General features: G+C 51.0%; 2 protein-coding genes across 12 annotated transcripts; one reads left to right on the top strand and one right to left on the bottom strand.

Annotated features, from left to right (window-relative positions):
- Positions 1-9,979: 9,979 nt before the first annotated feature.
- LOC111153276 (stomatin like 1) lies at positions 9,980-20,489 on the bottom strand. 5 transcript variants are annotated; one of them, XM_022512196.1, is made up of 7 exons: positions 20,311-20,488; positions 18,518-18,627; positions 17,474-17,623; positions 16,961-17,164; positions 12,852-13,047; positions 12,237-12,449; positions 9,980-11,731 (listed from the first exon to the last, which is right to left on the bottom strand). In XM_022512196.1, exons 1-7 carry the CDS (start codon positions 20,438-20,440, stop codon positions 11,538-11,540), a joined length of 1,197 nt encoding a protein of 398 aa, XP_022367904.1. In that variant the 5' UTR covers positions 20,441-20,488; the 3' UTR covers positions 9,980-11,537. The 5 variants fall into 5 exon arrangements, with proteins under 5 accessions (XP_022367904.1, XP_022367905.1, XP_022367908.1 ...); XM_022512197.1 differs by having other exon boundaries at positions 12,237-12,446; XM_022512200.1 differs by lacking the exon at positions 12,237-12,449 and having other exon boundaries at positions 20,311-20,489.
- Positions 20,490-22,477: 1,988 nt separating this feature from the next.
- Positions 22,478-63,593, top strand: LOC111153323 (promyelocytic leukemia). 7 transcript variants are annotated; one of them, XM_022512272.1, is made up of 10 exons: positions 22,519-22,691; positions 22,799-22,820; positions 24,687-25,149; positions 42,972-43,552; positions 45,079-45,149; positions 50,314-50,448; positions 50,842-51,100; positions 52,182-52,234; positions 60,012-60,162; positions 61,262-63,593. In XM_022512272.1, the coding sequence occupies exons 1-10, from the start codon at positions 22,569-22,571 to the stop codon at positions 62,047-62,049; spliced, it is 2,646 nt and encodes an 881-aa protein (XP_022367980.1). In that variant the 5' UTR covers positions 22,519-22,568; the 3' UTR covers positions 62,050-63,593. The 7 variants fall into 7 exon arrangements, with proteins under 7 accessions (XP_022367979.1, XP_022367982.1, XP_022367983.1 ...); XM_022512271.1 differs by lacking the exon at positions 22,799-22,820 and having other exon boundaries at positions 22,478-22,697; positions 24,683-25,149; XM_022512273.1 differs by lacking the exon at positions 50,314-50,448 and having other exon boundaries at positions 22,517-22,691.
- Positions 63,594-69,452: the final 5,859 nt, after the last annotated feature.

Raw genomic sequence — 69,452 nt, 5'->3', positions numbered from 1 at the left:
ATTTCCTTAAAAGTTCTCTCATGCTTCTGTGTGGCCAATTTTCTACTCCCACCTCCAGCCCCTGGCCACCACAGATCTCCTTTCTGCCCCTACAGTTAGCCTTTTCTAGAACCTTATATAAATGGAATCATACTGTGCATGGCCTTTCGTGTCTGTCGTCTTTGACAATGGAACGCTTTTGAAATTAATCCCTTTCCTCTCATGCATCAATAGCTTGTCCCTTTCTCTTGCGGAGTAATATCCCATCCCAGGGACCATAGATTTTTTTTTTGCCCCTTACCAGAAGATGAATATTTGGGTCATTTCCAGTTTGGCAACATTATGAAAAAAACTGCTGTCATCATTCACAAACAGATCTTTGAGTGGACATATGTCTTCATTTTTCTTGGGTAAACATCGAGGAATGAGATTACTGGGTCATATGATAAGAGCATGCTTAACTGTACAAGAACCTGCCAAACTATTGTCTGAAGTGGATTGCTCCATAAAGTGTCTGTTGCCAGGACTTTTGACTGCCTTTTTTTTTTTTTTAAGCCATTCTTATAGGTATGTAGTGGTATATCATTATGGGTTTTTTTTTTTCATTTTTTTCATTATGTTTTTAATTTGTCATACCCTAATGACAAATAGTGGTAAGAATATGTTTATGTATGTATTTCCATCATATCTCATCTTTGATGAAGTCTCTCTTTAAATCTTTTGCCCATGTATAAATGGCCTGCCTGTCGTCTTATTGAGTCAGAAGTCTTCTTCAACTATTTTCAACATAGATTCTTTATAAGTTATGTGTTTCTGCATCCAAGTATTTTCTCCCAGTCTGGAGTTTGTGTTTTCATTCTCTTGCTGGTACCTTTGGAAAAGCAGAAGTTTTTAATTTTGGTGAAAGCCAATATAATCATGTTTTTCTTTTATGGACTGTACTGTTTGTTCCAGAGAAGAAATCTCTACCTACACAAGGTCACCAAGATACTCTCCTTTATTCTCTAATATAAACATGTAATGTTGTCATTTCCCTCTAAGCACTGCTTTAAATTTTATCCCACAAATTTTTCTAGGTTGTGTTGTTTTATTTAATGACAGTATTTTGAATTAGTCTCGTGGTTTCTTCTTTGAATTATGAGTTACTTAAAAGCCTATTGTTTGATTTTCAAATATCCAGGAATTTTCCCAATATCTCTCAGTCATTGATTTATAGTTTAATTTTATTATGATGAGAGAACATCCTTGTGTGATTTTAATTATTTTTAAGTTGTTTGAGATTTGTTTTATGGCTCAGAATATGATCAATGTTGGGGCGGTTCCACATGCTTCGAGAAGAATGTGTATTCCACTGTTGTTGGGTGGAGTGTCCCATAAATGTCAGTCGGGTTTAGTCAGTTAACAGTGTTTTTTGAGTTATACATCCAGACTGAGATTGTCTACTCACTCGTTCTTTGAAGTACTGGGAGACAAGTGAATGCGTCTATGTCTCCTTTCAGTTCTATCAGTTGTACTTATCCCTGGGGGGGCCTGTTCTCCCCCCGGAGGTTGGTTTTCCTCTTGATGAACTTGACTCTGTCCCGAAGTCTCCTTCGTGTTGTGTTAGTCTAGGCACTTGATCTTTCTTTGGATTGGTGTTTGCGTGGCGTGTCTATTTTTCATTCTTTTAGTTTTAACCTACCGAGGTCTTTATATTTAAAGTGGGTTTCTTGTAGGCAGCCTGGGGTTCACGGCGCGGGTTGGGGATTGGGAAGGGGGTCCCGCTCTTGCTGTTCCAGCCTCAGCCTTCAGAGGTCCCTGACTGCCTGCTCGACCTAGTCGTCCCTCTGTGTGCTCTTGCTCTCCCCCTAGTGGTAGACTGCTGTTACTGTTTCTCCGTTCCCCGGGGCCCAGCCTCGCAGAACTTGTGCACCTGCGACTCAGAGGGTGGGCCCTGGCAGTGCTCCTGACCCTCGCCTTGTGTCTTTTAGTGGGTTTTTGACAAAACCCGACCTTGGTGGTAGATCTGCACCTCCCACAAGGGCAAGAGGCGGTGTCTGACGTTTATTCTTCCCCCAAAGCGGAGGATCTTAGTTTCTGCCCCTTCTCCAGCAGCCGTGCGACCAAAGTTGGCTACGCCCCACCCTCCCCCGCCCCACCCAAGGGGGTTGAGAGAAGCTCCTTGAGAAACAGGTGAGGCCGCAGGGACTGCCCTCCAGCAGCAGCTAATGACCTCCTGCTCATGTATGTGTGTGTGGGGAGGGGTCTCCCCTCTCCTGCTCCTCCCGCTCTGCCTCCAGTCTTCCTCTTGGGAAAGGAGGACAACTCCCTCTGGCCCCCCTACATGAGCTCCCAAAGCAAACTGTCCTGTCTTTCCTAAGAGGCACTTAGCGCTCTCGGGAATTCAGTTCTCTTGGTTGCTCACAACAACCTCAGCCTGGTGAGTTTTAAAACTTGCAGTTTGTAGATTATCTGGCTTTTTCTTTTTAGAATGGGAGTGACATTGCGCCTTTCTGCATCATGAGAGAAAGCGGAATTCCCCTTTCACTTTTGATACAAGCAGATAATCAAAGGGCTTTCCACGTACCTGCTGCCCTCTGACGGACTCCCTGGTGCCCGTCTCGTGCAGTGTCTCACGAGTTTTCTCATTTCCGCAGATGTCGTGCTGTTGTTTGCTGTCAATTGCATAGCTGCTCTCTAGCCGACATGAGCCAACACCATGTCCCAGCACTGCTCTAAGTGTATCCGTTCCTTCTAAACCTTCCCCAACTCCTGTCTTTTCTCTCACACCCACATCTAATCTGTTGGATGCCCCTATGGCTCTGTCTCCAAAATAAAACCACTTCCTTTCCAAATTAAAAATGAACTTACCAAGGGCCCAGCAACTGCATTTAACCCAGAGGAATAAAGACTTGTTTTCACGGAGGGACTTGCCTGCAAGGAACTTGTTCCTAAGTAGCTTTGTTTGTAAAACCCCAGCCTGGAACCCACCCAGATGTCCCTCAAAAGGTGAGTGGCTCAACGTAGGACAGCACATCTGTACTGTGGAGCGCGACTCAGCAACAAAGGGGAATGAGCCAGTGATGCAAGCGACGACTTGGATGAATCTTCAGGCAATGATGTGGCGTGGAAGAGCCAGTCTCAGAACCCATATGGCACGGTCCCATGTATGTAACCATTGTGGAGACCTTAATCACAGAGCTACAGATTGGTGGCTGCTGGAGGTTATGAACAGGAGGGGAGGGATGTGGCTAAAAAGGGGTGACACAAGAGGTCTCGTGGCCATGGTACACTCAAGCATCTTGATTGTTGTGATGGTGACTCCAGGCTCACATGTGACAAAAACTGAGTAGAGCTACACACATCCATATAACCAGTGACATCTGAGTAAACTAGAGGATGCCAACGCCAATTCCTTGATGTTGCTGCTGGGTTATGGTTTTGGGAGATGGGGAGGGGAGCTGGGGGAGAGATGCACGGGACTTCTTTGTGTGTTTCTTTGCACCATCTTGTGAATCTAGAACTATTTCAAAATAAAAAAATTTTAAATGCATATACCCAGAATCCAATTCCCCCTTCCAGTCACCTGCCCTGTTACGACGTAGGTCCAAACCAATGTAGGTCATCTCTTACATGGATTATCGCAACAGTCTCTTCTCAAAAAAAGAGCAGCTTCTAAAATGGAAGGAGAAATAAATGAAGACCAGCCAGGTGAGAAAAGCAAAAGTTATTTATCGAATGCTTATTTTGGAAGGGAGTCAGCCCCCGTCACTTGTGTTTTGGAAGAGACTCAGAGGCAGGCAGAGGTGTCGGAAGGCTTTATGGCCCAAAATGGGGAGGCATCATGTGTGCCCCGAAGGGAAGCTGTTGGCACAGGGGTGCCACTAGAGGTGGGCTGCCTAGAAGTGAGATATCCTGTATGATAGGTTGGCTTTTTCCTGGTTGATTCTAAGTTGGGACGAGGGACCAAAAGTGGGGAACCTGTCGGTTATTGACCCTTTGGGGGGCCAATTGTCACAGAGACTGTTGTTTGGCTTCCTGGATCGTCACTAGAGATAGGGGTGTGGCTTCCCACAAACCTGACGCACAGTGGGCTGGCTTCCTGCTCTGATGATTGTAGAAAAGGGGGTGGTTTCCTGTGCAGGTCTCTGCAGGTGCGTGTCAGAGTTCTATTTTTATATGTAGCCTGGCCATTGTTGTCTCATATATTCAGTCTCCCATATTCCTCTGCTAGAATTCTCCAGTGGGTCCCCATTGCACGGAGTCCTCACAATGGTCTCTAAGGCCCTACTTGACCTGGCCGCATTTTCCCCTTCTAGCCTCCTTCTTTCCTGTACTCTCCACTCCAGCCCCACTGATCACCTCTCCCAAGGCACTTTTGGTCTTCTCCCATCTGTATGACATTCTTATGTTGTGCCAGACCCTCTCCCAAGGCACTTTTGGTCTTCTCACATCTGTATGACATTCTTATTTTTCATGCTCGTTGTTTATATCCCAGCTAGAGTGGAAATTTCACGAGGATGAAAGTTTGGGTTGGTATCTTGACTTCTATCCCAGCACCTAGAACATTGCCTTGCCCAGCCCAGAGCGAGTGCCTAGTATAATTAAAACAAAACAAAAACAAAAACGAGTGAACTCATACGTGAGTATGTGTGCAAATATATTTAATAACATCTACTACTTTTTACCAGGTGCTTGGAGTTTACTGAGCACTGTGCAAAGTGCATTAATATATTGTCCCACTTTTATTCTTTATAGCTTTCCTATGGAGGTGATGTCATCAGAGTCACTTCCTGTCCAAGTAAGGTAGTCCTGGGAAAGCAGTACTGAGTCCCCAAGCTCCTCAGAGACCTACATGAAAGTTTAAAGCCCAAGAAGAGGTCTGGTTCCAAAATGCAAAAATTATACAATAACCCAAATTAATAAATTTTTAATGAAATGTCTACAAAATGTCATCAGTTGTTAATTTATGTCATTAATTCTGTGTCAACTTCTTTAATTATTAAATGTTGTGTTCATAAGAATTTCATTACATTTGGAAATAATTTGTGGATTAGATTTTTTTAAAGATTTTATTTATTTATTTGACAGACAGAGATTACAACTAGGCAGAGAGTCAGGCAGAGAGAGAGAGGAGGAAGCAGGCTCCCTGCTGAGCAGAGAGCCCGATGCGGGGCTCCATCCCCAGGACCCTGGGACCATGACCTGAGCTGAAGGCAGAGGCTTTAACCCACTGAGCCACCCAGGCGCCCCGTGGATTAGATTTTTTTAAAAACTCTGTGAGCACTTCAAGAATGCGAACGAATACCGGAGAGCACTGAGAACTCGCGGATAATTATACTGTGAACTAGCCAAATAATTTCCAAGGCAGACTTACAAAAATCACTTCATATTATTTTACAGTGATGTGTTATATTTAATGCAGCAATTCTGGGATTTTAATAACTGATTTGGGGAGGAACTTCCAAAAGTAACAGTACTTCATCCTAGGGACGTCTTAAAATGGCCTTTGATACAATTAGCCCCATTTTACGGATTTAACTCTGTGCTCTGCAGTTTCCTAGTCACGCTAGTCAACCTCCCCAGTTTCTCCTGGCCAAGTCCTCCTGCCTTCATATTTCCACCCCCCCTTTACCCACTATCACCAACAAGCTCACCCTGGGCCTGAGCACACACAGGGTGGGTGGGTGGGTGGGTGTGTGTGTGTGTGTGTGTCTGTGTGTCTGTGTGTGCACGCGTGCGCGCAGTCAAGCAAGGTACACATTGCCCCGGCTCTTGTCCCCTCTTGGCTTGCTCACCACTCAGGTTGTTCCATTGTCTTCTAAGGATCCCTGGATGGCTTCTGGAATGGGGGAAGCAGCAATCCCCCAAATCGCCACCAGGTGGTGCCACAAGCTCAAGCTTGAGGTTCTGTGGGTGGCCTTCAAGGAGCCAGAGCTAGGAGGCCCCCGGGGCCATTCCCCAGGCTTCTTCTCCGGGGTGATTCTGGCCCCTCCGGGGTGAGCCACATGACCTGTTTTCACCACTGTGGTTTGACTCCTGCTCCCTCTCTGTCCCAGTCTCCCAGCTGTGTTTGTCTCTTGGGGTTCCTGTCTCCCTCTCTCTGCCCCTCCCCCACCTTGTGTTTTCTCTCTCTCTCTCTCTCTCTCTCTCCTTTTCTCAAATAAATAAAATTTAAAAAACAAAAGAAACAAACAAAAAACCAGCTGCTGGTGACTATTACATGACAGACACTTTGCCAGGCTCTAGGAGAATCGGTGAAAGGTCAGTGAAGGCAAGTCAGAGTCCCAGTGTAGGGGCAGAAGCTCCCAGCAGAGAAGGGCTGTGGTAGGTGAGCCCTTTTATCCACTGCCTCCTCCTCCTCTCCTCCCTTCCCCCCTTCCCTCCCTTCCCCTCTCTTCGTTCCAAAAGCCACTCACCAGAAAGAGCCAGAAGTGTTCTCCTCTCAGTTCCCATCCCTTCCATACACAAATCTCCCAAAGGCCACCTCCTCATTATTCTCATTTCAAGGTTTTGGGGGCCCCACCAGGGGCTAAGCCAGGGCCTTGAGTGAGTGACCCAATGACTGAGATCTTCCCACCAACCACTTGCTACCCATGTGTTGGGGCCCTGGGTGCGTTGGACTATAGTATGGTTTTTCACCTTCACCCAGATATTTACTCCATCCTTATTTTCTTTATCTTTCTCTGGGGTAAGGGATCACTCCGTTTGTCCACAATTAAACCCTCCATCAGGCTCAGGTCCCATTACCTTCTCTCCACCCCCGCCCCCCACCCCTACCTCTTTCTCTCTTCCTACTGGATCTTAACTCTCATGTCCCTCAAGTGCCCACCTCCATGCCAGCCAAAGCAATTAGACAAGAGAAAGCATCTTAAAACCTTGATAGGAGGAGATGAAGTTTCACATTTGCAGACAACTGTGTACTGAAGGTGAAATTCTCTGAAGAGAAGTACAGTAAGTTAGTGAAGGGTGAAATTCCTACAGAGCTATAAATTGCATCATCATCGATATTATAATGGAAGGAAAGACCTTATTTATAGTAGTGTCAGAAAAGATAAGGTACTTCGGAATAAATAAGAAATGTTCAAAACCAATATGAAAAACATTATAAAACTTTTTAAAAATATTTTATTTATTTATTTGACAGAGATCACAAGTAGGCGGAAAGGCAGGAAGCAGGCTCCCTGCTGAGCAGAGAGCCCGATGTGGGGCTTGATCCTGGGTGCCTGGGATCATGACCCGAGTGAAGGCAGAGGCTTTAACCCACTGAGCCACCCAGGCGCCCCTATTATAAAACTTTTGAAGAACACAAAAGTCTTAAAAACAGGCCACGGTCATGGATCTGTAGACTGAATATCACGATTGTGATTTTTCGTGCATTTCTTCACACAATAATGGGATGCCAATAAAGATACTGACAAAAGACACATGCCCAGTCAGCATATAAAGAGGCTTGACACCATCAATCACACCCATTACAACGGCTGACATGAAAAAGACTGACTGGGTCTCAGTGGGTTAAGCCTCTGCCTTGGGCTTAGGTTATGATCTCAGGGTCCTGGGATCAAGCCTTGCATGGGGTTCTCTGCTCAAAGGGAGGCCTGCTTCTCCCTCTCCCACTCCCCCTGCTTGTGTTCCCTCTCTTGCTCTCTCTCTGTCAAATAAGTAAATAAAATCTTAAAAAAAAAAAAAAATACTGGGACGCCTGGGTGGCTCAGTTGGTTAGGCAGCTGCCTTCGGCTCGGGTCATGATCCCGGCGTCCTGGGATCGAGTCCCACATTGGGCTCCTTGCTTGGCGGGGAGCCTGCTTCTCCCTCTGCCTCTGCCTGCCATTCTGTCTGCCTGTGCTTGCTCTCTCTCCCTCTCTCTCTGACCAATAAATAAATAAATAAATAAATAAATAAATAAATAAAAAATACTAATCCACAGCAATGGAAGAGCCGATCGTTGGTGCCCTAGGGCTGGGGGAGGGGGCAGGGACTGGGGAAGGAACTGGAGTGAGTTGATAGAAATGTTCTGCATCTTGATTGTATTGGCTGATGGTTACATGGTGTTCACATTTGTCAAAACATATCAAGAACTGTATTTAGAACGGGTGCATCTCATTGTAGCATACTTTAAAAAAAAAAAAGTAAAAGCTGGAGGAAGACAGCAAAAACCCTGTGCTTTTGAAAATTCAAGTTAAAGAGTGACGAACAACTGGACAATTATAATAAAAACCCTCCACTGAGATGCAGTTTTTCACTTATGAGATTATCAAAAAATCCAAAAGTTTAATAACACCCCGTGCTGGCATGGCTGTGAGGAAACGCACACTGAATCACTAATCACGGGAGTGTAAATTGGAATAAGCCCTTAAAGAGGGCATTTGGACAATACTTGTTTAATTACAGATGCTTGAACCTAGCTATTTCCCTTCTGGAATTTTATCCTACATTAAAGGTCATTACTGCAGCGTTGTTTAAAATAGCAAAATCCCCCAAATAATCTAAATGTCCATCAATACAGACAGGTTAAATTATGATGCATCCAAACAATGGAACCCTATGTAACTACAAAACTCAGTGGGGAAAGTCTGTGTGTGCTATTATGGAAAGATCCTCAAGGTTGTAATGATAAGTGAATAAAGCAACATTATATTTGCAATGTATTTGTATTTTTAAAAAATCCAGAGGATAGGGGCGCCTGGGTGGCTCAGTGGGTTAAAGCCTCTGCTTTCGGCTCGGGTCATGATCCCAGGGTCCTGGGATCGAGCCCCGTGTCGGGCTCTCTGCTCAGCGGGGAGCCTGTTTCCTCCTCTCTCTCTCTGCCTGCCTCTCTGCCTACTTGTGATCTCTATCAAATAAATAAATAAAATCTTTAAAAAAAAAAATCCAGAGGATATATATTTGGATTTTCTTGTATATATATGCATGGAAAAAAAAAAAAGAAAACAACTTCTGGAAGAATAACCAACAACCTAACATCAGCAGATACCTGTTTGGAAGAAGGTGTGGGACATATGTGGATGGAGTCAGGAGTATGAGGGACGATTTTCACAGTATGCCTTTTTAATCTAAAAAAATTTGAATGATGTGACTGTACCAGCTATTCAAAATTTACTTATTTTTTTAAATTATATCAAAATAATACATTACACATGTCAATGTGAGCATTTTACTTATCGTTATCCACAAGGTTACCTTGTGGTAACCACACTAAGTAAGTCTAGTTCAGTGCAGGTACACATAAGGTAGAGCGTTACTGTTTCTAACCCCTGCTCCCCAAATCCACGCACAGCCGCCCCCCCCCACCCCCACCATACTTCAGGTTCCAGTTCCTGAAATCAGAGGCGCTCAGCTGCCTCTTCCGGGTGTGTCCTCGCAGGGGCTGTCCCCTCTGTGGCATGCTTTGTCCCATCTCTTTGCTTCTCTCCTCACCCTGCCCTGTGGCTGCAAGGGCATCACCTCCTCTGAGAAGCCTCCTCTGACTGACACCCTCTCTCTCCCTCCTCACACACTACCCCCCCACCAAGTGTCCCTTGCCTTCCCCAGCAGACTGCAAGGCCTGCTCAGTCCTCAAAGCCCAGGGGCCCTTGAACCTGTGGGCTCCCTTTCCTGAAGCACCAGCCCCACCAAGGAATGAGAGCCCCTCAACACAGGAAGGAGCGGCAGGCCTTACACCCCTCCTATGTAGACATCCGGGAGATTCAGTTTCCTGTAAATGTTAAGTTGATCCTCCCACACCCACAAAGACAATCTGAGTTTCAGTTTCTCCTAAGCTTTCATGAGCAAGACGTGGGGCTTTCCCATAAACTCCCGGTACACTGGGTGCCGCTGCCGTGGGGGGAGGAACTGATGAGCCGCTCATGCATGAAGCTCACAGTCCAGCAGGGAGGGCAGGCACCGATGCAAGGAATGCTGATACACATTGTGGGGAATGGATGTGACAGCCCCAACACGGAGGGGGGCCCCATGGAGGGCGGAGGACCACGCCCCACTAGGCCTGGAGGGTGGGGGGAGGGTGGCGGGGGGGGGCGGGAAGGACTGCAGGGAAGGCAGTCTCTAGCTGAGGGCAGAGCAGGGGCAGCTGGCTGGCCTCTGGCCCTCCATGGGGAGAGCCCGGGAGCTGAAACCTGAACCCCAAGTCCACCTAGTCCACGCTAAGAGGATTTCCCAAGGGAGGGAAAACGCAGGCACTCGCAGAAACAAAGGGGAAAACTAAACTGTGCCAGGGGAACTAGAGAGGCCCCGAGGGGAACAGCCTGGTGCCAGAGGACAAGCCCAGGACTGTTTCACAAAGGGGAGGTCCCGATTTCTCTGAGTTTCTTTTTTCACAAGCCTTTCCGGGAAGTGAGATTCATTTCTTAGGGCTGAAGACGTAAAAGGCCCCTTCCCTGGGGTCCCTGGGGTTTGGGCTGGAGCACAGCAGCAGAAAGCTGGGCCAGGCTCGCAGGGCTAAAGACCTGGCCTGACCTCTAGGCCCACTTCCTTTTGTTTCCTTCCCTTCTGCTGGTGGAGAAACAGGGACCCCGGGGGGTGGGGGTGGAGAGGCCAGGGAGCTGACAGCAGCCCTGACTCCTCTCCTGAATGTGATCAGACTCACCCCCCAACCCTGCCCCTCGGGAGGGTGTTTGCAGGACCAGCCCTGACACACCCATATCCTCTTTCCTAGCCAACATCTACCCCAAAGAGGAACAGAAGAGCCCATACCTCCCTCAGGGTCTCTGAAACCCTTGGCAGGAGGGGAACTGTGGGTGATTCACACGCATATATTAAGGGTGTGTCAGCCTCCCAGCCCTGGTCCTTGCCCAGGTGGCAGTAGGGGCATGGCCTCGGGGACTCCCCAACCCACCCCGTGCCCCCACCTCTCTTCAATACATTGTAAACAGCACATTTATTGGTGGTTTGCCAACCTCTGGTAAAAAGCACAGAACAGCAGGGCTCTCCTACATGCTGCCCTGGGCTCCAGCCCGTCAGGCATGCAAGACGGAGCTGGGGGACGAGTCAAGACATCTTCAGGAGCAGGGCCAGACGTGGAGAAGGCCCCACGCTTTTCCATCCCCACTGCCCACTGGCCTGGGCCTAGAGAACAACCGGGAAGGCAGGCCCAGCTCGATCCCCAAATCCCTGCCCTGAAGTGACTCTTCTTGGTGGCTGCCCTCCTTCTCCACCACTCAACCTCTCTGATCCCCACCCTGGAGCTGGGACCTGAGCCACATGCTTGGCTCCCTCACACCAGCCCGAATCCATGCAGCCAGGCTATGTCTGCGGGCCCCGCCCCTCCAGTCAGGTCGCCAGCAGAGCGGGCCAGCTTGGCTCTTGTTATCACACTGTGTACCCGGCTCGGGGCTGGGCATTCAGCCGGGGACCAGGATGGGCAAAGGCTTGTCCAGAGAAGCACTCTAGGTAAGGAGGACAAGGCGGCCTGACACAGTCTCTCCCAGCTCTGGTGTCGGCCCAGCCTCCATCCCTTGGCTCCTGGCTGAGGAGAGCCTCAACAATCCAAGGGGTGGCACCAGTGCCGCCTTCTCCTCTAAGATGCCTCCCTGGCTTGACGCCAGACTCTGAGCTGGGCTACGGATAGTCAGCCAAAGCCGCTACTTCAGGGCCCTGAGGACAGCCTCCAGCTTCATGGCCACGGCCAGGTCACCCTTCACCTTTAGCCGCCCACTCATGTAGGCCCCCAGGGGCCGCAGCTCCCTGCACAGAAGGGCCCGCAGGTCCGCCTCGGTCATCTCCACCACCACATCAGGGATGCCGTCAGGCACTCCATGTCCTACCCTCCCGTGCCCTGTGGAGGGAAAGAAAAATTGAGCACTGGTGGGGGGATGGCTATGCAGTAGGGGGAAGGTCTGGTTAGCATGGCCCACTGGGAGGAGTAGAAAGTAACAGTCAGGTGTTCAGGTTCTAATTCCCTGAGTTCAAGTCTTATTGGCTATAGGAGCACTCAGGGCCTCAGTTTCCAAATTGGTGAAACAGGGGGGACGATCATCCCCGAATAGAGGCTCGAGGTGAGTTATAGGGAGATCACGCATTGCACGTGCTCAGCACGCAGTCGGCCTGTACTGTGTGTGGGGCGCGGGCTGCAACCGTCAAAGTCGTCCTTCTCACAGAGACAGGCAGGGAGACAAACACCCAGATTGTGCTGTCTGAGCCCCCGACTGCTATGGGGTCCCTCTAAACTGTGGCGGGAACAGAAGGTTTTTAAATTTAAATTTAAAAAAGGACCATGGGGAGGGGGCAGCTACAAGCAACCTGGCTGGGAAGGCGAGCGAGGGCAGGGAAGGCAGTGGCACCTGTAGTGAGGTCGAGGAAGTAGATGTTCTGGGCACCACTGGGCAAGACGACATTGAACTGGTAGCAGGCGCCGACTTGGCTGACCAGGGCCTCCGACAGGAAGGGCTGCAGAGCAGTCAGCAGTCCCTCCGCCACGGGCTGCTTTGGGCCTAGCCCAGCACCAACGGGAGGGGCAGGCTGCTCGACTTCACTCACCATCTCCAAGCTGTCTGCTGGGGGTTGCCAACAGGGTTGGGGAAGGAAGCAGAGAGAAGAAAGTCAGTGTGCTCCCAAGGTCAGGCTCACTGTGACCTCTGCACTTCTCCTGGCAGCTCCCTCTCATAGGCCCTTCAAGCCCGAGTTTGACTTCCTCCTCGGCTAAGAAGCAGCCCCTTAGCTTTCACTCCTGGGTGCTGTCCCCTCCTCCCACGGAGGCTCCCGAAGGCCTCCACCCACTCAGACAGCTCTCTTCACCGCCTTAGCTCCCATTGGCTCAAGCACTAGGGACAGCCTGAGCAGCTGGGCAGGTGAGCACTGCACGAACATGCTCAGCTAAGGGAACAGGCCCTGAGACTGTGCAGGACACTGAGCTGAGCGCCCCAGAAGCACCTCCCCTTCTTTCTGGAGCTCCTCACCTGGCCCTGGGGCTGACAAGCCTCCCGCCACAGAGGACAGGCCTCCTCCCAGGAAGTGGAGGGCCAGCTGCTGGAGAGTGCTGTCCAAGTTGGGCCCCACTGGGCTGTCCTGGGGTGGCTGGAGCACGGCCTCCACTGCCAGTTCTACCCGGTCCACCTCCAGCCCCCAGGCCCTGGTCACATCGTTGATTTCCAGCTGGAAAAGAGTGTAGGTGGAGAAATGGAATTAAGCCAACAAGCCTTTCTGGGAGCACCTTCTTTAGGCTGGAGGCACCACGCCTCCTGTTCCGGGCCAGGCTCCCTCCTGAGGAACACAGGCAGAGGGCAAGTACATACAACCCAGGAGCTGGCAACTGGTGTGAGTAACTAGGACCAGGCCTGACCCCCTGGAGGCCCAGGGAATGGGCAGTGATGCCGGGTGGAGTGGGGTCACCCCAGCCAAGGAGTACAGCAGGAAGGAAGACTGTGATGTGACCTAAAAGAAATATGTGTTCCCATTTGATCATTCAACTGATTAAAATATACTTCTACGTATTTGTCTTTGTTCCTGACTCAGCTCCTACGACCCTTGGAATTGCCTGTGAGAAGAGTGATAAAGGGGTCTTCTACGAAGGTAAGAAAGGTGACTTTTGGACCCACTCAAGGGCGGGGGCTGGCTGCCAGGAGGACTAACTATGTGATTGGAGAGTTGGAACCTTCAGTCCCACCCTGAGCGATGACCAATGACTTGGTCCTCAGTACGCAAAGAAGCCTCCAGAGAATTCCCAGAAGGACTGGGTTCCAGAGCTTCCAGGCTGATGAACGCCAGAGAGTGGGGTGCCTGGGGAGGGCAGGAATGTTCCATACCCCTTCCCCAGACCTTGCCCTGTGTCTCTCTTTGTTTGGTTGTTGATTCATAGCTTTTATCACATTCTTTAATAAAGTGGTAAATGTGCTTCCCGGAATTCTGAGAGCCGCTCTAGCAAAAGGACCCAGGGAGGTGGCTGGAACCCCCAACTGGAGCCAGTCAGTGAGAAACGCAGGTAACAGCCTGGGGCTTGTGACTGGCATCTTAGTAAGGGATGGGGGCAGTCTTGTGGGACTGAGCCTTTAACCCACGGGATCTGATGCTATCTCTTGGTAGACAGTGTTCAAAGTGAGTTGAATTCTAGGGATACCCTACCGGTGTCTGAAAATTGCTTGGTGCTATGTGTGTGGAAACCCCCTTCCCCACACTGGAGTTGGGTCCGGGAACCCCACAAGAAGGACTCTTTCAGGCAATGGGAACAACATGTATAAAAGCCCGGACAGAAGAACCTGGAACGTCTGGGGAAGTGTGAGTAACCACCGTTCCATTTAGCTAGACTCTCAAGTGTGGCTTGGGAGACGAACAAGCGGAGGGCTCTGAGGTGGGCGGCCCTGCTCGCTTGGCTTTATTCTGATACACAAGGAGCCTCGAGAGGAGTTCGGCAGGGGGTGACCGCAGACCTGCTCGTTGGAAGCTCCTCTTGGCTGCTCCGTGGACACCGGATTGAAGGGGGCTGAGGGTGGGGACGTGGAGACCACGTGGGCCACTGTTTCAAAGTGCAGGCAGAAATGAGGCGGCTCTGGTGTTAGACGGAGAGGCGGCCATGAAGCCGAGACACGCAGAGGACAGAACGCAACTCTGTTGACTAGACGCAGCTACAGCGAGACACCGGGAAACAAGCAGGAAGCGCGGTGGCCGCCTGCCTGTGAGCGCCGGAGGGCGGAGGGCGGAGAGGGCCGGTCTCTGGTGTGGGCTCCTGCACGGGCGCGAGCGCGGCGCTCACCCGGAGCGAGCACACAGGCCCACACATGCTCAGCGATGGCTAGGGGAGGGAAGAGGACTATTTTTTTTTTTTTTTTAACATATTCAGCTTGAAGTGTCTATGCAACAGCAACTGTCCACCAGGCGGTTGGATAAACGGGGTCCAGGGCACAGGAGGGGAGCTGGAGCAGAGGATTGTACATAATCAGTATCCAGAAGCAGCACGACGCCCGGCTGGATGAGCCCTCCCGGGAGGTCCTAGGCAAGAAGAAGAGGCCGTTGGCAGAACCTTGGAAACCGAAGGGCAGGAGAGCAAGTAGTAAGCAGGAGTGAGCTGGATGGAGGAAAAGCAGAAGTGGAATAATGGAAGCCAAGGGAGCAGAGGATCCGAGAGAGAGAGAGAGAGAGAGAAAGGAGGGTGCACAGAGTCAGAGGCTCCCCCCACGTGAAGCAAGCGTGGGACCGAGAAGTGATGAGAGCTAGCAGGAAGGAGGTCACACTGCTGTCTTAGGAGTCTAGAAGAAGCCTAGACTGAGGATGGGGCGAGCAGGGGGGAGAGGTGGGGGAGGTAGGGGAGAGCTGTCAGGGGCTGGGGTGCGGAGAGAGTCTGTGCCCACGCCCACGCAGAAAGGAGCGGAGGGAGGACTAACAGAAGCAGAAGCTGAGCCCTGAGCCCAGAGCACTGCCCACGCAGGGAGGAGCCTCGGAGGAAGAAGCACCTCTTGGCTTGCGGTGAGTAGAGGGACAGCCCAGACCCGGAGGTTGAAGGGCTGATGCCGGAGGAGCAAAAGGGTTCCTGTCCTGGGGGTCTGCCCCCTAAGGAGGAAGAGGCCAGGTTGCAGCAGGGGAATGTAGTGTGTGGTGGCAGTGAATGGAAGCAAGCAACAGGCCTGGGGGAGGAGTGAGCAGCTCACCAGGGTCCAGCAAGGGAGACTGGAGAGTGTGAGTCCCTCCAGGGAGGAGGCAGAAAGGGGAGTGAGAAGGAGAAATGTATGCCTGACCCAGGGCTTCCGGGAGGCAAGCTAGTGCTCCTGAGACTTCGTTGTAACCACAGGCACTGACCCCACTCTACCAGGCGCCAGCCCAGTCTGGGAAACAGGCCCTAAATGACTAACATCCTGGTGCAGGACCGACTTCCCCCAAACTGCCTCTCTCGGCTTTGTTGCACAACACGCCTGGTGTTCTGGTTTCGTTCCCCACCCGCCCCTGACAGCAGTAAGGCCGAGATCAGCTTTCTCCTCTGAAAAGTATGCTAAAATGGAATGTGGTTTCATAAATAAAAGCTGTTATCAATTTGTTATCAACTGTAGAAGACGGAGCACTGGATTGAGGGTGGGGGGTGGGATAGCCAGTGATCTGGCTCTGGGCCGGCTCTGCCCTTGACTATGGTTCTTGGGGGGCAACCAATAACTTCTGAGCCCTTAGTTTCCTCCCGCCAAAATAAAACCACAAAATCAGCCCTCTGGTAGCAGAATGTGAAGCGGACACACGTGGGCAGCAAAAGGACTCATAGACCCTAAGACACTCTGCACGTGACAGCTGCCGTCCCCAGCACAGCAGCATCTCCTTGGGAGCTTCCCTCATGGGGCTGGTTCACTTCCAGAAGGGACTTGGATCTCCAGGACTGGCATTACTGCCCCCCCACTCCGGTCCTCAAACCCCAGGTCCCCAGGGGAAAACACAGCCAAGGGGACTAAGGGGAAACCTCACTCAGGGTCCACCAGGATACAGGAGAAAGCCCAAGGTGAGCCTGGGGAGCAGGGGATATGCCACCACATGTGACACATGCCACATTTCCACCCCATCCTGTCACAGAAGGGATGAGAGGGGAATTCTGGTGTAGATAATGACTCACACGTGGAGAGACAAGAAAAAGGTCCAAATGCCCTTGTGTCTCTTTGTTCTGTTCTGAACAAGGAACACAAAGCCCCCAAGCGCACATGCTGCCCTGTGGAGCCTGGAATTCCCCAGGTGACTGTGCTGGGAGGGCCCCACTCCTTTCACCCTCATTGCCCGCCTCCGAGGCCCAGTGTTGTCATGGCAACGCCTGCAGAGTGGTGAAGGGTAGAACCCCAGCAGTTAGGGAAGGCCCCAGAATCTGGATTAGGCCATACCCCTCTCAGGGCCCCGGTGCCTCTCCAAGACAAGCTTGCCCAAGACCACTATGCTCTGCACCCGTCTTCTGTTCCTCGGTCCCACCCAGACCACTGTCTCTTCCAAGGTTGGAATATATGGTAAACTGAGGCCCAGAGCAATTTGGTGCTTTGCTCAAAGTGCCCTGGCAGCTAAAGCCAGGCCCAGGAGCTCACCACTGACCTCTACCGTGTGAACAGCCGCCTACCAGGAGCTGGGCGCTGATCTGGAGCTTCTCTGTCTGGATCTCCCGCAGAGGCCTCTTGAGCAGGGCCTTGGTCATAGCGTTCTGGGCCGTCATGCGCGTGGCCATGTTCAGGTCCTTCACAGTCATCACAGACAGTACCGGATCCCAGATGCGGAACTGGACATCAGCCCCCACGGACAGCACAGCCCCATCCTTAGAGGCCAGCTGTTGGGGGAGGTCGTGAAAGAGGAGATACTCAAGGGGCTGGTGCTGCAGGGAGCTCTGGCCCACCAAGACCACCCAGCTTGACCTGCCCTCCTGGTACCTAGCTCCTCAAAGGGAAAATCACGTCCCCAAGTGCACGTCAGTAGGTACATTGAGCAAGGATGTCCTCCCAGCCTCCATCCTCAGCTTTTCTGGTTTCTTCTGCCACCCTGCCCCTGATGGCTACTCATACACCATGGAACTGGCTCCCACAGTCATGCTGCACAAGCCCCCACTCCCGCTGTCTGAGGGAGCCGAGAAGATCCTCACCTTGCAGGGAGGGACATTGAAAGCACGTGTCCTCAAATCCACCCGCTGGAAGGAGTCAATGAAGGGCAAGAGCAGAACCATGCCGGGCCCCTGAGGGGTGCGGATCCGGCCCAGTCGAAACACGATCACCCGCTCATAGGTGGGCACAATCTGTTCACGAGGGTGAGAGAGAGGGGTGAAAGTCCTGGGCCTAGGCTCACAACGGCGTCTGCCCAGGTACCCCCCTCCCCTCTCTCTCCTTTGCCTTGGTCGGTGTCAGATATCCTTAGATCTTTTTGGAAGAGAAAACCAAGACTCTGAGAGGTTAAATGATTTGCTCAAAAACCACAGAGCCCCCGAGTGAAACAGGCAAGATTTGAATGCAGTTCTGAATGACTCCAACCCCAAACAAAGGGCTTTGTCAACTTTAGAAGTAAATAGGTCCAAATTGAGAAATGAAGGCCCAGAGAGGCAAAGTGACTTGCCCAGGGTCACACGGTGTTTGTTTCACTGGCAGCTTTAGGACTAGGATTTAGCACCTTCTAAAGACTTCCTTCCAGACCACACCAAACCCGAAGGCTTTCTAGAAAAATTGACTGTTTCCTAGGGCCACAGAAAGGGCACGGCCTGCCTGGGCTTCCACCTTCACTGCAGCTCTCAGATATGATCTTTAAGTACAGCTCCAGCTTTCCCCTCTGCACCAGCCCTTGTTAAAAACCAGGCCTGAATTCCTATTACTCATTACCTACTGGGCCAAGTGGAGTAGTTTTCAGTTCAAATTTCAGCCTAACCCACAGAAAGGAAGATGTGGCAAAGATCTGTGTGCACCTTAAAGCCAGCGTCCAGACCCCAGAACTTGGGCGTTTGGGAAGGCTTGTTTGCCACTCACTGGCTCCCAGTATGACTTTGGGCAAGCCTGAGCCTATTTCCTCATCTGAAAGATACAAATGAAGAATCCCGGACCAGCCCATTTCACTGGGATGTGATAATGTAATATTCAGGGGAAGGGGACAGAGGATGGAGAGTGGGGCCCAATCCCCCGGAGTCTGACCCAGCCAGCCTTACCTTCAAGGCGAACCAGCCGGAAATGGGGAAAGTGATCAGCAGCAGCAAGAACCCCAGGAAACTGATGAGGCCGTGGCAGAGGTAGGAGGGCCAGCTCTGGGGCGCGTCTGGGGACAAGAGAGCAGAGGCAGTCAGGGAACACCAACCAGTGCTGGCAGGACAGCAGCAGGCTGAGTGAAGTTGGTCAAGTGCACCTTTTGCCCACCTCCCCCTTCAGCAGCTAGTCCCTCCTCGGAGCTCTCAGTTGCCTCCTTGCCTCATTTCTGTCTCTAGCCAGATGCTAGTGAAGAACGTTCCCTCCTCCCACACATCAAAACTAATCTGCCTCGAGTTCCACCTCCACAAGGCCTTGTCTCTGCTAGGCAACAGCCTTTAGATTTGAGAAGCCAATCCATGTGATGCTCTCCTCACCAGGGATCTGGATCAATTCTCTTGTCTGATAGATAGTGCCTCCCATACCTGGCACAGAGCCAGGAGCACCCAGGCATCTGTAAACACTGTGCTGGATTGAACTGAACGCTGGTGGTAGAACACATTCCTCTTCCACCATCAGCCCCAGAAGTGTGCTTTCATCCTCTTGGAGATAAGGCCTTAGGCTATCCTAATGCTTAGGATAAAGCATTAATGGCTCAACGGGAACCACAGGTGAGGGTGAAGATGTTCTTCTCTAGCTCACAACTCACGCCCCCTTTTAATGCCCTAAGGACTATCAAATACTTGAAGTGGCTTCGGGTAGGAGGTGGGAACTAGGGAGATGAGGCTCATCTGAGATCAGAAGTCCTGGCCCCTTGGAGAACCAAGAGCCCACGATGAATATGGAGCTGAGAGCCCGAGAATCTAGCATGGTTATCCTCTGGTATCTTTCTCCTCCCAAGGCCTGGGCAGGAAGCAGACAGGAGCTTTTGCTCAGTCCTTCCAGGAACGCTATGCCCTCTGGGCTCTCCAAACCCCAGGATGCTTTCCTGTCTAGCTCTGACCCCTGTGGCCCCTGAAGGAAAGGAAGCCTTGGAGAGGGTCAGCTGTCATTACAGGAGTGTCAGGAGAGACCAAATCCTCCAGGGTTTGCCTGTCAGACTGAATTATGTGGGATCTGGCCCTGGGGCCAAGGGAATCTCTCAAGGCTCTGGAGCAAGAGGTGACCAAAGCTGACACAACAGGCAGCCAAGGGCCTGCCCATATCCACCAGGAAATAGGCAGATGCTTAAACTCCAGGCATCTAGAAGTAGCCCCTGTAATCAAGATTTTGCCATTTCTCTGCGGCCAAGCACCCTTAGAGCTCTGGTGACCTCCCATGCCTAGACTCTGGGGTCTTTCTGGTCAAAATGGGAATTTGAGGGGTCTCCTGCGTGGCCCAGTCGGTGAATATGCCGACTGTAGGTTTCTGCTCAGGTCATGATCTCAGTTCCTGAGATCTGGTCCCCTCTGCTTGAGATTCTCTCCCTCTCCCTGTCCCTTCGCCCGCCCTCCCGCCCTCTCTCTTTCAAAGAAATAAATACATCTTCAAAATGAGAATTTGAAATCCCTTCCCAGGCTTAAAGGGCTGATAAAAGCCGAGAGGATAAATGAAGGGATGAGGCCTGTTAGAAGATGAGAGAGCTCCGGGCCAGCAGCCCAGTAGCCCTAGGGAGGGCGGGTGAGCGCTAGCATCCCAATGCCTGGTCCAGCCCCTTCTCCACGCCGTAGCCACTCTCGGTGCCTCCTCTTAGGGCGCGAGGGCGCCAGACCGGCTGACTCCTGAGGGTACCAGCCGGTCCCCGCCCCGGGTCCGCTGTGCTGGGCGGCCACTCACCGGCCCCCCGGCCCCACGCCGCCCCGCTCCGGGGACAAGCAGCCCTTCTGCGAGCCCAGGAAGCCGAAGCTCGACTGCTGGAAACGATCAAAGTCCCCCAGGGGCAGCGCCCGGTACCCGGACCTGCCGAGCATGGCTCTTGACAGGGGCACGCCCCGCACCCCCGCGCGGTGCCAGGCCAGAGAAGCCGGCAGCTATCCCGCCCGCCCCTGCTGGCCGCTGCTTCCGGTCTCACTGGCCACGGGCGCAGGAGGCGGTGGCTAGCCGGGGCGGCTCCCGCTGTCCCACAGCGCCCCCTGCGCCGGGAGGACCGAGCCCGCCAGAGTCGTGCTCCCGCCTGGCCTTGGAAAAGGAGCTGGAAGGCAAGGTGAGCTTTGCGAGTGGGATTTCAGAGCCGAATTTCCTCCAGAATCGAGGAAATGCTACCAGCCTTCTCAGCATTCCCGCTCCAAAGTCACATACTGGGGTGGGAGTGTGTGGGATGTCTTATCTAGAATCAGGGTTTCTCCTGGGCACAGCCCGCAAATTACTCCTCCTTGGGTCCCCACAGCCCTGCAAGCCTGGCACAGAATGGATCTCAACACTTATTTGTTGAATGAGCTCGTAGCCAGCCTCACTGTGGTCGAGGTGGGGCGGGAGGGCCCGAACTTTGGCACAAAAAGAGAAATTTCATGTGCAGAGCTCAGGGAGCACAGCAGAGTGAGGAAGGAGGGGACAGCACAGAGCATCCCAGAGCAGGCCCTCCAGAGTATCACAAAAGTCCAGAAACAGCACACCCCTTGATCCAGAGGTAACCTGACCTAGAGGTAACTTGCCTCTCCATGGCTTGAGAAAATCTAAATGCAAATGGTAACTTTACTCTGAGAAGTAATGATTTTCGACATGGAGTTTTAAATGTTGCTCTCTTTGAAAGTGATTAATAAGAAATCAATAAAGCTTTCCTTGTCTCAGCCACATGCCAGCCCTGCCTCCTCAGACCCAATAGAGACCCAACAGGGACCCTTCCAGGTCCCTTCTGCAGCTGCTGCTCACCATCTTCGGCTTTTCCTGGTTCAATGGCCCGATTCTAAAGCCCTGAGGCTGGAGGGTAGGGTAAGGCCCCTGAGGCCTCACAGGGTCCTGGGAAGTTGGCTTTCCCTCCCATTCCCTTTCCCCACACAGGCCAGAAGATCAGCTTTACAGGAGCAGGGTTCCATCACCATTCCTAGTCGGCTGCAAGCTGGAACTGAGCACAGAATTGTACCAGAAGTTAGCACAGTGGTTGGGATGGTTTGATTTTTGAAGCCAGAGCCTTTGGCCCAGTGAAGCTGCCTAGAGGTGTTTTCTCCCCTCACCAGCTGGGAGCTGGCATGCTCCTTTGGTCAAGAGCTAACCTGCTCTCTCCTCACTGTCTTCATATCTGCTCTCACCAGCTCTCCCCCTTCCCTCCCTGCTCCTCTGCCTCAGACTCACCAACCTCTCTAGCTGTCACCCAAGGCACCGTCCTATTCCCCTCAGCCCCACTCAGTGTCCTCCCAGCGTCTCTGACTCAGATCCCTCCTCTGCATCTCACAACCATTGTCCTAGACCAGGCCACGGTCCTAGGTTGTCAGAGTTACCGTCCCAACATGCATGTTGGGTCATGTTTCTGGGTTCTAAACTCACTGTCACCCACAGACCTGGTCCAATTTCTTAGCCCTGTCCCCCCTCATGGGTCCCCTCTTAAATCTGAAAATAACGAAAACTAGTTTTTAAGCAGACTCTCCTGTTTCAAACCTCCAGGCCTTTGCACGTGCTGTTCCAAGCTCTCCCCGCCCCACCCCAAGTTCCTTCAAGTCCCAGCTGAGGATCTCCTTTCCAGCCAGTCCCTCTATTGTGTGAAAACCTCTGGGTAACTGTTGCTCTTCCATTAGACCAGGAGTTCCTCCAAAGTAGAGCCACCTGCGGCTCATCTCCGTTACGGGGCCCAAAGCCTAGGGCGGCCGCCGCCTCCCTTCTGCTCTGCTCTGCCACGGTCCCTTTACCCCCAGGTCAGCTGAGCGTCTCATCTGCTCCCAATCCTCCCTCCGGCTCTGGGCGTGTACTCCAAGCCCACCGCCGGCCTCTCCGCCCCTAGAACCGCCCCTCGCTCTGTGTCACTTCCTCTCGGGAGGCGGGCCCTCCCCGGGCACCGCCCCTTTCGGACCCGCTAAGGAGACTACCGCGTCTGGCGCCGGCCTCTCGTTCCGCTTCCCTTCCCGCCCCTCAAGCTCAAAACCGAGAATCGAAACTGTGCTGTGATCCATGCAGCAGGAGCCTGCACCCGCCAGATCTCCGGGTCCCCAGCAAGACCCCGCACTGCCCCACACGCCCACAATGCCTCCCCCGGAGTCCGTCCCCGAAGGCCATCAGCCCAGCCCCAGCCCCGCGGAGGTACTACTGGGTTTGGGGAGATGGGGTTTAGGCTTTGTTGATTCGCTACGGTGCGGGTAGAGGTGGGAAGGGAGAGGGCAACTTGACCAAGTACCTTAAAGACTGACACAGAGAGAAAGCCAGGTATTGGGTCTTGACCCTCTTGGCTGGAGTAAGGGTACGTGAGAGTAGAAAGGGGGCAGCAGGATGAGTTAGGGGAGCCTCTCTCGGCTGGGATTCGCCAAGAACAGGGGGCAAGACGCTGAGGGTCCCTGACACTTGGGACTGGACTTGTCTGCCCACTCTGGCGACCCGCCCCCTAAGCCTCTGCCTCGGGAGAAGGTGCACGGATTAGGGAGAATGGCGGGAGGAGCCCTATTGCGCAGGCCTGGAGCCGGGGGCATGTCCCAGGTGTGGAAAACCAAAACCCAAGTTCCCAGGTCAGAAAGTGGAAAACTGGCCCAGATGAGAGACGTGCCCTGGCTAAGGCCTCAGAGCTCCTGTGGTGGTTTCACCGCTGGGGTATCTCCAGGATCCTTTTCTTGGAGCACGCTGCATGCTCAGTCCACCCCCGCAAGGCGCTTACAAGGTCCTCGCGGAAACTTGCCTCAGCCTTCTCTCCGACATACTCCCCAGCTGCCTTCCTCCCCGAGAGGAGCTACTTACATCCGTTGCTCTATGTTCTCCCAGGCCCTTTGGGCTCCCCTTCGTGAAAGCACCAGGTTGCAGTGATTTTTATAATTTGCATTATTAGAACTAGGAGTAGTATTACTTAATTATGAACACTCCTCATGGGCCAGGTACTGTATAGTAAGCACTTTTTATTTTTGCTATAAAATATCCATAACGTAAAACTTACCATGTTTTTAAAGATTTTATTTTTTGTAAGGAATCTCCTCTCCCCATGTGGGGCTCAAACTTACAACCCTGAGATCAAGCGTTGCCTGCTCCACGGACTGAGCCAGCCAGGCGCCCCGAGAACTTAACTGTTTTTAAGCGTACATCTCAGTGGCATTACATGTATCTCACAGTGTTGGGTAACCCACCACCATCTGTTTCCAGAAGTTTTTTCATCACCCTCAACAGAAACTGTACTCCTTAGGTGGTAGCTCATTATTACTCCCTTGTCCCAAGTCCTTGTAACCTCCAAACTACTTTCTGTTGCTGTGGATTTGCCTAGTCTAGATATTTCATATAAGTGGACTGTGCAATATTTGTCCTTTTGTGTTTGGCTTATTTTGCTTAGCATAATGTCTTCAAGGTTCTCATAGCATGTATGAGAAGGCCCTTCCTTTTCATTTTATTTATTCATCAGTAAAGATTTTATTTTTAAGTAACCTCTATACACCCAAGGTGGGGCTTGAACTCACAAGCTGGAGATCAGGAGTCACATGCTCCACCAACTGAGCCAGCCAGCACCCCCACCTTCCTTTTTTTAAAGCTGAATGATAGTCCATTGCACATGTAGACCCCTTGTGTTTATCCAGTCATCCCTTGATGGACACTTGGGTTGTTTCTACCTTTTGGCTCTTGTGCCTAACGGTGCTATGAACATGGGTTTGCAAGTATCTGTTTGGGTACTTGTTTTCAGCTATTTGGGGAAATGTATCTAGGAATGAAATTGCTGGATTATATGGTAGTCCTGTGTTTAACTCTCTGAGGAGCCACCAAACCACGGGACGTACTTTATGTGATGCTATATGAGATACACTTAAAGGATCTCCTTTCTACACGGAGTCCCAGGAAGGCAGGGATTTATCCATCCGTGGATCTCAGGGCCAGTACTGTGCCTTATGGGAAGTAGATGCTCAGTCCATTGGGGAGTGAGAGCAGGAAGAACTGACTAAGTGGGGGAGTGTGATCCTGGGAAGCCTGGGTTTTGTATCATCCAATGACTGCCGGGAATGGAATATGGAGTCCCACTCCCAGCCTCCAGCCTCAGGAGCCCGTCTGGTGGGTGGGGACTCCTGGATTTCAGGCTCACCCCAACCTCTCTGGTCCCCCAGCAAGCCCTGGAAGAGGAATTCCAATTCCTGCGCTGCCAGGCATGCCAGGTAGAAGCCAAGTGCCCCAAGCTGCTGCCTTGTCTGCACACGCTGTGCTCGGGGTGCCTGGAGGCGCCAAACTTGAAGTGCCCGATCTGCCAGCTGCCCGGGCCCTTAGGCGCTGACTCGCTGGTGCTGGATAATGTCTTCTTCGAGAGTCTACAGCGGCGCCTGTCGGTGTACAGGCAGATCGTGGATGTGCAGGCCGTTTGCAACCGCTGCAAAGAATCCGCGGACTTCTGGTGTTTCGAGTGTGAGAAGCTCCTCTGTGCCAAGTGCTTCGAGGCGCACGAGTGGTTCGTCAAGCACGAGGTCCGGCCCCTGGCGGAGCTCCGCGGCCAGTCGGTGCGGGAGTTCCTCGATGGCATGCGCAGGTCCAACAACATCTTCTGCTCCAACCCCATCCACTGCCCCCCTATGTTGACGAGGTGAGCCCGCTGGCCCAGGGTGGGGTGGCACTCCTAGAGCAGGGTAGATGGTGCGGGGAGCAGAGATCCAAAGGGTCATACGGCTGGAAATGTGAGATAAGGAGCTCCCAGGGTTTTGCAACTCAAGAGTGTGGTCTGCAGACCGACAGCATCTGGAGCCATGCCCACAGTTTATGTTATCCCATGCAAATGGCTAGTAATCGTTAACCGTTTCCCCTGTAATAAATAACGCCGCAGAATCATCTTTACTTACACTTACCCAGTCATTTCTACAGGGTAAATTTTGGAAATGCTATTGCAGTGCAGGGGTATGAAAATTTTACACTTTGATACATGTTACTAAACTGCCCTTTAGAAAGTCTTACAGTGGAATTTTCCATGTCACCGCCAGGGAGTGTGGGTATATGGTTAGACTCTCAATGAGATGCAGGTAGTTTAGTTTCTGTCTGAAAAGTCAAAACCATAACACCTGCCATCTTGGAATATCTATATGGAAAAAAACAAACAAACTATTGAATCCACTTAAAATTATTTTTTTTAAAGATTTTATTTAATTATTTGTCAGAGAGAGAGAGGGAGAGAGAGCAAGCACAGGCAGACAGAATGGCAGGCAGAGGCAGAGGGAGAAGCAGGCTCCCTGATGAGCAAGGAGCCCGATGTGGGACTCGATCCCAGGACGCTGGGATCATGACCTGAGCCGAAGGCAGCTGCTTAACCAACTGAGCCACCCAGGCGTCCCTCACTTAAAATTATTTTTATTGAACAGTACAGGATTTTTAATTCAGCATTTTTGAGACTACATTTATATGGTTTAAAAAATTACACAATTTATAAAGAGAGGGGCCAAAGTTTCCATGTCACTCTGTCCGCATCTGCTGAATTCCTCCCACTTCTCCTCTACCCACAGTTCACCATTGTTACCAGTTTTGAACGTTTCCAGAGTTTCTTTATGAATATATGCACAGGTAGGGGTATATTGTCTTATAAATCCTAATTTCCCCTTTTTAGCCAGAAAGGTAGCCTACCTACATGAACTCTTCCTGCTGTAAGGAGATTGCTCCTGTAAGATTCTTAGCAGCGCTCCTTAGGAGATCTGCATAGCTAACACATTCTTTGCCCACTGGGTACACACTCAGAACTGCATTCCTCCTAAAACTGATTGTGGCTTGCTTCTGGCTCTGCTTGGACTTGTACCACCTGCTCTCCCAGAATGCCTCTTGTGCAGATTCCTGGACAGACAGACATTAGAATTTAGATTTTTCTTGTTTGTTGTTAAGCTTTAGTGGCTTTTGCTATGTTTTTTGGCCATTGTTTTTTTCCTTCATTTGTAAATTGCCTATTTAGGTCCTTTGCCTGTTTTGTTTTTTTTCTTCAAGAAATTAGTCTCTAATTTCAGAGCCACTAACAGTCCAAAAGTTTTCCCCTGTTGATCTTGGTCATTTCATTTCCTATGAGGCATTGTGTTTAAATTTTTCATTTTATAGCCTCCAATTCCTTATGTCTTCCTGCATGGTGTCCTGCTTTGGTCGTGCTAGGAAAGATATTTTTCCCCCCAGGCCAATGTTAAAAATATTTTCTTATATTCTATTTTAACAGTCTCATGGTTTTATGTTTATAATTGAACCTTTAATTTGAATGGAATTTCTTTTTCTTGGTATAAAGTAGGAGTCCTTACTTTGCTTTTCTCTCCAAATGGAAAGCTGGTTCCTCTCAACTTTTATTGGATAATCCACTCTTGCCTTCATCTCAAATGCCCATTCCATCCTGTACTAAATGCCCAAGTAATCACTATGTTTGTAAATACCTGTTTTGTGCTGATGATCCGACTATTGCTATGCTAATCCTTACTGCCATAGGGAATTGCGTGGGCCAAATTCCCATTCTTCTTCAGGAGTGCTTTTGCTTTTCTTATGTTCTTAGAGTTGATGCAGTTTCAGAACTTACATATTCGGGGTTTCTGGGTGGCTCAGTGGGTTGAGCCTCTGCCTTTGGCTCAGGTCATGATCCCAGAGTCCTGGCATCGAGCCCCGCCTTGGGCTCTCTGTTCAGCAGGGAGCCTGCTTCCCCCTCTCTCTCTGCCTGCCTCTCTGCCTACTTGTGATCGCTCTCTCTCTCTCTCTCTCTGTCAAATAAATAAGTAAAATCTTAAAAAAAAAAAAAAGAACTTACATTTTCATTGGGATTTTGACTGAAGCTATGAAATCTGGGGAGAGTTGTCGTCATCTCTGGTTATATCTTTGGAGTTTTATAGTTTTATGGCCATACCTCTTGGACTTTTAAATTATAGTTAAATTTATAATATTTAACAACCCCGTGAATAAAATATTTTCCATTACCATTTCTTGCTGGTTATCATTAACATCCTCTAAGCCTCCTAATTTTTTATATCAGCCATCTGATTGAGCTCTTTTATTCTTGTAAGTTTCTCCAGTTGATTCTTTTGGATTTCCTAGGTAAACAAATCATGTCATTGGCAAATAATAAAAACTTTTTTCTCTCCAGGATTTATACATATTACCTCCTTGTAGCTTTGTTAGCTAGAACCCTCAGAATAACATTGAAGAGCGAGAGGAAGTGGTTAGAAAAGGCAACTTAAAAAGAAAGAAAAGACTACTTTATCTTATTCCTATCTTTCGTGAGAGTTTTTCCTGTATACTGTGTTCTTTATTGCTGGCTTCCTTTAGGTAACTTTACAAAATCACATTCAGAAAGTTGCCTCCCACTTCTAGCTTAACAGTTTTTTTGTGGCTACTATTTTGTTTTATTTTTAACTCAGGAATGGGTGTTCTTTGGGATTCTAAGAAAGTGTCCCTTGACCTTTCAGTGTGATGAATTATATAACAATATTTGTGTTGAGCCTTTTTTTTTTAATTCCCTGGAGGAAAAAGCCTATTTGGTCCTGATATACTATTATTTTAATTCATAGCTCAATTCCATTCAATACTGTTTTATTTAGGCTATTGTCTGTATTTATAAGTGTGATCAATTTTTATGAATACGTACGCTTTCTTTCAAGGTTTTTGACTTATTTTCTACTAATCTCTTTTAGTGAATTTGTAAGCTTTTTTGAATGTGGTACACACACACACAAATTGCTTAGCACAGTGCCTGGCACATACTAAGTTCTAAGTCAACATTAAGTTCCTATAATTTCTCTGCTCTGTTCTAGAACAACTGAAGAACACATGTAGTTTGGGTTTGTAGAAGTTTCTTAAAAAACTATCTGAAACTCGTGCCTTTTTTGAAGAGTAGATTTTCTCCCTGGTATTGGTCTGTTATGGGTCTTGGGTTAGATTTTCTGGAAAATTTTCCAGTTCATCTTGCATTCTTAAAAATTTCCTTTACAACTGTAATGATGTTCCCTTTTTTCTTTTCTTTTCTTTCCTTTCCTTTTCTTTCCTTTCCTTTTCTTTTCTTTTCCCCCCTTTCTTATTTCTTAGTGGCTTATGAGTGGTCCGATGTAGGGGGTGGAGTGGGTTTTTCTCTAGGTACAACGGGCAAGGCTGGTCCAGCCAAGAGGGCAGGATTCCGGTCCCCTGAGCAATGTGGATGGCTTCAAAAACCTGACCATAATGCCTAAAAATCATATACAGAGGGGCTTCTGAGTGGCTCACTTGTTGAACGTCTGACTGTTGGTTTTGGCTCATGTCGTGATCTTGGGGTTGTGGGCTCGGGCCTCACACAGGGCTCTGCGCTCAAGGTAGAGTCTGCCTGGCATTTTCTTTCTCCTTTTCCCTCTGCCTCTGCCCCACCTCCTCACCTGCACACCCCCTCTCGCTCACTCGCTAAGTAAAAAAAAGATATATATATTTTTTGAACATCATACACAGACAACTCACAATTCACATTGTTTCACAGTTAGCCAGTGGTTACTGGAAACCCTCAACTTCTGTTTTCTGCCTGAAACTTCAGTGCCATAAATAACCCACAGCTTTCTTCAGGTCACAGTGCAGTAATAAGCACTCCATCCCTTGATGCAGAGCTGATTTAGGACTCGGGCTGGGGAGCAGCTCCAGAGGTGACTTTATTTTATTTTTTTTTAAAGATTTTATTTATTTATTTGACAGAGAGAGATCACAAGTAGGCAGAGAGGCAGGCAGAGAGAGAAGGGAAGCAGGCTCCCTGCTGAGCAGCGAGCCCGATGCGGGACTCGATCCCAGGACCCTGGGATCATGACCTGAGCCAAAGGCAGCGGCTTAACCCACTGAGCCACCCAGGCGCCCCCAGAGGTGACTTTAGACTTAGAACTCAGCCTGGGAGTGTTTGCCCTGGGGCCACTAGCATTGATCAGTACATTTTTTCGGCCTACTTCCTCTATGTGGCAGGCCATCCGCTAGGCACTGGGGTATAACTGTGAACAGATAGAGGCCTGGCACTCTGTGAGGTCACAGTCTGGTAGAAGAACCAGATCTACAACTAACCATCAGGGCTGTCAAGTGCCAACAGAAAACCTTCTCACTCTGGGCTTGCATAATTTTCACACTGTCCTGTAACTCTGTCCCTGCTCGGCACAGGGCTGACCTTGGTGTCTATGCTCTGTCCGTTGTTGAGCGCAGAAGGGAGGAGGCGCACAGGCACAAAAGTGAGTCATCTTAGAAAAGGCATTGGCTGGGGAAGGCAGCTTCCTTCCAAGAGGCTGTCACATTTAGCCTGATACATAAAAAAGGACAAATGGCATCAGGGGCATGGTGGTGTGGGCCAGGCAGCAGGTACAAAGGCAGAGAGGCACGAGGGAGTCTGCTGCATTTCAGGAATTGTAAGTAAAGGGTATGCCTGAAGGCAGGGGCCAGAAGGGGCAGCTGGAGTCAGACATGGGGGGCTTGGAGTTAGGACTCTGTCCTGTCATTTCTGGGGCATAGAATATTCTCAGCTCGCTCCTTTTTCATGCAGTCCTTGTTTTACCAGTGAATGGCTTATAGAACATACTTTGAAGGGGACTCTTGGTCGGGGGTGGGGGGACTCTGTTGGAAGCCACTGATGGATGTTAAGGCAGATGGTGGGAGGATCAGATTCTCTCTCTGTACCACAGTTCTGTAAAGTGGGTAAATTTGGGAGACCTGGAGGGCCGTATTTGTTTGGCTACATGCTTTTTTATATATCACCCCATTCCACAAAGAATTTGAGGAGATTGACCAGCAGAGACTGAAGCAAATCTGCACCAGAGAAAAGGGAGCCTCACTAGGAGATGGAGGCCATGGTCCAGGTGGGTGTGAGGCCTGCAAGAATGGAGAGATGGAAGGCTGGGGAAAAGGTCCAAATCTCACACTCCCAGGACCTGCCTGACCTGGAGGTCAAGGTGACTGCCAGCCTTTCCATCATGTGTATTTGGGAGTCCCTTCAACCCAAGAATATGATGGGTCTAGGCCAGCAGTAGGAACTGAGACCCATATCTGGGTTTCAGATCCCAAAGCTTGGCTGTATGGGGTAGGGGAAGGAGTCCAAGGCCGTCAAAGCTTATAGCCAGAAAGCATTTGAATTAGTTGAGTGAAAAAAACCAAAAGACCTATTAATCCAGTTTGAAAGGTGTGATGAGATCATAAACTGGGGATAGAGTTCCCAAGACCGGAAGTTGGCATGATTCACAACAGGTCAGGGAGAAGCAGGCTGGACAGGCCAAGGGGAAGTTCAGGGCCGAGGCAGACAGCGTGCAGCGGCAGAGCTGATGGCAAGGAAGGGCTGCTAACTGAGAAGGGAATGGAAAAGACATCCTGATGGGCCCACTGAGGGTCAGGGCTCAGGGGAGGAAGGCCAGGTGCCGCAGGCGTCACCTCTAAGGAGCCCCCTTGACCTTATGAACCAAGCAAGTGCCTCCTGAAAGTCTGCACTGCAGGTGTCTGGCTGGCCTCCTAGTCCCGGCCTTGCCTGGGGCCTTCCTGGTACCCTCTGTGGAAGTTATCAGTAAATTGCATCTTCTTGGGGAATGATGATCTTACTGGGATTGAGAGCTGGCCCAGGAGCACCACGTGGACAGGAAGAAGGTTGCTGCCAGGAGTCAGGGCACGTCAAGTACTCCATTTCCAAGTTTTCCTGTGAACTCACCCAGGGGACTTGTTTCCATCGCCAAGAGCAACTGCTTTTCATTTCATGGAGGCAGGTGGGATGGGGGGGGTGGAGCTCTAAAGTAGATTTGGTTGAATGTGTGGCTACAGGGACATGTGAGCTGTACCTCGAGGAGTGTCTTCTGTATGAGTTACAGCTGAAACAAATCTGTAAATCGGTAACAAATTTTTATCTGGTGGCTTAAGCTAAAATGAATGAATGGCTTCTGTAAGAGGTGAATAAGGTTGTGGCTGCCTTCTGACCCGACTTGATTAGGTATTCAAATTGTGTTACCAGGACCTATTTTCTCTGTGTTTCTTGGGACGTGGCTTTCCTCCCAGTCAGCTCCATTCACAGAAGGCTTTCTCCCTACTGCTTGCCAGATGAACACAGCAGTTCCAGAGGCCCTTGTATGTGCCCTCATCCTTAAATCCACTGGGAAAGAGCAAAAATCTCTTCCCGAATTCTAAGCCTAGTCTGAGTGTGTTTCTGATTGGATCAGCTAGCTGTCTGCGCAGCTGGACAGGCTGGAAGCCAGCCTCAAGGGAAGCTCCCTAACCCCTTGGCACTTGGGCAGTCCCCTTCCAACAGAAAGCTTTCCCTTTTCCTCTGTGGGCAGAGAATGGGCTCTTCTGGTTGGAGTTAATACATAAATTGTTAATACAACCATACTTTCCTGTCTTTTGAGCTGGTTTCCCTGGGTTGTCGACTTCATTCTCATACCTTCTTGAAAGATTATTGAGGAACAGAGAACTGTTCCCATTGTATAAATGAGGTGAGAGGCCGGTGCACTAATGGGAGCCCAGCCAAATAGGAGATGTTGTCTGAGCTAAGGCCCAAACAGGTGCAGGGCTTCCTGACTGCAGACTGTGTGTGCCTTTCCTGGCACTGCTGGCCTCTGCATTCGGTCCGTCTGCAACTCATAACCAGGCTGAGGTACAAAAAGGGATTCTGCAAGTTGCTTATTTTTTTTTTTAAGATTTTACTTACTCATTTGACAGACAGCGATCACAAGTAGGCAGAGAGGCAGGCAGAGGGGGGCGGGGGGTGGGGAGCAGGCTCCCTGCTAAGCAGAGAGCCCGATGCAGGGCTCCATCCCAGGACCCTGAGATCATGACCTGAGCTGAAGGCAGAGGCTTAACCCACTGAGCCACCCAGGTGCCCCGGCAAGTTGCTTTTTAAACTCAGAGTGTTTTTTCCCTCGGAAGTGGATTATTAAAAGGAAGCATGCTGTTTAAGCAATCATAAATTTAAATTCCCTTGACTTTAACACAAGCAAAAGATATGGAAGTAAAACTGGACTTACTAAACTTCAAAGAACTACTTCTTCATCCTAAAATGTTTCCTAAAATATCTAACAGTAAGCAAAAACTATATATATGTTGCTAATACATTAAGAGGTTGGAGTCATTGTAGCTTCTTTTTTTTTTTTTTTAAAGATTTATTTATTTATTTGACAGACAGAAATTACAAGTAGGCAGAGAGTCAGACAGAGAGAGAGGGGGAAGCAGGCTCCCTGCCAAGCAGAGAGCCCGATGTGGGGCTCGATCCCAGGACCCTGGGATCATGACCTGAGCCAAAGGCAGAGACTTTAACCCACTGAGCCACCCAGGTGCCCCCATTGTAGCTTCTTTTTATAATAGAGTCTCTGCTGAGAAAGATCAGGATGGACCACTGCCATCTGCCTGTCTTGATGCTGTGTTAGGATGGCTCTCAGGCATGGCCCTGGCCGTTTTACTCTGGCATTCCTTCTTGCAAATTCTTTACTTTGATTAAGCTCTTAGTTGGATGGATGTTGTCGGTAAGCAGTCCAAATTCCTAGAAAATGTCTGTCAGTTGCTGTTCTGCTTGAGTGATACCTTCGCTGGGTATAATGTAATCTACACGCCGTTGCCTGTAGAATTTTATAGACTGCTGCATTGTCTTCCAGCATTCCATGTTCATGAGGAAAGGACTGAGCCAAATTTATTTGCTTTTTCTGTCTTGATACCTAAAGATATGTTTTCTTGAAGTTTATTAATTTAACCAAACTGTCTTGGTGTTGAGCACTTTGTATCAGATTATTCTGAAACCTGGCAGGCTCCTTCAATCTAAAAATTCTATTTATTTCAGAGGGCCTAGGTGGCTCAGTCAGTTAAGCATCTGACTCTTCATTACAGTTCAAGTCATGATATTGGGGTGGAGAGATCAAGCCCCACGTCAGGCTCCAAATCAGCATGGAATCTGCCTGGGATTCTTTCTCTCTGCTTGTGCATCTTGCTTTCACTCCCTGTCTCTCTCTCTCTCTCTCTCTCTCAAATAAATAAATAAACAAAATCTTAGAGACTAAAATAATAATAATAATAATTAAAGTCTCTTTATGTCAGTGAAATTTTCTTACTCCTCTTTTTTCCTCTTCCTTTTCCTCCTCATTTACCTCTATCACCATTATGGTATTACAATCATTAATTTATTATTTCCAGGTTTTCCCAATTCATAATCTTAACAGTATTACTACAGCTTGGGGGAAACTGATTTATTTCATGATCATTGAATGAGTAATGACGATCAGAACCACAGTATACATTCAGAGTTACATAAAATCATTTTGTACGCATTGTGATAAAAGTACTTGAGACTATCAAAATTGTTTCCTCTATGTAAGGAGTTACTGTCTGTTTTCTATTTTACCAGATTCTGTTAACATTTAATGATTAACTCTGGTCTTTGAATTTTGTAACATATTCCTGCTTTGGCTTCTTTTGCCGTTTGGATTTGTTCTGCCAAAGCTGTTAGAGTTGGAGAAGAATTTCAAGATCGGTGTGGCTCCGTAGAAGAGCTGCCTTTTTATACCATATGCCATCTAACTAATAACAGGTATTAAGTTAGTGTTAACTTAATCATCAAATAATGTTTTTCTCATTCATGGCTTTAATTAATCGATTGTTTTAGCTGTTTCCATCTCTTTTGCCATCTCCTTTACTGAAACTAGATCAGATATAAAGATGTATTTATTTATTTGTGAGAGAGAGAGAGAGAGCACTCATGAGAGAGTGTGTGCGTGCAGGGGGAGGGGCAGAAGGATGAGTGGAAGAAGGATGAGTGGAAGAATGAGTGGAAGAAGCAGACTCTCCACTGAGCACAGAGCCCAATGGCAGGGCTAGACCTCACTATCCTGAGACCTTGATCTGAGCAGAAACCAAACATCGGGTGCCCAACTGACTGAGCCACCTGGGCACCCCAGATTAGATCAGATTTAAATAGTTTGATGACCACTGTACTCATCTGTGTGATAAACCTTGTCTTGCTGTCTTGCAACATTTCTGGGCACGTAAATTCCTATTTCATCAAAGTTCGCTAGTATTCAATACTGTATAATTGTAGTGTGTTGTTATAAAACTCAGTGAATTCCCCCAAGTTATCTCACAGTGTTCCAAAAATTGAATCTCCTTTATTAACACATAACTCATAAGATGCTTTAAAAATGTCTTGTGCTTGATACTGTCTTGACTGTACTTCTGAGTGTGTGATGGTCCTCACATTGTAGAAATACCGTGTTGGTGGCACTGGGAAAGGTTGACTGGAGAGACCAGAGGCACAGAGGCCTTAGAGGACAGCGCCGAAGTAGATAAGTTGCGACTGAGGCAAGAACAAAGGTGGTAGCAATGGGAACTGATGGGACAAATTTAGGAACCAGGATTCTACCTTTATATCCTAGCACCAAGCCTGCATACAGTTGGTGCTTAATTATTTATTTATTTATTTATTTATTTTAGGTAAATGAAAGGAATCAATAAGAATTAATGATGAGTTATTAAAGTGGGGAGGGGGCGGGGACATTCCCCTTGGTCTTTGGCTTGAGTGGCCTTTCAGTGGCAGTGCCATTCTCTGGATAAGTAGGGCAGTGATGTGGCCTCTCAGAACGCTGTCCACCATGGATATGCCAGCCCTCTGACTTGGGAGCAGGGATGGCCTAGAAACCAGTGGGGAAGGAAAAGCACAAACTTCTTCTTCGTCATTCTTGGGTGTGGGGTTGGTGTAAGACCATAGTGGAAAACAGGCAAGGCTTTCTCCTCTCTCTTTTCCTTGCTCCTTCTTTTCTATCATCTTCCTCTCTGAGCCCTCAGGTTCTCCCATCTCTGCCACCACCTTCTCAACCAGTGAAGGGTTGGAGGAGGGGAGGTGACCAGGAATAATGCTTTCACTGTCAGTATCCCAGGTTCTGCAATTACCTAGTTCCTCTCCCGGCTTCAGAAATCTTTCCTTAACTCTGTTCCCCAGCAGAGTGCAGGAAACCCGTCTGATTAAATGAGTTCCTACTCCTGTGTAAATAACTGATGGGTCCCTTTACTTGCCCTCCAGCTGACCACTTGAGTCTGCAAAGGAGGCTGCTCCTTTTGCTAACACCACCCAAGGGAAAGCTCCCCACCACTCTTGTGGAGGGAGGGTGGTTGAGGAGAGAGTTTTCTGGTTGCCATTCTGCAAAGCCGGGCCCCGCCCTGGAGTCCTGCTCTGGGGCCAGCTCTCCTCTACAGCTCCCATTTTCACAGGATTTTTACCTCCTGCATTTCTGAGCTACCCTGTTTCCTAGAACAGCAGAAGTGGCATGCCGCTCTGGTCTCTGGTGGGAGGTGTGGCTGCACTGGGGTGGTCTGACCACAGTGGGAAGGGGACAGCCCAAAGACCACACTCAGTGCGATGTTTCCTTACTGTTCAGGGTTAAGAGCTTCACACACCCATAGAAGGGCTAGGCCTGTCATGTGTACGGGGGTAGTTGATGCCTCCCCTTCTTTCATGGTTCCAGAATATCCAATGTGGACCTGGCCACTATTCAGGTGAGTTCACATACAGAAGCCCATCTTCGTCCTTGCAACAGTCCATGAGAGGTGTTCTTATCTATCCCCATTTTATAGATGGGGAAGTTCAGACTCTAGAGAAAGTCATTTACTCAAGGCCTTGTCACTAGGAGCAGAACAGCTCAGATTCGGGCCCATGGCTGTCCACTTCCAGAACCATACCCTTCCTCCTGTCACATGGCCTTTGGCACAGCAGTTTATGGGGAGACTGAGAACCCAGGAAACATGTTGAGGCTTTTATTAAAATACCAACAACATAGTCAATTCACCAAATGATCATAAACGGATAAGCAAAACAATCCATCTCAGGGAGGAAGAGGAAGAACTTTGTAATTCCTAGATGGAACGTTTTTTTGAGGTCTCCATTGCCTCCCATTTGAAGTCTGAACTCCTTCACTTCAAAGCGATTATGGAAATTTTGGGGAGATCTAAATGGATCAAAAGGTGGGGAGGGAGAAAGAGAAAGAAGTCACTAGCACCCACCGATATACACTCTTTCCTCTCCTTGCGATCTCTATAATCATCTAAAACAAAACGAACAGCACGTAGCATTCGGTAACTTGTTTTTCTCATGGTAGGAAGCTGTGAATGTCTTTCCAGAAAATACGTAGTTTTGAATTTTCAGTAGTTGCATCTGTTGATTGTGGGATTTCTCCCATTTCTTCAGTGGTTATAAGGTCTTCACCATCATAAGTAAATAGTCAACTATCGTATCCCTGGTGTCACGGTTCACATTTAACTCTGTGACCCATCAGAAATGTGTTGTAGTGTGATGTGTGAAGCAAGCTCTAACTTGCCTTTTGCCCCCTGGTGGCCAGTTTTCTCCAGGCCGGTTGTTGAATGAAATTGTTTAATGTCCATTAGTGTGGATGCTTTCTGTTCCATAAACTGTCACAGTCTTATCGATGCCAGATTTTATGTGGTCTGTTCTGCTGAGCTTTATCTTTCCTGAGGCTAGCATGACATATTTTTTTTTAAGTTTTATGTATTTATTTGAGAGAGAGAGAGAGAGAGAGCGAGAGCATGTGCTTTGAGGGGAGGAGCAGAGGGAGAGAGAGAATCTTAAGCAGGCTCCATGCCCAGTACAGAGCCCGCCATGGGGCTCGATCTCACGACCCTGAGATCATGACCTGAGCCAAAACCAAGAGTTGGATGTTTAACCAACTGAGCCACCCAGGTTCCCCACACATTCTCTTTTAAAAACAGTCATTCTGGGACGCCTGGGTGGCTCAGTGGGTTAAGCCACTGCCTTCGGCTCAGATCGTGATCCTGGGGTCCTGGGATCGAGTCCCGCATCGGGCTCCTTGCTCGGCAGGGAGCCTGCTTCCTCCTCTCTCTCTGCCTGCCTCTCTGCCTGCTTGTGTGTACTCTCTCTCTCTGACAAATAAATAACATCTTTAAAAAAAAAAAAAAAAACAGTCATTCTGTCTTGTGTTATCTGGCAGAGAAAATTTCCCTTCTTGACTCTGATTTCCCCAAATTTTCATAACTATCCTATCCTATTTTCCCATCTTGTGAAATTTAGAATCAGTTGGTGAAGTTTCAAATTCTCATCTGTAATTTGATTCAAATTGCCTTAAACCTTTATATTAACTTGAGAATTGTTAATCTTAATATTCAGCCTCTCCAATTGGGACCTTGGGTACATCTCTCTGTTTTTGTTTTTGTTGTTGTTGTTTTAAAGATTTTATTTATTTATTTGACAGAGAGATCACAAGTAGGCGAGGGGGTGAGAGGAAGCAGGATCCCTGCTGAGCAGAGACCCCCCCCCCCAAATGCGGGGCTCGAACCCAGGACTCTGAGATCATGACCTGAGCCGAAGGCAGAGGCTTAGGCACCCCACATCTTTCTGTTTTTTAGACTTTTCTCTCTCAGTGGAGTTTTGTCCTCTTTCCCATATGTATATTCTTTGTTAGATTATGTCTACATTTTTTTTAAGCACTTAAAAATTGCTGTTTGTGAAAGAGAAATTTCTTCCATATTTCTCTTTGTTCGTACTGCTGGGATAGGATTAAGCAATTTTCTACTCTTCATTCTGGTGTATTCTGGCCACCTTCTGGAGCAACTTCATGTTAATTCTATGCTATTTTTAGTTCATTCTTTTGAGAGCAAATAACTGTCATTTTGCTTTAGAGCTAGTCTTCTCTATGTCTGTGGTAAGTTTGGGCTTTTGTCATGGAGCTCCTGGTGGGCACGTGCCAGCCTCCCCTGCCTTCCACATCCAGGCACACCGTTGGTGCTCCATGAGTGTTCCTTGAGGAAGAGCAAAGGAACCCTAGGCCAAGGAACTCGGTCCTGGTCCCAGGTGAGAGCCCCTTGATGGCTCACTCCTCTTTATGGTCCACACCTCAGTCTTCTCAGAAGGCTGGGGGCTTTCAGACCCAGGGGCCCTGCTGTAGGGCAGCCACCCCATAGGGATGCTTCCAGCCAGTTAGGGAGCGGTGGCCACTTTCCCTAGGGACACCCCATTCAGGACAGATGGGCTCAGGAATAGGGCCCAGCGGAGACTGGTCAACCCAGAAGGTCTTGCTCTCCCACCAGCCAGGCTACCCTAGGTGTACCCCTCCCAGGCTTGGAACACTCTTTCTAAGGAAGGGGCTACCTTCAGACTCAGCCCCTCCCATGTGTCCAAAGCCAGAAAAGTGACTGCAGATTTTACTTAGTTCTTCCTATATTTCTACATGCTATATAGTTGCCCATGTTGATTAGTATTCTGTTGTTTCATTTAAAAAATAGGTGACACATTCACAAGGTTCTAAAATGAAAGCAATTACAGGATTTCATTAAAACAAAAAAACATATTTTAGTGTAATCTCTACCCCCGACGTAGAGCTCAAAACTCACAACCCTGAGACCAAGAGTCACACACTCAACGGACCGAGTCAGCCAGGTGCCCCAAACATGATACCAATTTAAAAGACTTGGCAGTGAAGTGTCTCACTCCACCTCTCCCCCATCCCATCCATATCACTTTTATTAACTTGTGTGTCCTTCTAAGATGTTTTTATTCAGATACAACCAAATGTAAATGTATTTTTACTTTTCTTCATTCTTACCCAATAGGTGGCATCCTATTTATTTTATTTCTTTCTTTTTTTTTTTTTAAAGATTTTATTTATTTATTTGTCAGAGAGAGAGAGTCGGAGAGAGAGCAAGCACAGGCAGACAGAATGGCAGGCAGAGGCAGAGGGAGAAGCAGGCTCTCTGATGAGCAAGCAGCACGATGAGGGACTCGATCCCAAGACGCTGGGATCATGACCTGAGCCGAAGGCAGCTGCTTAACCAACTGAGCCACCCAGGCGTCCCATTTTATTTATTTCTTTTTAAAAGATTACTTACTTATTTATTTCTTAGAAAGAGAGAGAGAGAACATGAACAGGGGGAGGGGCAGAGAGAGAGGGAGCTGCAGACTCCCCTCTCCCCAATTCAGGGCTCAATCCTGGGACCCTGAGATCGTGACCTGACCCAAAGGCAGACTTAATAGACTGAGCCACCCAGGCACCCCAATTTTATTTAAAATATGCATTATAATAATAATAATAAATATTGAGCACTCATTATATGCTAGTCACTAGTCTAATCATATTATATATATATATATATATATATATATATATATATATATATATATATACTCATTTAATCTTTCTATTGCTCCTATTATTATCTGCATTTTGCCATGGAGATTTTTTCATATAAAGAGCTTCCTGGATTTCTTACAGCAGCACAGCATTCCACTGTATGGAATACAATCCTAATTTATGAAAGTCATTGCCTACCCTTGTTTCTGTTCTTTGCTCTTACATACTGTGTTGCATTGTACAGATGCTACTTTGTAAATTAGAGATAGAGCTACAGAATAGACGCGTAGGAGAGGGATTGCTGGGTCAGAGGATAAATATGTTCGTGATTTTGATGGCTGTTGCCAAGCTGCCCTCTGCAATTATTTCTTTTCAGAATCGCTCAGCATTTCTTGTTAATAGTATCTTGGTGAGTATTAATAGTTCAGTCAATTACAGTCATCACAGCCTTTGTTGAGAACATTTATGTAGCACCTCTCTCATTTGATCGTCTTTGGCACTCCCGTATGAGCTGGGGATTATCCCTGTTTTACAGATAAGAAAACCGAGGTGCATAGAGGTTAAGTGACTTGCCCAGGGCACAGAGCCCAGGTCAGATCCATGTTTGCCTGGCTCTTTTCTCTGCTTCAGCTGCCACTTAACCCCAGTCCCTGGCCCTGCCTCATGGTAATGGGTATCTGTCACTTACACTAGATTTCCCCAGGCTGGCAGATCTGAATGCCCCCGACCTAGCTGCAGCCCGCATGCTTCCCTCACACTCAGGGCTCTCCAAGAAACCTCTGCTGGCCTGGAATAAGTGTCTTGTGTTTGATCAAGAGGTTCAGGCTCGAGGCCCTGCCTTCTTCTGATCTGGGGAGGCTGGGAGCCGGCAAAGCTGAGGACTGGTTACTGGTGGCAGTTTTTGGAGTCTGGCTGGCCAACAGGACAAGCTTATCTCAGTAACTAAGGCCAGAGTGGCTCCAGCTAAAATCCTTTCTCCTGGCTTCAAGTGGGCTGACTATCACTGCTAATGAGAATAAATCACAGCAAATTTTCTGAGGAAGTGATCAACAATATTTTCCTGGGAACGTTTGAAGAGGGGGCGTTGCGGTGTGTCAGACCAGGGACTTGAGCCAGACTGCCTGGGGTGTTATATTAGTTTCCTATTGCTGCTGTAACAAATTAGCACACATATAGGAGCTTCACACATTACAGGTTTGTTACTACATACCTCTGGAGGTCAGAAGTCTGAATGGGTCTCATGGAGATAAAATCGAGGGTCACATTCCTTCTGGAGGCTCTTGGGGCCAGTCTGTTTTCTTGCCTTTTCCAGCTTCTAGGTGCTGCCTGCTTTCCTTGGCTCATGGCCCCCTTGCATATTCAAAACCAGCAGGTAGCATCAAAAGAGACCTCTGCTTCCGTGATCACATCTTCTTCCTCACACCTGCCTGCCTCCCCCTTTTTCCTTATAATCACCCTTGTGATTACATTGGTCCACCCAGATAATCCAGGATAATCTTCCTATCCTGGATCCTTAACTTAATCACATGGACTAAGTCCTTATCATTATATAAGGTAACATACTCAGGTTCTGGGAATTAGTACATTATTCTGCCTACCACACTTTGCCTTGGGACTCTATCACTGATGAATTGTGTGACCTTGGACAAGTTATTGTACCTCTTGTTCAGTGTCCTCATCCTTAAAATGAGTATATAATAATTCCTACTCTGTAGGAGCATTAGGAAGATTAAAAGGGTTGATATTTCTCAAATGCTTATAATAGTGTCTGACACATAGTAAATGCTATGGAAGTGTCTGTTAGCTAAACTCTATTAAATAAATAAAAATATGCACACTCTTTGATTTAGCATTCCTATTATTTGTAACCTATTTCATAGAAACAAGCATCCATGAGTTAGGCCACATAAAGCATTGTCTGTATTGGCAAAAAGAAACAAAAAATGTGCAAATAGGAGATCATTGGGGGTGCCTGGGTGGCTCAGTCAGGTAAGTGTCTGCCTTGGCCTCAGGTCACGAGTCCAGAGTTGGAGAATTGAGCCTGCATTGGCCTCCCTGCTCAGTGGAGAGTCTGCTTCTCTCTCTGCCCCTCACCCCGCTCGTGCTCACTCTTTCTCAAAAATAAGTAAAATCTTCAAAAATAAAAAATAAAATAAAAAACAAATGGGAAATCCCTGGAATGTCCATTAACAGGAGAATGACTGATCAGTTGTGATACATACGGAATTTAAAGGAGCTACTAAAGAGAATACATAGGGGCGCCTGGGTGGCTCAGTTGGTTAAGCATCTGCCTTCAGCTCAGGTGGTGATCCCAGGGTCCTGGGATTGAGCCCCACATCGGGCTTTTTCCACAGGAAGGGGCTTGCTCCCCCGCCCCACCTCTGCTAGCCTCTCTGCCCACTTGTGATCTCTCTCTCTCTGTCAAGTAAATAAATAAAATCTATTAAAAAAGAGAATATATGTAAGAATACAGTAAGATCTATATTTATTACACCTCCAGGAATGCCTGAAAAAAGTTAAATTAGAGAAGGAAATTGCAAAGTCATTACTCCTGATCTCATTCACAGCATGATCTTGTTTTTGTTTTGAGGAACAAGCATCAACCCACCAAAATTCTTGTAGATCCTTGAGCCAATTTTTTTAACCTCTGAATGTCTAGGTTTCTTCATTTGTGTAATGAGGATAAGGATAATTCTCCCCATGGAAACTCTACCGAGCCTTACATGGGATGAAATGTATCGAGTCCTTAAAATCCTGCAAGCAGCTGCATTGTCTGGCTATTTACGTAAAGTGGTTTGTGAAGAGTTGTGGAAGGATGCACCCAGATGCTCATCTGGTTGCCTCAGAAGAAAGGAAAAGATATTCAGAAGTGGTGTGAAAAGATGATTAACTTTTTGTGTCTGTGCCTTGTTTCACAGACGAAGGCTAGCTGTTGTTGCTTTAGTAACTTTTTTATGTTCTAATGTTTTATTGGTAATTTAGAGGCTAGCACCATAACCACAAACTGAGGGGCGCCTAGGTGGTTCAGTCGGTTAAGTCTGCTTTCAGCTCAGGTCATAATCCCAGAGTCCTGGGATGGAACCCCCATGGGGCTCCCCGCCCAGCGAGGAGCCTTGCTTCTCCCTCTCCCTCCCTGCTTGTGCTCACTCTCTCTCTCTCTCTCTCTCAAATCAATAAATAAAATCTTAAAAACAACACACCCACACAAACACACACTGAATCGGGAAGACCACGAACCTAGAAACCTACCATGATTCAAAGTTTTGTAATTTTTGAAGAGGTGTTTAATTACGGAAGTTTAAGGGGGGGGTGGTGGTGGAGGGAGAACAGGAGAGCCCAAAACTAAGCCGGCCTTGTGTATTCGCAGCATCTACTGCCGGGGCTGCTCCAAGCCACTGTGCTGCTCGTGCGCGCTCCTGGATAACATCCACAGCGAGCTCAAGTGTGACATCAGCACCGAGATCCAGCAGCGGCAGGAGGAGCTGGACGCCATGGCGCAGGCGCTGCAGGAGCAGGACCGCGCTTTCGGGGAGGCGCAGGCGCGCATGCGCTCGGCTGTCAGCCAGCTGGACCGCGCGCGCGCAGACACGGAAGAGCTGATCCACACACGCGTGCGCCAACTAGTGTCGCACGTGCTGGCCCAGGAGCAAGCGCTGCTGGAGGGCGTGAGCGCGCAGTACCAGCGCAGCTACGAGGAGATCGCCGGCCAGCTGGGCCACCTGGAAGCTGTGCTGCAGCGCATCCGTTTGGGAGGTTCGCTGGTGCAGAGGATGAAACGTTACGCCTCCGACCAGGAGGTGCTGGACCTTCATGGCTTCCTGCGGGAAGCGCTCGGCCGCCTGCGCCAGGAGGAGCCCCAGAACCTGCAGACCTCTGTGCGCACCGACAGCTTCGACGAATTCAAAGTGCGCCTGCAGGAACTCGTCTCCTGCATCACTCAGGGGACAGGTAAGCACCCGAGCCACCGCGTGACCAGCCCCTTTACCACTTAAGAGCTTCTGCTTTGCTCTTCCTCCCTGGGGGAGAGGGGCAGGAAAAGGTCATTTACATGTGACAGGAAAGGAAACTGGTTTTTTTGGGTTTTGTTTTATTAAGTCTAGGGTTTGCTCACATTGTAGATTCTAGAGTGCAGGATAAGGAAGAGAGTAGGCCCTGACATGGAGTCTGCAGCCTCCCGGGGGGGTGGTGTATTTTACTAATTTGCAAGACCCTTTGGATTAGCTGTGATCTTGTGACCCTCGGAGAAGTTAAGAAAATACAAAGCAGAGAACCAGACCCACTAGCATTTTAGCCCCAAAGAGTAACCACTCTAGGAAGTTCGCTTAAGCCCTCTGTCTAGCAACAGAGAAGTCAACTGGAACGTGAGGTTAGAGCAGAAGGGGGTTGAGGAAACCTCCTGGAGTGGTTTGGATGTTTACCTAAAACCATGCTTTGGCTCAGTGGAGAAGATACTTTGCCTCCAGCATGGCCAGTCATCTGGACCAGCTGCCCACCTTTGTGGGCCCTGCCTGGTATTGGGCACTTGGGAAGTAGACAGCAGACCAGTTGCTGACCTCTAGAGCTGTCCAGCCCAACCAGGGCACAGATGGGAGCACATCACACAGCTGGAGAACAAGGTAGTGCTCAGCTCTGCGGGCCAAATGCTGGAGTTGTAGCAGCTCTGTGTGAGCTGGTAACGTCAGGGGGGTCTTTCAAGAGACACTAGGGAGAGGGGTGCCCAAAAGGGCCTCCAGAGTGAAGAAGCTTTAAAAGCTCTTTGACAAAACCTCCCAACTGAACTCTGAGCTCTAGATAGACAAACTGGTGTGAGGATGCCCTTTCCGGCAAAGGGGTGAGTAGCAATGGAATCTGAAGGCTTCCGGGCAAGGGCCAGTGATCAGGGATCCCTCACTCACTGCTACCCTCAGAGCTGAGGGAAGTGGTCTTGTAAAAGTATAATCCTAGAGTGCACATGGACTTGTGCGTTCTCCGCCTAGGCAGTGAATGTTACTCTGGACACAGGAAGTGACACCAACAGATTTAAACAGCTTGTCTTCCATATTGTAACTAGGCAGTGGAGGGGCAAGGAGCTCTTTTCTAAAGCGTGAAAAATTTAGATTAGATGTAATAGAAATCAGGCTGTAGATCACAAGAGTATCGTGAAGCTCTCACTGTATGCAGGGAAGTCAGTGAGCAATGATAACCTTAGGATTGTTCACACTTTGCCTTGGTGGTGGCCAGGAGATAGACAGAGGGTGCCCCTGGGGTTTGTACTCTACTGCCCACCCCCCGGCTGGGTTCATGCTCCCTGCAGTCAGGGAGCTGTCCTTCCAAATGACAGCCCCTCCGTGGAGCTCCCCCAGTGCCATGAGAGGCCCTGAAGCATGAGTTTCTAGGAAAACAAGAAGGGATGTTTCCTTGGTCACTGTCCCATCCAAGATGCCTCTCACCAGGGATGTCCCTGACCTGCCTGTAACCTTTTCTGTGTTCTCCAGATGCAACTCTACCCCGGCGAGCCAGCCCAGAGGCTGCCAACCCTCCCAGGGACTCTCTTGACATTGACCTGGTGAGATGGGTTGAGGTGTGAAGGGGAGGCAGTAGGGTCCAGCAGGGCAGTCAGGTTCCCCTCTGGCAGGAGGGAAACTGAGTCTTGTTGTCCCTATGTCTGCAGGCAGTAGAAGAGGGAGAGTGCCCAAGAGGAATAGTGAGTGGCTGGACTGGAGCTTTTGGTGGGAGGGAATATAGGAAGGGACGGCAAACTGACTGGTTCTGGGCTCCTAAATGCACTTGAGGGGTTCGGGAAGGGGTGGACAGGAGGTCAAGAATGTGGTCACTGGTGGGTGGCTCTGACAGATGTGGTAAATGACCTCTCCCTTACTCTGTACCCCATCCCAGACATGTGAGCCTTTTCCTGGAATCACCATAGGGCCCTTCCCTCCTCTTCCCCCACACGTGGTTCTTGGAGAGGAGAACAGGGCCTGGAGTCAGACCTCAGTCCCAGCACCTGGGGTTTCACTGGTGTGATTTGAGGACCAGCATAGATGCAAGACCATAATTTCTCAGGATTGGGTGGTGTCCATGCCCCCTCTAATGATGGCATTCCCTCTGCAGCACCCTTGACCTGTGGCTGTCCACACACACACACCTCCATGAACAGGAAGCTCACTAGTTCTTTCTCTCTTTTTTTTTTTTTTAAGATTTTATTTATTTATTTGACAGACAGAGATCACAAGTAGGCAGAGAGGCAGGCAGAGAGAGAGGAAGGAGCAGGCTCCCTGCCGAGCAAAGAGCCTGATGCGGGGCTCGATCCCAGGACCCCGGGACCACGACCCGAGCCAAAGGCAGAGGCTTTAACCCACTGAGCCACCCAGGTGCCCCGAGCTCACTAGTTCTTGAGGCAGCCACTCCCATCTCTGGACTGCTCTTAGATTGCTTGCCAGGGTGAAACTGCAGTGGCACTCTTCTGGCTTGCCCTCTTGGGTGCTTGTCTTCTTCGAGCTAAGCTTCCAGAATTCCTCGTTAGACCAAGCGGCGTGGTCATCCAGGTTTGTATGTGCCTGCCTGTCAAGGATGTGGGCCCTGGACTGATCAGCCCTCCATGGAAAGCAGATCTTCTGATGGTAGCAGTCAGGTGGTGAGCCTTCCTGGCTTGACCATACATGGCCTTTAGGGGAGAGGATTGCAGGAAATAGAGGCAATCTGGACAGGCTTCCTGGAAGAGGCAGGATTTAGGCTCTGAGAGTTTTGGAGCTAGGAGGGAGCTCTTCTGCACAGGCTGAAGTTAAGGCCCCAAGAGAGGGTGACTTAACTCAGAGCCACGTGACATGGCAAGCTAGGGGTAGGACTAGAAGCCCACTCCTAACTGCTTTGGGTACTGCATCCCCAGATACATAGCTTGACAAATAAAGAAGGACATTGTATTTTGTTTTTTGGATAAGTCATACAATCACATGGTCAGAAGGAAAAACAGAAAGTGATAAGGAAGTCAACTGTACTCCAGTTTTTAAAATGTCATTGATGTGTACACTTCCAGTTTCTGCATTTCACTGTATATAAATTTGACCTAAAATATTTTTTTGATCCCCAGGCTACAATAATTTGTGGCTCAGTTGAGAACCACTGTTTTGAGGTGGGAAGGATACTCACCTACCATCTCTCCTTACCCCATTCCTCATTTGAGCTCTCCCATTAGTCAACATTGCAACGATTTAGGCAATGTGAAAAAGACTGTAATTGTGCATAACCTGTATTTCCACATACTACACTACATGTGGCACCTTGCTGCCCCGAACCTGCACATACATGATCTGGATTTAGAAAAAGAAAGAGATACATGATGTCTCACTCCCACCTCATCCCTATTTTCCCACTTCTTATGCCCACATACCTATCTTTATTTATTTCTTACATATCCTTCCAGAATTTCTTTATGTCATTACAAGCAAATATGATCACAGGTCATCGGTTTTTCCATTCTTTTTTGGGACAAAGGTAGCATAATACCCTATATTCAGAGTGTTGTGCCCAGGCTTTTTCACCCAAGGAAGTATTCTGGAATCTTCTGGAATTCTTACACTATGGGTAGGTAGGGAGATTCCTGCTGCTTTTTTGCACGTGCACCGTGGCCCATTGTACGGATGTAGCATCTTCACTTACCCAGTTTCCTGCCAATGTATGTTTAGGTTGTTTGGTATTACAATGCTAGGATGAATAATGTCCCCCAGAAAATCCTCTGAATAATTGTGCGAAGCGCCCCGGGTCCACGGAGCTCAGCTGTCTTTCCAGGTGCCAGTCACTGGTTAATGAACAGCTTTTTGCCAGGTCTTTGTCTTTACGTTACCTCTCATCATCCTATCCACTACTGCGCAGTTTGAACTTGGAGCATGAGAAGAATGCTCCTTTTTTTGCAAAGCATCTTGCTTTCGCTTTGGTAGCTGGCTGGAGGAGGGGACACGCAGGCCAGTGGAGCTGGGGGAGAGGAACAGGTTTCACACTGTGAGCCCAAGGGACCAGTCGAGCAGCTCCAGCAAGGCTGGGAGGCAGGTGTGGTTAGGCGGTCTCAGGAGAATGGTCCATCAGCTGTGCCCGGAGAAAGGCCACTCTTGGGCCAAAGCCCCTGCCTTAGGAGGCAGGGGCTGGGCTTCTGGCGTCAGCCCTTGATCCCTCTTGAAATGGTTGGTTTACTTTCACTGGGGTCATGCGCCCACACAGAGGCGATGAGAAGAACAGCAGTAGGCTTGACTAGGACTGGCTCTTTCTATAATGACGTTAAAATACTTTCATGAAAAAAAAAATAAAACATTTTAAAGCTGTAAAACAACTGGAAGTCAGTCATCATGATTTTTTGTCTTTAGTGAGCCCTCCTGTGTGTCCCCTCCTTCATGAACCTGGGACTGGGGGTGTCATGGGTGGGACAGAGGCAGAGAGAGGAACCCAGGCCCACCTGTGGGGAGTCCATAGCCCACGTTGAGGTAGTCTTTGACCTACCAGGGACTTGTAAATCCAGACACAAAAGGACCTTTTCAACTTAAAAAAAAAAAATTTCTTCATGGTGATAAAATACACATAACATAAAATTTATCTAACAGTGGAATTGCAGGATCATATGGTAATTCTATTTTTAATGTTTTGAGGAGTCACTATGCAATTTCCCACAGTTGGCTACGCCATGCTATGGTCCCACTGACAGTGGTCTCCATTTTCTCTACATCTCAACCCCAGTTTTCAATAATCGCCGTCCAAATTGGGTGTGAGGTGGTTTCGATTTTTGACCACTACCCATTGTAAAGAAATATATTTTGAATCTAGTCTATATGCACATGCATAGCTATAGCTGAAATGGAAGTTTTGCAGGATAAATTACACCTGTTACATGAGTCATGCTTGAATTGCTTTCATGATCTGCTAAGGGGTCACAGACTGTAGTTTGAAAACCACTGGCGTGGAGCACTCAGCAGAGACTGTATACTTTCCTAGAGGCCCAGGAGCTCCACTGTTCTCCCCCCTCCCTCCCAGCTCCACTCTGCTCAGAGCCAGAGAGACAGCCCTCCTTCCTTTCTGCACAGATGTCGAGGAAAAGAAACCCAGGAGGGAAGGAGGGGAAAAGGAAGTCAGTCCGTTATAGCAAATGATGTGGAAGCCCACATCTCACATCAAAGTGCTCGATACCGAGAGGAGCCCCTCCTAAGGGGTTCTCGTCCCAGTACAGCGGGGCCCCATTGTGCTGGGCTTCCCCTGCCTGCCCCTAGCACAGGCTCCCCTGTGTGGGTGGGCCTGACCCCTCTTCTACCACGCCGGAGGGACGGAGCTTGTCCCTGTGAGGAAAGATACCCCTGGCCTCCTCATCCCATAGCCTGGCGCCTGCTTTCCAGTGCATCTGGGCTTGGGGAAGCACCCCCCCTCCAGCTGTTTTCAGAAACATGAGATTCCAACCCTGGTCCAGGACTTTGGGAAACAAGTCACTTCACCTCTCGTGCCTCTGATGCTTCTCTGTAGATTGGCAATAATCAAGGATGGTCCCTGTTTCTTTTTTTTAACTATAATTTTTTTTTTCTGTTAAATTTATAGAGGAAAATGCCCCATTTGAGCCATCTTAGGGGATACAGTTTAGGGACAGTTAGTATGCTTACAATCTTATACAACCTCCCCACCCACCTAGTTCCCAAATATTCCCATTATCCGGAAAGGGGACCTCGTCCCCATGCTGTGGCTGCTCCCCATCTTCCCCACCTCCACCCCGGCATCCCACCTGCTCTCTGTCCCTATGCGGTCAGCCCTTGCAGATAGTCATATGAATGGACCCCTACAACGTGTCCTCTGTTGGGGCTGGCTTCTTTTAATTTCACGTGGCGTACAAGGTTCATCCAGGTTGCAAATACAGAGCTTTGTTCCTTTTTATGGCCGAATAATGCTCCACTGAGTGGCTGTCCCACGTTTGTATATCCACTCAGCGGTTGATAGACACCTTTTGACAGCTGTGAATTCTGGTGTGCCAGGTTTCCATCGGAACATCTGTTCCCCGCCCTTCGGGCCTCTGCCTAGGAGTCGCATTGTTGGGTCATATGGCAATTCTGTGTTTAAGGACCTGCCCCTTTCCTCCTTCCTTTCGGCTTGGGTGTAGGAGGCGCTTCACACAGCTCCCGGCACAGCATAGCTCTAAAAGCGGTCTTTACCATCAGTGCCATTGGTCACACTGAGTGTCAGCTGCTCCTCCAAGCACAGCAGAGTTCATCTGCATGTTCCCATGAGACAGATGTTACTGGTGACAGAGGTTACTGGTATTCCCATTCTGTAGAGGGGGACTGAGCCCTGAGTTTTCAGTAATGGGTCCAAGGTGTATAGTTGCTGTTCTGACCCAGGTGGCGTTAAGGCTCAGGGGCAGAGTGCAGGTCACAGGGAAGTGCCCTGGAAGGGTCTCCTCACTATTCTAACTTTGCACCTATAGAGGAGTGGTTTCCATCAGGAGTGAGCACTGTGTGGGGAGCTGTTGTTGAGTAAGCCTTAAGGCATTGTTGGTCCGTACAGTCTCGGGAGGGGACTTAGGAAGCCAGGAATTGAAGTGACCCTGAGTGCCAGCACCTCAAGGTCAGGAAGAGGGGAAGTCATGGAGGGTGTGAGGAGGACTCCTGGTCCCCAGGGGGCCCTGGGGATTGGGTCACCCCAGGCGTAGGTTCTTGGCCCAGGGCTCACCACCTGCTCATTAACGTCTCTCTTGTTTCTGGACCTCACAGCCAGAGGAGGTGCAGAGGGCTCTGGCACAGGACTCAGAGCTGGCTGAGACCCAGACTATGACTTTGGTCCAGCCGGTGCCCGGGGTGCACCCAGTGCCGGTTCACGCCTACTCCATCAAAGACTCCTGCAGAGAGGTAAGGGTCTCTCCACTGCCCCCCTCCATCCCTGGAGGCCCAGATCCCACCAGGCAGGCAGGGTGGTGGCAGGGGTGGAGGGGGGCGGTGTTGAGAATCCAAGCCTTAATCAACACCTACTCTGTTACTCTGTTCTCTCCCTCGTCCGGGCCACGCTGCCAGGAAGCTCCCCTGTAAGCACGAGCCACTCCAGGGCAGGCAGAGTCCATGGTCAGCAGCCAGCCAGTGTGCCTGGTGGCCCAGGGGGCGTCCTGTGTGGAGAGAGACGCGATCTGCATGGCAGGAGAGCAAAGGGGAAGGGCCACAGGCCCCTGCCTCCCCGGTCCGCGTCTCCACCCACCCCCCATACCCCTCAAAGCTACTAACCTGGCCCTGTGACTCCCCACTGCATAGGAGGTCTGCAGCACAGTCCCACCCCAGAAGAGGAAGTCCTGCCAGACTGAGTGCCCCAGAAAGGCCATCAAGATGGAGTCTGAGGAGGAGAGGGAGACACGGTTGGCCCGGAGCTCCCCGGAGCAGCCCAGGCCCAGCACCTCCAAGGCAGTCTCGCCGCCCCACCTGGATGGGCCCTCCAGCCCCAAAGGCCCCACTGTGGGAAGCGAGGGCTTTCTGCCCAACAACAACCACGCAGCTGGCGACGCTGGTGAGGCAGGTAGGGAGATAGCTGGGCAGAAGGGGCTGCGGCCTTCGAGCTCTCCTCCGGGGGCGGGATGGGAACCTTCTTCTACATCCTCACCCCTCCCAGGGAGCCCAGTGCCGGTGCCCGGGGTGCACGGAGCCCATGGAGACCGCTGTACCGCACTCCTCGCCAGCCCACCCCCTGCATCCCCTGTGTGTCGGGCTCTCAGCTGCCACCAGGTGGGGCAGGGAAAGCGCGCGGTTTGCCTGGGGGGTGAGAATGGTGCAGTTCACCAGGTGACTTGCTGGGATTCCAGTGTGAGGAGCATGAAGGGCTCTGTAGCTCCCTCCCCCAACACACCCTTGCAGTGCCCAGCACTGCGCCCCCACACAAGGCGGGTCTCCCCAGGAAGTGTGTATTGGACCCTAGCACGGGCCCAGAGAGACCTGGGGGGAAAGTCCACACCTACCACTTCCCAAATTTGTCTGCAGAGGTCACCTGCATGAAGGACCTCATTTGTCCGGGATGTCTCTTACGGACACTGCCAGATAGGGAGTCCTCAGGCATGAGCTCAGGTTAACTAATGGAATTCTGGAATGGTCAAGACCGTTCTTCCGAGGCCCCCTTTGTTTTCATTCTAGGTCCTAGACTGAGCCCCGATTCTGCTTGCACACTGAGCCCTGACCGACATTCCTTGCTCATAATGCTATTGGTAATCAAAAGATTTTGATTAACCAAATAAAGTATCTTTTAATTCGAACACCTCAGCTCAGGAGGCTGAGGCTCGGAACAAACCAATGTGTTTCTCTAGGATGGCAGGAGGTTCTAAACCAGAGGCTGTTTGCCAAGCAGCCTGTACAGGGAGCAGATTCCGAATTCAGGGCCGACAGCTGAGTTAAGTACTCACAGGGCACAGTGGGCAGTGACGGAAAGCCCTTTTGATTGAATATATCTGTACCAGCATGCTTGGTAGATGTTCCCATCCACCCCCTTGTAGGGAACACGTGGCCCACCTCACCCACTGGCCCATAGGGAGTCCCATGGAGCACACCCGGGCCCCACCCACTGGGCCTCCTGGCAGGGGCTTAACACTATCCCCTCTACCCGGTTTCAGAGGAACGAGTCGTGGTGATCAGCAGCTCGGAAGACTCAGATGCTGAAAACTCGGTGAGTGGTCCAGAAGTTCGGCCCTGGACTCCTGCCTCCCCCCATTCTATGTCCCAGGGGACACAGCCACAGCAGGTGACTCTCAGACTTGCCCTGCGCTTGAGGAGTCCTCCAGCGAGGCAGTGAGTCCTGAGCTGTCCTGAGGACAGACTCCAGATGCCAGCTGCGGTCCTGGACCACCCCAGCCCTCCTTCCCTCCCTACGGGGGCAGGAGCCCTCACTGACCATCCGTCCTCTGAGATGCTGCTTAGTGTGCTTCCTTCCAGAGCCCTGTCTTGCTTCTGGACTAGCTAATGCCTTTGTCTGGAGCTTCCTTCCGTGTTCTCTAACCTCTAAGTCCTCAACGAGGAGGGTGGCCAAGAGCCCATACCCCAGTTAACCCGTAGCCAGTGAGGGTCAGTGCAGGGCCATGAGGGCATGAGGAGCACCGTGTGGGACCCAAATAGGCGAGTTTGCACTCCATAAGCAAGAACGTTAAAGCCGTCCCCCGTTGGAACATGTACCTTTGTGGGTTGCGACTGTTCCGTCCCTGGAGGTTGGTTAATGGAGGCTGGGGCAGAGGGGATGTGAACAGAGTGAAAGGTTGGACTGGGTGGCCCCTGAGGTCCCTTCCAGCCCTCAGTCTGAGGTTCTGTATTGGAAAGTGCACGGAGCCCACGGAGACCGCTGTACCGCATTCCTCGCCAGCCCACCGCTTGCCAAGGGCACAAGGAGCTTACCACCTCTACCGGGCCTCCCGTCTGCCACCGGGCGCATGCCGCCCCCCAGCTTGGTCTTCCCACCGTCCCGCCGAGCAAGCTGCAGTCTCTGAGGCCGAGTTTCCCCATCAGCTTGCTAGTCACCAGGAGGACGCTGCCATCTGCCACCGCCGTGGGACCAGCTTCCTGCCACGTAGAGCACAAAGAACCACCCGTCTTCATCGTATCTTCCGCTTGCCCCTCAAAGTGTACTGTAAACCCGGGTGGACTTATCCTCCCCCTGAGGTCCAGGCCACCACCCCTGCCACCACGGGGCCTCCCAGCCATCCTGCCAGTGCCCAGGAGGGTCCCTGCCGTCTCCAGAGGGCCATGGGCCAGCGCAGCCGTCACCGGGCTCGAGGAGCAGTGCGCTCTGTCGGCTGCTCCCTCCGGGGCTCCCCTGTCGCCCAGTGGCTCAACAACTTTTTTGCCCTTCCTCTCTCCTCCGTGGCTGCCCAGCTTGACACCTCTGTCAGCGGGGAGAGTGGAGGGAGGCAGAGTCCCCCAGACTCTTAGGGCAGGAATCTCCCCCAGGGATGCTGACCCAGCCCCCTGGAGAACCCTGTAGCCCGGGTTCCACTGGAGGTCTCTGCCATTGCATTCCCACTCCTTTGCCCTCTGGAGAGGCTCCCCCACCAGGCCGGCGTCCCTCAGACAGGCCTCTGGGAGCCCCGAGCACTCCGTCCTCTATAGTTGCCGGCCGCCATGCAGTCACTTCCGGCACCGTGCAGCCACTCAGCGGCCCCTGCTCCACCCCGCAGCCTGGCCCGGCCCATGCACCCAAGGCCCTGTGCACCGCAGGCGTCCTGTGTATTGTAGTCAGGGAGCAGACCGAGGAAGGAAAGGCTGTGTGGACTCAGCAGGGAGACGTCAGCCCTCTTCCCCAGAAGGGGCACAACTGAGATTTGGGTCACCGCTCCTCCCATTCCTGCACCTCTTTTCCCAAAACTAGGAAGCATCTGTCGCCCTTTGCACCTCCCACTGTCCATCCCACCACCCCAAGGCTTTCCATGGGGCCTCTGCCAGGACCTGAACCCATGAGGGCAGGGACTGCATCGATCCCAGGACCCACAGATACAGCTGCTCAATAAATATGTGTTGAAAGATTGCCCTTGCAAACCCTTCTTCCATGACCATCACATTCCCCGGGGGACTTAGCTCTTCTCTTGCCGATGGCTTTATGTCTTCCTGGCACTGCAACTGGTTCTTTGGTGGGGTGACCACGTCCCCCCCTTCTCCCACCCCCTGTGAGCTTCAGCGTGGTGGGACAACACCTTCTGTGCCCCCTGGGCTGTGTTGGTACCACCATCTGGAAAGGTCCCCTGTGCTTTGAGGTTCCAGGTCTTGAGGGGGGAACGCCCCTTTCCCCAGATCATTTCACGCCTCCTCCTGCTTCCCCCCACATAGGGAAGCCTCCAGCCCTTACCTCCCAGGAGTCCTCTCTTGAGGGCCAGCCTTCTTTCTGGATGACTTCACAGCCAGCACCCCAGCCTCTCTGGGGTCTTCACCCCACCCACTGCAGCCCTCAGCCCCATGGCCACCCCCTGCACCTCACTGTACCCAGAACTGGCCCACAGGGACTGCGACCACAGCATCCTGTCTCTCGAGCTCTCAGGTACTTCGGGAACCCCTGCCCTCCCCACCCCAGTTCCCACAGCTCTGGCGGCTGCTCCTTGTCCTCCTTCCTCTCAGGCCTCTGTTCTTTTCCATGTTCTTCCAGTGACAGCCCCTCTTCTCTTCCTAGTGTGTCCTTTCCTGTGGTCTCGGCCATGCCCGCGGCTGCTGATGCCGGGCACCCTCGCTGCTAGACTAGGACAGATAGCCCGTGGCCCTGCAATGTCTGCGCTTCGTTGCCCCATAGAGCCGTCACACTCGCCCGTGCGCTCCTCTCAGCTCACTACACTGCCAGCCCGGCTACATGAGCGGAGGCCCCTCTCGATCGTTCCTCAGCTCCCGTCAGTTTTTCAGTCTTAACCTTTCCATAGTCTACGTTCCTCTGACCCTGGGCACTTCTTTCTATCCCGGAAACCCTCCCCCCCCCCAAAAAAAAAACAGAACAGACCCAGGGCAGAGGTAGAAGCCTGGGAAGGAAACTCTGAGAAAGGATGGCAATGCCAGTGCTCGCCAGACTTCGTGAGAGTTGGGTACGGGCATCGAAACCAGCAGTCTTGGCGGGCATCCGCCCAGCCTCAGCTGTCCGCAGGGAGGCGCTAGCTGATGTCTGCAGTTATTCAAGAAAGGAGGGGGAGGCTCATTTTAGGTCGTGAAGAGTTAAAATAATTAGAAGCAGCCACTCACTTTTGGAGACCAGCTGTGGAGTCGGGGGAGAGCCCGAGGACCACTGCTTCTGTGTTGGTATTCTTCGGACGGCATGTTTTTTTGTTCTTTTTTTAAGATTTTGTTAGAGAGAAAGCACAAGCAGGGGGAGCAGCAGATAGAGGGAGAGAGAGAAGCAGATGCCCCGCTGAGCAAGGAACCTGATGTGGGACTCGATCCCAGGACCCTGGGATCGTGACCTGAGCCGAAGTGTTTTAACTTCGACGCTTAACCAACTGAGCTACCGAGGTGTTCCTAGACAGCGTGTTTTCTAAATTGACCATCACGAGTCCCAAACTATGTAAAACATATATTTAAAAAGAAAACCAATGAGGCCCCCTTCGTGCACGGCTCACCTACCTCCTGTGCCCCCTTCCAGTCCCTGGGGCTCCTAGTGTACCCGCGGCAAGTTGGTTGGGGAACAGGGCGTCCTTCGCCAGGTGCTCCGGGCTCCTGATTACCCCCGAACTCCTGCTCTATGGCCTTCATCCCACCTGTCACGTGGGAAAGTTGGTCTACAAGGACAGCACATTTCCAAGCATACGAGGTGCCTAAGGGCGCCCACCACAGGCTGCCGCTGTGTCAGTTGCTGGAATCTAGCAGGACACGCCTGGGGACTTCGATGCAGGCCCAGCTGGGCGGGCAAAGCTCAGGGAGATACTGCTTGTGCGAGAAGAGCCATCTGGGAACTAGAAGAGGTGGTGGAGAGGCCAGGCCAGGCCTGATGGCAGACAACTGAACACAAGGGGGGTTCACAGTGCCTCTGCCATGATCCCCAGGTTAGGGTCCGAGGCAGGAAAAAATAGAATGCTCCCACCCACTCTTCTGACAGGTGACTGGCCCCAGCGTCCAGCAGGAGCAGGACCAAGTGGAAGCAGGAGGGGGTGGTCCGTGACTGACGTGACAGTGGTGCCCAGCAGTAGAAGGGAGGCCTCTGGGGGACAGCCGATCCATGGGGATGGAGTGGGAGGGCAGCAGGGGCCACAGGCTAGCGGACAGGATGACCTAGCTCACAGCTACGTGGGAGGTATTTTGGGGCTTCCACACTTTGCAAGAGCTGGGGCTTTGTGTCTGCATGAGAGAGCAATACACATGTCTTGCCAAACTGATCCCACCTGTTGCTGAAGCTTGGGTGCTGAGAAAGTTCCTCAGGAGCTTGGAGACTCTTGATAAGAATGAATGGCGGGTACAGTCTACCTCAGGTGGCCGGAAGCTAAGAGTCTGGCTCCTGTCGGAGTGGCTGCTGACCCGGCATGGAGTGAATCAGGAGGACAGTAGTTCTGAGCCCTGGATGCACACTGGAGTCTTTGGGCCAGGAATGGGGGGCTGAGGGGTGGTGGCAGCTGTTACCAATGACAGATTCCTGGGTCCTACCCCCATGGACTGTAACTGAACTGGTCTAGGGTGCAACCCGGGCACCTGGAGTTGTCGAGATCGCTAATGCACGGCCAGAAAGGGGAGAACCCCAGAATTGGGGATTTGATCGCATATCTGTGATTCACGTATGTGTTAGCCTTGAACCGAGGTGACCCGTACATCCTGGGATACAATTTGGCAGGGGAGAGGGGGACGCGGGGTCTTCCCCAGAGAAACCTCCTATACTGGTGGAAAGTGATGAAAATGTCAAGCCGGCATTTCCTGCGGGTATGCTTGGTGCAGCCGGGAGGCCCGCTGTGTGGATTTGGAACGCAGTTGTCACGCTGAGTTGATAGGTGTTGGAGACCAGTGAACTGTAGCTCATGAGCCGGACTGCATGTGTCTCCTAGTTCCAGGTGTATCCTGAAAACCTCGTGGGCTCCCCGTGGCTCCATCTGAATGCCATTCTGCAGTCAAAGAAACACTGTCCATTAACCGAGTATAATGAAGAAATAAAACCTAGCGTGTCCTTGCACTGCAAGCAGTATCAAAGGGGCTTTGATTCCCAGCCCAGCAGCGCATCCTCAAGCCCTCTTCCTCTTTTCTTCGGCTCCCCTCTTGCCCACTCCCTAGTTCCTTGGAGCTTCTTCCTTCTCGCTTTCCAGGCTGTGCACGTGAGCTCTCATCTTCCCCGCTCCGTTTCCCATTCCACCATTCCTTTTCCCTTCCCAGCAGATCTCAAGCCTTTTCCAACAAAAAGCCTCTTCCTGGCTTGTGTCTGGCTCTCTGCTACTATCCCTCTATGCTCCCCACCCGCACAACTCAGTTACCCGGACTGTGGACGGAAGCCCAGCAGTGGTGCTCCCTAGTGAGCAGGAAGGGGGCAGGAGGACGTCTACACCAGAGCCTCTCATGCTGATTGTCCTTCTGTTAAACCTGGGTTTCTAGAAACACCTTTTGCAAGCGCGCCGGTACCTCCTGGCCATGTTGCTGGGATTTAAGGCAGGGAGAGGGCTTGAGTGGATGGGCCGGCTGGAGTTCAGTAGAAGGCATTCTGGCGAGATCATTCCTGTGTCCCAGCTGCACTTGGCAAGAGTCCCCAAGGGTGAGGAAGAACTTGAAGAAGAGGCTGGGCTGGAAGTTCCAGCCTTCCTGCTGTTGACCGGCTCAGCAGAAGGGGAGCGTCCCTTCTTTAAGGGAGCCAGACGAAAGATGTTGCACTACTGTAAGAGAAAAATGACCCCAGGACAATGGGAGGCCTTAAGAATGAGATTCTGATGGCCATCATAAATAACTCTGGTATGAAGTTGGATTTAGCCCAAAGACAGCTCTGCTGCTCTCCAGGGGAGCTCAAATCTTGGAAGAGGATTATCCGAAAACGTGACTATGGCTGTAAGACCTGAGAAGTCATTCCAGAAAGAAGGAGACAGGTGGAGGCACTCAGGGCCACTGCGCAGGCTTTTGCAATTATGTTGGGAGCAAAAAGAGGAAGGAAGAAGAGAAAGCTCGGTGTGCCATGTCGGTGGGTGGCAGAGACGACTCAGGAAAAGAGACAGCTCTTCAGCTCTGGGGAGGACACAGCAAGAGGAGTCCAGCTCTTTCCACCAGCCCAAGGGCAAGAGCAAGGTCTGGAAGGCTGAAGATTAAAAAAATACCTGGATTTTTCCCTCGGGGGAGGAAGGCTCACCAGCCAGCAACTTGGAGGAGGACACCTATAGAGGGCTCCTTATAGGGAAGAAAGGGAGCTGGGACCAGGAGTCAGAAGACTCAGAGGCGACGCAAGGCTTGCAGAAGAAGCCTTTGCTGCATGGTGGAATCAGGGATATGGGTGTGCCAGGCGTTTGACGAAGACTTTAATCAGGACCTTATGTGTAGAATCCCCTCACTGCCAGGCTTCTGTAAGCAAGCCCGGCTCTAGACGGATGCATAGTAAATGTCTCTTTCAATCAGTGACCGGGAGGAAGTTGGTGAGCCCGGGGGTAGGGCTATGAAAAGTAAAAAGAGTAAGAATCAGGCACTCCTAGGAAAATCCCACACATCGTACCCGTGTTTAGTAATGACTTTGCTCTTGGCTGAAGTTTTGTTAAAACGTTTCACCTGGAGAGGAAGAGGGCCTAAACCCGCGCCAGGGGCATTTGCCCGAAGCCGGAGTTTGTTCTTGGAGGCTTCAGGTAGCCCCAGAAGAGGCCAACATCATCACCCTGCCGGAGGTGGTCCAGAAGTAGGAAGGACCTGAGGTCTCCTCTAGACTCTGTCCCAGTAGTACCCCAGCCCTGTGACACCTGGCATCGGCCATGTCCTTTCCTCCTGGGCTCTGGCTAACATCCCCAGGTGGCATTCCCAGGGAGTTCTGAGCAGGCAAAGACACCTTCTGGGTGAGGCAGCCGGCAGGCGATGAGCTGTCCACTTTAGGAAGAGGCTCTCCCACCCTCCAGCCGCAGCCCCTTGGGAGCCCCACAGACTTGGAGCCCTTCTCCCACCCGAGGCCTTTCGAACCTTGTTGGCCTGGGTGCTCAGGCTAGAGGAGCCCTGGGCCTGAGGCTTCCCGGAGCAGCTGACTCCTGGATACTAAATGACAAAGGGCCTTCAGGCCCTGAGACTTCTCTCTCCATGGCTCTCGCTTCCCGGCTCTGCGTGTCATTCCTGAGACTGAGCAGCCCTCCTCTCCCACTTTGTGCAGGACGCTAGGGCCCAGGCTGGCCATGGGGATGAGAGCCAGGCTCCTGGCTCCTTCCAGAGAAACTTCTGAGGTTTGAGATGAGCCTCCTTCCTCCTGTCCCAAGTTCATGGTGTTTCTTCTGAGTGTTCAGAGAGAAGGGAGCAGCAGACCCCTCCAGCCCCAACCACCACAGCAGCGGTCCCTTCCCTGAGCTTCGATGCCCAGCACCATGCACCCATGGGCACACTCACTCACATATGCTCACGTTCCCACACACTTGTCAGCGCTGGTTCACAAATTCACGCGTGATACACACATTTGACATTTGCATTTCTTCCTATACTCGTGCTTTCACACACACACACATGCACACACACACACTCGCCTGTGTGATCTCAACCTCTCACTCCTACTCACTACTGCATGGTTCACCCGTGGCCCTCACACGCACGCACACACACACGCATCCGTTCATGTGCACACGTCCCCCTGCACACACACTCAGACACATGCCTTCCCCTTCCCAATATCCTGCTGTTCCCATGTGCGCGCAGATGTCCCCAGCCATACCAGCTGGCTCATGTCCCCACACTCACTGCACACGCACACGCACGCACACACACACACTTGCTCACAGGCATGTGCTCATGCTGCCAACATGCGCCCTCGCCCTCTGGCCCCCTAACCTGTTGGTTTTTCTGTGTTGCAGTCTTCCCGAGAGCTGGATGACAGCAGCAGCAGGTCCAGTGACCTCCAGCTGGAGGGCCCCAGCTCTCTCAGGGTCCTGAACGAGAGCCTCGCCGACCCCCAAGCAGAAGACAGGCCCCTGGTTTTCTTTGACCTCAAGATTGACAGTGAAAGTGGGTTCTCCATTGGCCCCTCGCACCCTTTTCTAGCTTAGTCTCCAAGTCCCCCAGATAAGTGCAGTCTCCAAGTCCCCCAGATAAGTGCAGGCTATGTCCTGGGCCCGGGAGAGCCCAGAGCTCTGGCCAGTGACCGAGGGTCGAGAGCAGGCAGGGCGCTGCATTCCCCCGGGACTCTGGCTGTCCCACTTGGCTGATGGAATAAAGACCTCTGTCTCGACCAGCGCCTGAAAGCCTGAGCCAGGTGCCTCCATGAACTCGCTGACCGGCGCTTCTCTTAGAGAACCCTGGCAACACCCCTCTAAACAGAAACAACACGATGTGGGAAGTACCATGATGAGGCCAGCAATCCAAGCAAGGCCTTGGGCCATGGCTGCAGAATTCTGAGTACAGAGCCCGGTCCACAGGTGGGCCGCACCGGGAGGCTGACAGCCAAGATCACGGGGAAAGATGACCCCTTTTCCCAGAAGCCCATCAGCTCCCCACGGTGCTTCCCTGCAGTGCCCTTCGCTGACCCCATGGGGCCAGCCCGCTCTGTGGCACAGCCCCAGCGTGGGGCCAGCCTAGCCAGGCAGAAGTAGCGTATTGCCCTAGGACAGGGAAGTCATTGGCAGACCTCACAGGGCAGATCTCAGTGGAGTAGATTGAGCCAGTGGGCCGTGTGTCCTGGGGCTCTGACCGGCCAGGAGTCTCGGCTCAGTGACCGATGGGATTGGAAGCTGGGGCGGGGAGCGGAGGATACAGTGGAGACAAAGAGAGGCCCTGATGTTGGTGGGTGAGGGTAACCGAAGGCAGGCAGGAGGGACCTGGATCTAAACTGTTTGGCAATGTCTGGGGCAGGTGGCAGGGGCAGGGGACCGCTGGACTCCCAGCAGGTGCTGGGGGGTGTGTTTGGGGAGCAGCCAGCCCTCCCCTTCTGACCCTTGTCCCCTTGAGAGCCAGGGCAGAGCCGTTCAGAGGCTGATGTCTGGTTCCCACTGGCAGGTCCCACGGTGGGGTCTCTGTGCGGCAGGACAGCAGCCCCAGAGGTCCCCCTGCTCCCGCCCTGTGTCCCCCATGCCTCTGGGGCCTCACCCTGCCCTTCTCTCCTGCCCAGCCCAGAAGATTAGCCAGCTGGCAGCAGTGAACCAGGAGAGTGAGTTCCGCGTGCTCATCCGGCCCGAGGCCTTCTTCGGCACCAACTCCAAGGCCGTCTCCCTGGAGGTGGGGCTGCAGCACTTCCTGGGTTTTCTGGGCTCCCTGCACCGCCCCATCCTGGCCTGCCACAAGCTGTGGGGACCCGGCCTCCCCAACCTCTTCCGGGTCCTGGAGGACATGAACAAGCTATGGGAGTTTGAGGAGGTCATCTCGGGTTTCCTGGCCGCACGGCCCCTCCTCCGGGAGCTGGTGCCCGGGGCCAGCAGCTTCAAGCTCAAGAGCCTGGCCGAGACCTACCTGGCGAGAAGCATGAGCGAGCGCAGCTCCCTGGCCGCCGTGCTGGCCCTGCGGGACCTGTTCCGGCTCCTCGACATCTTCCCGAGCCCCCAGCTAGCCCAGCACGTCTACTGCTTCAGCAGCCTGCAGTGCTTCGCGTCCCTGCAGCCGCTGGTGCAGGGGGCCGTCCTGTCCCGCGCCCAGGCCCGCCTCCTGGCCCTGCACAACGTGAGCTTCACGGAGCTGCTGGCTGCGCACCGCCGTGACCCCCAGCGGGGCCTGCGCCGGTACAGCTGCTACCTGAGCCCGTCTGCTGCCTCGTCGCCCCCCACCCAGGGCACCAGCCCCCTGCAGGCCCTGGGCACCTACTTCAGAAGGCTGTCCAAGGAGCCCGGCTCGGCCCGGGCAGAAGGCCTCACCGCCCCTGTCGCTGGCTGCAGCTTGGCAGGGGGGGTGTGCCAGCAGAGCTGAGAGGAGGCCCAGGCTGGCTCGGGATCTCTGGGGTTAGGGGGGCATGGGGTCCCTGAGCCAGCCCCCTTCCCCCTGCCCCACTGCCCATCAGTGCATTGGTGGGTCCTCTTCCCCAGCACCCAGCTGTCCTTTGCTCCGGAATCAGTTCTCTGGGACCAAATTACCCTTCTCTAAAAACCCCACAGAGAAGGTTCCAAATCCAAGCAAGTCCCAAGTCCTAACCCCCTGGGGAGCACCAGATCCCCTTTCAGGCCTTGAGAGCACCGTGGGTTGGTTCCCTCAAGACCTGGCCCCTCTTCTCCAGGAGCCAAAACGAGGGAGTAAAGAAGGCCCAGCCTCTGGGATGAGTAGCCCCCAGCCACCCAACCTGCTACTTCTGTGAGTGTCCCTTCAGCCCCTCCCTGACCCCTGGTCACTGTCCTAGGGGGCCCGCTGACAGGCCCCATAGATACTGCCCAAAACACCCCACGGGTACCCAAGTGCCTTTCAAACCAAGCTGCTGTCATGAGTTTGGGTTCTCCCACCCTTTACCCATCTGAAGGCCAGCTCTCTGGTCACTTCTTTGGGGACACAAATGCATTTTCACCCCTTGTGTCTGCAGAGACAGAAGCTTCTGCCCCACGCCTGTCCCTCTTCCAGGCTTGCCGCATTCCTTCTAGCCACGCAGACCTACCTCCTCACGGTCAGGTTTCATTCTTCCATCCTCCAGCCACCAGCCCCGCTCAGCATGGCTTTCACTTTCTCTGCACTGCCCACCTCAGCCCCACCGATGACTGTCCTCCAACCGAGCGCTGCCTGCTACACAGGGGCACACAGCGTTGGCATCCCCTGAGAGCCTCTAGCCCAGACCTCCGGAATCAGCTTCTCTGAGGTGGGCCCTGCGGGCTGTCTTAGCATGTCTCCCAGATGATTCTGAAGCCCGCTAATACTTAGAACCAGTGCTCTGATAGACTGCTCCCTGAACACGCAGCAGGCTGGAATGGCAGAACCAGTCCTGGTCCTGACTGGGCAAATGGAGGGTGACCTAGGAAAAGACCCCATTCTGTGCTCCAGCATCCCCCCACCTGCTAAATGGGCTCCCATCCAGCTCTGCCATTCTGGGATTTTAGACAAGGACCACAGCCACCAAGACAGTGGGTAGGACAGTTCTCAACTTAAACCCTAGCTCTCAGTCCTAAGCCAAGGCCCCCAGCCTGTGGTCACATCAGAGGTCATGAGCAGAACAGAGGCAGGTCAGGGCCTGCCCTCTGACCAGCAGAACCACTGCCCCCGCATTGCTCCCTTCTCCCCTCTTCCTTGGCTCCTGCCACTGGGACACAGCCCAGGCCTCCAACATCCATTGCCTGAGCTTTCACAGGGATGAGGTCTGCGTGCCCACAGCTCAGCCCCCATCCAGCAGGTGCCCTGGAGATACCCCGAGGGATTGCATGGGAACTGGCTACCACAGTGGGAATGCTGGTCGACCAGTGAGCTCTGATGCATTTAAACTAGGATTCGGGGGCGCCTGGGTGGCTCAGTGGGTTAAGCTGCTGCCTTCAGCTCAGGTCATGATCTCAGGGTCCTGGATCGAGTCCCACATCGGGCTCTCTGCTCAGCAGGGAGCCTGCTTCCCTCTCCCTCTCTCTCTGCCTGCCTCTCTGCCTACTTGTGATCTCTGTCAAATAAATAAATAAAACATTTAAAAATAAATAAATAAATAAATAAATAAACTAGGATTCGCGTTCCAAACAAGTGCTGGCCCAGAAGCTCCTGTGGGAGCAGGCTGGTGGGGCCACAGCCTGGCTGTGGTGACCATCTCGGCACCTGCAAGGCAGCACCTGGGCCACTGCTCAGATCCTCAGCCTTCAACCTTGCCCTGACCTGGGCAGCACCCACTGGCTTTCAGCCCTTACCGTGCTTGCTACCTGCAGAGTTCTTGACCACAAGTTTTATAACAAAGGGCTGTTCTGCCCTCTCTCCATTTACACAGCCTCTAATAAAGATGTAAATGTTCGAAGTCTGATGCTCCAATCCAGTGCTGCTCAGCCCACCCCAGGAGCCACCGAGCAGCCTCTTGCCTGGGGAAGAGGGTACACTCCTGGACATAGGAGAGCTGTCCTTTGTCGCATCCTTTCAGGACTCAGCAGAGCTGAGAGCCCCTAGTTGTTCAGTGCTGAGAGCCTCACAGATGTGAATTCCCGTGTTCCAAAGGGGGAGACCCAGGGTGGGCCTGTCAAGGATCATCTCCCCAAAGGAGAGCCACATGGAGGGAAAGAAGCACTAGTTTCACGAATCACCCCCTAGAGGGCGTCTGGAGCCAGAGAGGGATGTCCCTAAAAACCTCACCTCTGCCCCGTGCTGGGTAATCTTGCATCTCTGTGTGTGTCCCCAGAGTCAGAGACAGTAAAACCCCCAGCAAGGGGGAGGGGAGCCCAGGACATTAGCCATGTGTAATTAACTATAATTAATGTGCCGCTGTCCAGGGTGTCACCGATGGAATCCACGTTAGTATGCCTGGGGATTCCCATGGCACAGGCAGTGTGGGGGAAGTGGCCCTCACCTGGCCTGAGTGAGCACCTGGTGATGTCTGATGTCGTTAGATTGGAGCCACCACCCCAACTCCACCTACATACCGCAGATACCCAAATTCTTTGGGGAATTTTCGTCTCTAAGAGCCAAATCCAAATGTGTCCTCTGTGCCTCAGAATGCTATCCCAGATTCACCCATATCAGCTAACCATGAACTTGCTGGGCTCAAAGTCAGGGCACTGAGTTTCAGTCCTCACGATACAGCCTCTGACTGGTCTGGTGTGTTAAGTTCACTGATGCACAGGCTCTGACTCTGTCAAATGGGATCACGTCGATCATTTTTCCCTCACAGGCTCTTGCATGAACCAATGAAATAATGTGGAAATAGGTTTTTAATATGTGAAGAACCACACAAATATAGGATCTTATTTCACAAACAACCAAGATGACAATTTTATTTCTTCATAAGTCACAAGAAATTAACAGATCTTAGCTTTTGGCAAGAAATATACATGGGCTTGGCTTCGGGGAATAAAAAGCAAGATCTGTAGCAGAGCAGAAAGTTGTGGGAGTCCAAGGGAGTCAGGGAAGAGAGCAGGGGAGTTGACCTTGGAGTGGCTGAGAAGTGGGTGGTTCTGTGTCCCCAACGCACCCAAATGGGGGGGCTTCAGCCACGCATACCTGAAGCAGAGAGCCTTCTAGTGACAGCTCAGCTCAGCCCTGGCCAGCCCTGCTTGCTCTGGTGCCTCCTTCTGAGGCCCAAGGGCTCACATCCCCAGGAACGTTGCTCAGAAATATGCTTTAACTCCAACCTTGCTCTTCCTTCTACCTGTACAACACACAGCTGCTACCTGGCACCCCTTCCCCATCCTTCCTTCTCCTCCAGTCCCCACATGCCCCATTTCATCCTTATTCCTACCCATACCGCCCTGACCGCTAGTCCCAACCCAGATAATTCTCCCTCTCTCAGGGTTTACCCTGCACCCTACAGCTCCCAGCAGGCCCTGCCCCTGATCCTGGATCCTCTGACTTCAGGTTTATGCCCACCCCACACCGCATGTGTCCCCAGCCCCTGTGCCTATCGACCCCAGAGGGAAGGGAGCCAAGCTGGAGCTGCTCTCGGACTCGGCCAGCAGGGGGCGCTGCAGTCCAGCGTGGCCGGGCCTTAGGGCGGCTGCTCCGTTTAGATGAGGTGTGGAGGTGCATGAGGCTTAGGCTCCCATAGCGCTCCATCTTTTCCCAAGAACCCCGCACGCTGCGGGTGGTATGGGAAGTAGCCTCAGGTAGATGGTGCGTGGAGAAGCAGTTCAAAAACATTAACCCTGTTTTGTTTATTTTAACATCTATCAGAAAAAAATACAGCCAGCTTATCAAAACGGTGATCTCTGGAATATAGTTGCTCAGAATGAGGCTAAAGTGAAATTATTTAAAGGTCTAATTTAAGGATAAATATTAGGGGGGCGCCTAGGTGGCTCAGTGGGTTAAAGCCTCTGCCTTCAGCTCAGATCATGATACCAGGGCCTGGGATCAAACCCTGCATCCGGCTCTCTGCTCAGAGGTGAGCCTGCTCCCACCTCCACCCCCGCCCTCTGACTGCCTCTCTGCCTGCTTGTGATCTCTGTCTGTCAAATAAATAAATAAAATCTTTTAAAAAAATTAGGTAACCACAAGCTGAGGAGGGTCACAGGTGTAGCAAAACTTGTGGCTTCATGTGGGGAAATCCTGGGTTACCTACAAGTGGAATTAGGATGAGGCTTGGAGCTAAGGTCAGGGCCCAGGTTAGAACTAGGGTAAGGATGGGGTGGGGTTAGAGGTTGGGGTAAAGGGTGCCTGGGTGGCTCAGTTGGTTAAGGGACTGCCTTCGGCTCAGGTTGTGATCCTGGAGTCCTGAAATGGAGCCCTGCATCGGGCTCCCTGCTTGGTGGAGTCTGCTTCTCCCTCTGACCCTACTCCCCTCATGCTTGCTCTCTCTCAAATAAATAAATAAAATCTTTAAAAGAAAAAAAGAAGAAGAAGCTGGAGTAAAGCCTCGGGTTAGGATTTGGGGCTATATCAAATTTAGGGGCACATTTGGTGATGAAGTTTAGCAACGGAGTTAAGAATCAAAAGGAACAGGGGTGCCTAGGTGGCTCAGTGGGTTAAGCCGCTGCCTTCAGCTCAGGTCATGATTTCAGGGTCCTGGGATCAAGCCCCGCATCCGGCTTTCTGCTTGGCGGGGAGCCTGCTTCCTCCTCTCTCTCTGCCTGCCTCTCTGCCTACTTGTGATCTCTCTGTCAAATAAATAAATAAAATCTTTAAAAAAAAAAAAAGAATCAAAAGGAACAGAATTAAAGTCACTCTTGAGGCTTCCTATGTCACTTTAGCAGCTGAAGAGTCCATGAAACTCTCATATAGCACCCTAAGTGTGGCCTGCCTCCCTCCCCAGCATCCTCTTCTAAAAGCACCCGGCAGGGCCGTCTTGGTGGCTCAGTCGGTTAAGCGACTGCCTTCAGCTCAGGTCATATATAATTCCAGGGTCTCAGGATCGAGCCCTATGTCGGAGCCCCACGTCTGGCTCCCTGCTCAGCAAGGGAATCGGCTTCTCCCTCTCTCTCTGCCCCGCCCCCTATTCATGCTCTGTCTCTCAAATAAATAAATAAAATCTTTTTAAAAATTACAATAAAATAAAAGCACACCGCAGGGGTTCCCCTTGAGTTCACTGAACCCCTGGGTGGGGAGCTGATACTGCCCCCAGCGGACACAATTGGAAGGTAACCGTGTGTTCCCAATGCTTTCTCAGCACAGGAAACCTCCTGCAGTCTCGCCCGCACCCCTCTGCAGTTACGTCATCGCCCTCTTTCTGCAGATGAACACAAGGTGGGGGTGGGGAAGGGAAGGTCACGCACCTTGCTCAAGGTCATTAAACTTGTACGTGCTGAGTTGGGGTCGGCCCAGCGGGCCGCCTGTGTCTAGACTGGAGCCATCTGTGGCCCACAGCTGCCTGGTGCATTGCCTCTTTGAGGAGGGTGGGGGGGAGAGGGGCGGGGGGAGAAGGAGAGGGGCGGGGGCGGTTCTCTGCCCTCTTCTTCCCGCACCCTCCTGGTCTGTTGGTCTCACAAGATGTGAAATTCAACCTTTAGAAAGCCAACATCCCAACATTCTAGTTCCAGCACTTGAATTTCTACTACTTCTTTTTTTTTTTTTTCTTTTAGAGCAGTGCTTCTCAAACCTTTTTATTTTTATTACCCCCATAAGGAACCTCTTTAGACATATTTTTACCTAGTCATGCACCCTCCCAGTGAAATTTTAATACTACAGTTTTCCTATAGATTCCTTAGGATTCTCTACATACAAAATCAGGTCATCTGCAAATAGAGATCATTCTACTTTTTCCTTATACGCATGTACTGTTTATTTGTTTATATGCCATGTTCCTTTGGAGGGTCAGGAACCATTGACATATCTAAGGTTGTTAGTGGGACGCCCTTGAACCCATTTTCATCCTCTGTGGGGTAATATTTCCTCTGCTGAGAATGCATGATTTAGCGTAAGGCCCCAGCCCCAGTTACAATGGGGAAGTGTCCTTGGGGGTTGGGTATTAACCCCACCATGTGGCTCAGTTCCTGGGTGGGAATAAGGTGGGAGGGGCTGCAGGAAACCAGTAGGGAACACGAGCAGGGATCTGTAAGGACATACTTCCCTGGAGTAGCCTTGGTACTGGGATGAGCCTGAGGCTTGGGGGAGATGAGGGCAGGCCCATCATTTAATTTTGTATCCAAATCCAGATGTCAGCTCCAGACCTTTCAGACTTGAATAAAGCCAATGCCTGTGGTGATTCTTTTGAAAGAAGGGTCTAGAATTTCAACTGAGACACCCCTTCTCAAAATAAAACAAAAAATGAAAAACAACAACAACAAAAAAAGTTTGAAGTCTCTACCCACACTTACGAAACACATTTGCTGACAAGTGGAGGGTAAATTCCTTCATTCTTGGCTCAGGGAACTTCCTTAAACTCAGCCCTGAGGAATTCTTTAAAGACCAGCTGCCTGGACTGTACTAAAGTCAGTTTATAAATATAAATATCTCAAACTTGATAGCCAAGCAGATTACAAAAGCTAGCTCGCTAACCTCAGAAATTTTCCACGAAGCTAGCCAGCCCAACAAGCATGAGAGGACGTAACCGTGAAATCCCATGTCACCTGTCTGAGTGTCTGAAACTGTTGACCAGATTGAGTGCAGAGGGCCTGGAGATAGAATTTTCCTGAAAGACTCTCCTGGAGTTCTATAGCCATATGGCCCAGGCCGACACCAGAGCAGACTGATTCTATAGTTAATCAGACCACGCAAGGAGGAGGCAGAGGGCAGGGGAGGCTGGGCCGGAGGTGGAGTCCTGGTTGAGTCCATTTGGGAGCTGGGAAGGGTGCCAGGTGGTTAGGACACAGGTTTTGGAGAGACCTGGTTCAGAATCCTACGTGTGACCTTGGACAAGCTACTTAGCCTCTAGGGTCTCATATGCAAACTGGAAGTGATAATACGTACTTCAGAAATGATGAGGACTAATGAGATAATATACATAAAGCCCTAAACTTTAAGTTGGCACCGCTGAATGAAAAATAAGTCTATACCTCCAGTACCCTAGAGAAGACCCTGTGCCGACCCCCAGAAAGTCCTGTGGGCTTCTTCCTGTCATTGCCCTCCCCTTCTCCTCCCTTCCTACTCCTCTCCACTTTCTCTTTTTCCTCCCTCCCTTCCTCCCTCCCTCTCCCCTCCTCCCTTCTCCTGCCCTCCCTGCTCCCCTCTCTTTCACTTCCCTCTTTTTCTCCCTTTTTCCCTCTCCTAATTCCGACCCATTTAAAATCTGAGAGACCCTGTCCCCAACTACTTCTCTCAGTACTTCTGTCCCCACCTCTCCAAGC

Source organism: Enhydra lutris, unplaced genomic scaffold (genome assembly GCF_002288905.1).
Source record: "Enhydra lutris kenyoni isolate GAN:26980312 unplaced genomic scaffold, ASM228890v2 scaffoldscaffold31, whole genome shotgun sequence".
NCBI lineage: Eukaryota > Metazoa > Chordata > Mammalia > Carnivora > Mustelidae > Enhydra > Enhydra lutris.
This window is presented reverse-complemented; position numbering and strand designations above follow the sequence as displayed.

Bases quoted from the DNA above. Each gene is read 5' to 3' on its own strand.
- LOC111153276 (XM_022512196.1), bottom strand. From the start codon at position 20,440: ATGCTCGGCAGGTCCGGGTACCGGGCGCTGCCCCTGGGGGACTTTGAT. The intron at 12,450-12,851 runs GTGAGGAGCTCC...GGCAACCCCCAG, and splicing joins CTTGTCAGCCCCAGGGCCAG to CAGACAGCTTGGAGATGGTG. The intron at 11,732-12,236 runs GTGCCACTGCCT...TTCCCTCCACAG, and splicing joins CTTCCTCGACCTCACTACAG to GGCACGGGAGGGTAGGACAT.
- LOC111153323 (XM_022512272.1), top strand. From the start codon at position 22,569: ATGCAGCAGGAGCCTGCACCCGCCAGATCTCCGGGTCCCCAGCAAGAC. The intron at 22,692-22,798 runs GCGGAGGTACTA...AGTACCTTAAAG, and splicing joins ATCAGCCCAGCCCCAGCCCC to ACTGACACAGAGAGAAAGCC. The intron at 51,101-52,181 runs GTAGGGAGATAG...ACCCGGTTTCAG, and splicing joins TGGCGACGCTGGTGAGGCAG to AGGAACGAGTCGTGGTGATC.